The following is a 72,089-nucleotide window of genomic DNA, read 5'->3' as shown; positions in this document are numbered from 1 at the left end:
ATATTGAAGCTTCTCATTTAGGCCTAGTGATAGACAGGGTTGTAAAGGATGTCCTCTATAAATTAATCAAGGTAGAGTTGAGCATTATTATGCAAGTGTGCGGGTAACAACTACCAACTTGTTGATAAGAAAGTTTCTCTAATATCCCAATAGATGCAAAGAGCTTCATCTTTTCTAGCCATATTCCAGGAGAGCACATGATCATGAACTGATGATGTAAACCTTCAACTCTATGAGACCACAGATATCCTAACTGATCAAAGGAGATGTATTCTCTATGCAAAATCAAATTACAGACTAAAAGCAGCAGAATGTGTCTGTCTACATCAAACCCGAAGATTATTCTTTCCAGACAAAATAACAAGTCAAATCAATTTCTGCTAGCTAGGATGCATTTTTGTGTCATGAGCAATGCTAATTTGCACTAAGAGAAGACTAACAAGCTCATCAGGTTGAACTAAACTAAAATAAGAGAATTGCATCAAGCTATCATCAATGAAGATGGCTAGATTATGTTGTTGGAAGACAAAATGTTCAATACGATAGAGAAAGTAAAGGACAACATTTTAAAAACATTAATCTTAATTCATTGCAGCATTACTGCGATCTGATTCTACGAATTGATTTGCAAGTTTCTATTATAATCTAATTGAAAGAGAAAAGAGGCTTCCATTACAACAAAAGCATAGTCAATCATGCTAAAGACCATAAAATCGTAAAGAGCTTGAAAGAAGCACCCACATTTCCTTTATCAAAGTCCCCTCCTTGAATCATGAAATCTTTAATGACACGATGGAAGGTGGAACCTTTATACCCAAAGCCCCTCTCTCCTAAAACAAGATGCACAAAATTGGAAATTAAATTAGGGAAGAGATTAAAAGTTTTTTTGAAACGAAATTACTACAATATTTTTAAAACTCAAGTGTATAAGTAAAACAATTTACAACCTGTGCATAGAGCACGGAAATTCTCGGCTGTTTGGGGCACGTCATCACCATATAATCCAATCACAATTCTTCCAGCAACTTTACCCGCCGGATTTCCGATGCTTATATCCAAATACACTTTGTGAGTTACTTTTGATTGTAAAGTTGCTACCTACACCATCAGATTAAATGCTTTATTACTGTAATTTTATAATTTATAAGTTAATACTAAATAATGAAAGACCTACCTCAGCACTGGCTCGGACAGGGCGGAGAACACGGGAATTCCTCGGGGATGAAGTGAAAGGGAGAAGACGCAAGGACCCAGAGAAAAGGCCGGCAGAAAATGAAATGCTTGAAGAAATCGAGACTTTTCCTGGAAGCTTCACGGCATTACATGTTGGGCTAAGTGTTGGGTTCTTGGACAGGCTTCTTGTACCTGACAGCATACCCACATTTGACTGCAAAAGAAAAAAAAACAAGTTAAAAATATAAGGAAATCAATGGAGATGAAGTAAGAGAGTTAAGGGAAACACATATACCAGGGTTGAGAAAGGAGCCGCCATTGATAATCTGGTGGTGGAGGTTGAGCTACGGTTACTGATAACTGACAAAAGCAGGTGTGGGACTTTGGCTTTCGGTGAAGGGAGAACGAGGAATTCGAGAGGCAAAGGAGGGGTTGAAATTACGGAGAATCACCTGGTCTCTTACGAAAATGACGAATGGGTCCTCGGGCGGAAATCCATAGACCTGTTAATATGGGCAGGCACGGCCCAGGCCCTTGTGGACTGAAAAAATATAGACCGGGCGGGGTCAGCTCATATTTTATATAGGCTATCAAATTCTCAACCCAATCCACCCCTTGTTAGTTCATGGACCGAGCTGGGCCAGCTCATTGTTTTTCGATTTTTTTATTTTTTATCAATAAAATTATGTAATGATTTAATCTATAATTTGACTAATAAAAACATATTACAAACAAATAAATTACACCAAACATAAATAAGCAAATATATTACATCAAATATAAATAAAATTTTAATCTTTAACACAATTACACAAATTACAATCTTATCAACATAACTACATAAGTACATAATCAAATATTTATAAACTTCAAAACTAATTTATATTCTTTTCAATCTTCATCCTCAATCAAAACATGAGTTTTATTTGGATAGCAATGGTGTCTCCAAGTCTGAATCATTATCATCTAATATTCATTGTTATAAAAAAAAGACATAATGAGTTTCAATTTTATCTAAAATTTTTAATTTAACAAGTAAAAATTAAAGACATTGAAATATATAAAACAAACAACACCATCGACAGCTAAAGAAAAGCCATGCAACCAATTTTTTGTGCAAACAAGCATTTGAACATTTTCATGGTGGAGGGAACTTCTAAACTTGGTGAGAACATGACCACCAATACTAAAAGTAGACTCTGATGCTATCGTAGTAATCGGAATGCTTAATAAATCTTGTGCCGTAATAGAAAGATCAGGAAAGCACTTAGTATTATCCTTCCAATAATTAAGTACATCCAAATCTTTAAACACTTCATGATCAAGCTTTGCCTCATCTAAACAAACATCTAACTCAGACTTTCCAGCAATAGAAATTGTTTCATTTTGAAACATTTTGAACTCCTACAATTTTTAAATACATAGACAAAAAAAAATTATCAAAACATAAATAAAGTAACATAAATTCTCATGTAATAAGATGAAGGAAAGACATAAAACTTACACTAAAGATCTTTGATCCCTTGGGTTTAGTTCCCCTTCCGGCTTGTTTAGGGAAATTACTCGTTGAGTGAAGATGTACTTGATGCACGAGTGTTGCTTGCATATTCTTCAAAGAGCTCGTACAACTTTGTCTTCACATTTTCTAACTTTTCATGACAAGTAGAAGCATCAATCTTAGAATAGCAAAATCTTAAGAAATCAAACTTCATCTTTGGGTCAAGAATAGCTCTAAATGCAAGCACTACACTATAATCTTTCCAATACTTATCAAATTTCATTTTCATCCTTTGAGACATATCCTTGATAATCTCATCTTCATTATGCAAATTCGCATTTAAAATCGATTCAATTTTCCAAACTTGCATGAAATACAAGTTGGAAGTTGGATAAGATGAACCAGATATCAAGTTTGTGGTCTCATAAAAGGGCTCCAAGAATTCACAAATTATCATTGCTCTTCCCCATTCCTTATCAGATGGATTATATTTATAAGTTCTATTAATAAATTGGAGGCTAGCAAAAGCTTTTTGATATTTGATTACACTTTCAAGCATCAAATATGTTGAATTTCATCTAGTTGACACATCTAAACGCAACCAAAGACCTGCATCAATACCAACGTGTTGAACACATTCTTGAAATTTTTTCATCCTCTCATCTGATGCCTTTACATATTTCACACTCTCCCTAATTTAAAACAATGCTTTATTGACTACTTTCAAGCCCTCTTGAGCAATAAGATTTAATATATGAACATAACACCGCACATGAAAAAATTCACCATCACAAATCAAGCTACTTTGCAAATGAAGATGGCTTTTCAAGATAGCTTGCATGTTATCATTAGCAGAAGCATTATCTAAAGTAAGAGAGAAAACTTTTTTTTTTATTTATTCCCCATTCTTTCAAACAAACAAATATAGTAGCAGCTAATTCAACTCCAGTGTGTGGAGGAGGCATACGGACAAAAGTTGAGTAACTTGCTATATAACTTTCAATTTTCATTGACGAAATGAGTAGTCAAACAAATATAACCCTTAGAAGTTGATGTTGTCCATACATTAGAAGTTAAACAAATTCTATTAGGTACCTTGGCCATTGCTTGTTTAAGTTTCTCTTTCTCTCTCAAATGAATTCTCTGGACATAAGATATAGCAGCGTTTCTAGAGGGCATCACCATATCTGGATTTACATACTTAGCCCAAGCTCTAATCTTATCATATTCAACAAAAGCATAAGGCAAGTCATGCTTAATTATGGCTTCAGCAAGCATGTCACGTGAAATCCTAGGATCAAATTTTCTAGCCTTTACTTTCCCTTCATAATCCATAAGCATTTGATGTGAATTAAAATATGAAATGAATTTACAAGTGTCAATGTGACGACGCAAATGTCAAGTGCCATAATTAGAGCCACCAAGTTTGAAGCCAACCTTATACTCCGTTTTACAACCGTTACAAGTTGCCCTTTCTATTCCATCTTGCTTTTTGTCTATTTTAGTGAAATATTCCAAACATTTGAAATTTCTTTTTTGGCCCTCTTACTCAATTGTTCAGATTCAGATATATGAGATTGGGAGGGAATTCCATCATCATTCAAAATGTTCATGTCATCATTCAACTTTATACAGTTTTCAACTGATTGATCCATCACAGTTACTTTCAAATAACATAAACATGAATAAAAAATATTAAAAATTTACACAAACAAACAACAATATTTATCAATTATATCTATTACGAATACATTTTTATATACGTAATACATGATTTAAAATAGATTCCTAAAAGAAAAAGAGAACAAAATTTGCAATGTTAGGTGTAAGTGTGCTTGATTTCACCCCACGGGAAAGTTTGATGAGGGAATTATATTGCTTTTGTCAGTTGGATTGTAGGCAAAGGTGAGCTCATTTATAAAGGAAAAAAATTGTAGAAATTAGAACTATCATATTCATCTTGTAGATTTAATTTTGTCCATTCACTAGTGTTAATATATTGTTCATCTTGGAATGACCAAAATTTGCAATTCATTTAAAGGAAAAAAGATATCATTTTTCTTTTATCTTTTTCTGTCATCTTGCTTAGCAAGAGGATTAAACCATTTATAATAAGGGAGATATATCAAGATTTCAAGACTACTACGGGCTACCTTTGCCATCAATCGTGTTAGTGAAACATTGGGCGGAAACATGAACGAAATAAATAACTTGAGTTCTACACTGAGCATGACTTCATGCAGCAACAATAATAAAGTTCAAAACTCTTACACAAAACATCTTAATTCAGTAAAATAACTACAAATGCCGATATATTCTTTATCATAAGACTTCAATATGTCCAGCAACACATCACAAAAGTTAAACCACTTTTAACATTTCTATACAAAATTACTGTTAAAAGTTATTGGAGGTTTACCCGGGCTGCCGAATGAGAGATGCCAACCTAGCCTTGATGATTGATGATAGAAGCAGATCTGAGGAGATATGTTGTCACGACCCGAAACTCCCATCGAGCTCGTGACAACCGCCGCGACGTCTCGATCGACATTCATTACCCGGAATGTCAACCGAAACCCCGCAAGGCTTTAATATCAGCTTCTCATTTCCCCTGTGGGTAACTGTTTCCAAATACCACATTCTAAAAGATTTTAAACTGTTTCCAACTTATACAAATAAAATAATAATTTCCATCTCACAGGGGTATTTTGGTCATTTATCCCAAAAATCTCAAAATCATCTAAAAATATAGTATGTAAGTGGAAAACACATATTTCATAATCAAAAATAATTTGGATGTCTAAAACATTCGTTTAAAATGGAGTTATGACTGTTATAATAAAATAAAAATATTAAATAAAATATTCAATTTTCACATAAAAAGATATTTTAAGAACACTGCATAAATAATTTTTATAGCGTAAAAGCAAAATAAATTCTTACATACCGTAATACAGATAACCAAAGTATAGAATTTAATTTACAGTGACACGTGGGCCCACGAATGACCAAAAGTATCAAAAGAAATGAACCTACAGTCTTTGGATGTGGCAAGTTCAACTGTAATCCTCACCGATATCAGTTATCTACAATTTATTTTGAGCCTGAAATGGGTGGAAATGAGGGTGGTGAGATTATAAAATCCCAGTGAGTAAACAAACATCACTCAAAATATCTAAAGTCGAGTAAAAAAAAACTATTAAAACATTTCATCAAACTGTAATTTATCATCTTTCAACTTATTTCAACCAAATGAAATCAATTTATTTAAAGCAAGTAATCAGTATGGCTTATGAATTTCTTAAAAAGCTTGGCTCATGCCGAAAATTATTATCATACTCAGTTATCTAGGATACCTTGGCCGAGGGCTATCCCAACTGAATCCGCCAAGGCTATTAGAAAGTCATGTTTTTATTTTGAAACATAACCATTCCTTGGCGTTGGCCGAGTTCCCCTTCACGTGGTGGTTTGGCGTGAAGTGAACTCTAAAAGTTATACTTTAGGAGTTACCCTACTCGCCTCTCCAACCGAGGTAAAAATATAACAGGATTCCGTGCCCCTCTAATAGGCTATTCCACAGAATCCAGCCCACTGCAGTAGGTCAAACCCACCATACAATAAAATTTTGACAGCATGACAGGGCTAATATATTACTACCCAGCCTGCAAGGGTAAAATAAAGCAATTCATACAATACATAAAAAACACAGCCCAGCCAGTCATGCCAATACAATAACATAAGCTATTAATTCAATTTTAAATTTACAACATATCAGTGGTCTCCAATTACTCTATTTTCAAAATCGTTATTTCGTTTCAAGACAATTTATAAAATATTTTCATTTAAACTCATTTTGTTTACAAAACATAAAAATTTACCATTTGAACTCATTTTTATAAAATTCACCAAAACTGAATAAAAACATACTTTAGATAATTAAAATGATGGTAAGGTTACTCACCGTGTCTAGAGTGGAGATTTTTGAAATACTCAGACTACTAGTCCTCGGGTGCAATTCCTTTGCCTTTATAGGAGGACTCACCACCTTGACACAGTACAAAATCGAGAAATTCACCACATTGGTACTAAATTGAAATTAAACTAAGTTAGACTACTAATGCTTGATATGGAATGCAAAAATGTCTAAATTTTTGCCTAAATGCAGTGTTAGCCTATTTCGGTCTTTTACCCGATAAATCTATATACACATCCGTTTAAACTCCAAATTAATTTTTTTCACTTTCTATACCTCAATTGCACCCAAATTGACTTAATGTCCCTCAGTGTGGTGCAAATTATCAGTCCCGATAGCAAATTACGAAAATACCCCTAGTGGGTAAAAATTTGTATTTTTACTTCGAAAATTCTCATTATTTTTCTAGACTCATAATTCATCATTATTCATCATAATTCCTCAAATAAACATCAAGATCAGCAGCCAATATTCCCCTAGAAAATTTGGCATAATGGGTTTCAATGGGAGAAAATTATATCTCTAGCTTATTTTTGCTATATTTCAATATAACTTAACTAAAATCACTTAATTCAATTATAATCAACCAAAAATCAAGCTCAAAACTCATCCATGGAAGTTTGGCCAGCATGGGTGTCCATACCCACTTTCTAATTTTGCATGGAAATGAGAAAAAAATGCATGGGTAGTGAAAATCACAAGAAAAATCAATGAAATTTACCTTTTCAATGCTTGATTTCTTGATTTCTCTTGATTTTTCCCAAATTTTCAGGTAGGGTTCTTATTTGTTTTTTTCCCCCTTTTCTCCCCTGGTTTGGACAGCTGAAGAAGATGAGAATTCTGGAATTTTTACCTTTTTAAAGGCTAAAATAATATAATATTATTTTATTCATTTTTTAATGTTTTATTAATTCCTTAAATTCTGGCCATCCATTTGTTTCCAAATTTTCACCATACACTTGTCCCACATATCCATAGCTTAGATAAAATTCTCAGACTTATCCAAAGTCTTGGTGGAGTAATTTTTAAAATTTACACTTTTGCCCCCGTAAAAGTCAAAAATTACATTTTTGCCCCAAAAACTGAAAAATTGCCCATAGACATATTTTTCATCCCTTATACTCATACCATTATCCAATTTGTCAAATTTGATCTAAATTCTCTCAAAATATCAAATTTTGTCTGCGAGTGGTAAAATTTCGATTTCGCCCCTACACTTTAAAAATCACCGAAATTAAACTTTTTCACTGTCAAACCCTCAAATTATACTCCAATACTCAAATCATACTCTAATAAGTCAAATGGGGCCAAAAAAATTCTTTTCTAAAAATTCTCATTGTGTCCCTAGGTGGCAAATGATCATTTTGCCCCTGGACAGTAAAAATTTCGATTTGATTCCAAATTAATTCTTGAACTCCAAATCACCATATTAAACCATTCTGGGACTTTAATATTCTTAATTTCATTTTAAATTCTCTATTTGATCTAGTTCGAGACTTAAATTAACTTAATTGTACAATTTGGTACATTGTTGTCTTTTAACGATTTTTCTTTTGGGGCTTTCCAAGTATGCAAGCATATTGTCAATCATATGAATGACATGGAAAGTATTTTATAAGGTCGGGCTTGGCATATGTCACCGGCGAAGGTGAAGAGGAATCGATCTCCAAAGTTGAAATCCGTAAAGCCTCCACTGTTTGCTCTCCAACAAATAAGAAGAAATGGGTCGGGTCACTCGAGTGGGTCGAGTAGTCTCAGAGTAGTGAGCATTGAGCAGAGGTAGACACTAAACAGTAGGCAGGTAGCTAGTCGATGAGGAGTGCCAAAGTGGTGACTGACTGAAGGTGAAAAGAGAGAACTAGGCAAAGAAATGGTGCAATTGGCAATGGTCGATGCCTCGATGGGAAGTGCGACGTGTTAGAGTGCTGATCGGCTGAAGGTGAAAAGTGAGAACTGGACAAAGAAATGGTTCGATTTGCAATGGTCGATGCCTCGATGGGGAATGTGGCGTGTCGGAGTGGTGACCAGCTGAAGCATAAAGGTGAGAACTTTTCACTTTGGGCAATGCTGATGGCCGGATGCCGGATGGGGAGTGTCTCAGGAAATCGAGAAGGCAAGAACTGAGAACGAATAGCAGTTGTAGTCTATAAAACTCGACTCTCACCGTGAAAGAAAGGAGACCAAAGCAGATGGGGTTAGCCGGTTAGGACTTAGGCGACCGGTTAAGGTCTTGGCGCTTAGCCGGTTAGGAACTTCACTTAGCCACTTACTCACTTAGGGTCCTTGGGCAGTTCGGCCTTAGCTTGGCTGCTCCTTCCTCAATCTTCCTTACATGGTTAATGGGTTTAAGCTTAATTTTTTTTAGCCCACAAGGTTAGCCCACCTTAACCCGGGTCAACCCCTTAGTCAAACGGGCTAGCCCATTTAGGCTCGGTTCTAATATGGGCCTAAATTTTTAGACCCAGCTCACCCCATATTTAATAAAAAATGGGCTAAGCCCATTTTGATAGGTCTAGGAATCCACAAATCCAAAATTTTGTGGGATATGGATTGGACAGACTTACTCATTGGGGCCTAACCTACCAACTCACCTAGGGATTGAGCAACGGTTGGCTGCAATCGAGGAACCGATCGAAATCGACATCGATGACCACAAGCAACTCGGTTATTCGGTGTCAATTGTGGTGTCTGTTGTAACTGATGGTAACTTAGCATTATGGTTCGATCATCGGGGACAATTCTTCCTTAATTGAATCGATCAAAAAACTGAAAGGGGTTGAAATTCCAAATATAGGTCTCATTAACCCTTTTTAGCCTTTTCTTTCCCTTCTGCTCCCAAATTATTCCTTTTGTCATTAATCCTCATTCCTCACTCTGGATTGAATTGAAAGTTTGAAACCCTAAATTAAAAACCTTCACTTACCCACTTTCTCATTAATTCTTCCTTCACTTGTAATCTCCCACTCGCCATTACACCTACACTTGTTGGCCTTCTTTACCTTCTTCCTTACCCACCATTTATCTTCAAGGTTTGGTTTGGTTTGTAAATTTTGATTTTGGTATTAGCTGTTGTGCCTTTTTCCTTACCCACATGCTACTCTATGGTTGTGCTTTTAGGTCATTTGATTAATTTGTCTATTGTGTTTATTGTTGAGTTGAGTGGTGGTTTTGGTGAATATGGGTGGGTGTTGGTTTGTTGGGTTTTTGGTTTGTTGTAATTTATTTTCACTAATGGAATTTTGAAGTTTCCACAGAGACACAATCCACTCAAATGAGAATATGATTATTTCATTTAAATATTTGTCATTTTGGATATCATTATAATTCTCATTTTGGATGACTTCAACTTATTTGTCATTTGATAGTTTGTTTAGCTTAATTTGGGATGTGATGAAATTGGATTACTAATGATTTTGGAAGAGTTTGAGATTGTGGTGAACTCTTTCCTTCCTTCATGTTGTTGAATATTTTATGTAATGACATTATTAGAAAACTAAACAAAGTAATGTTTGCTTAAGCTTAACAAAATAATTTTTACTTAAAATTAATTATGTAATTCTTATTTAAAAATAAATTATATGGGTTGGACTACTTATTTAAACAACATGAACTTGATTTCAATTTAAAATATAAGTTTGACACAAATTTAAGCTCAAGCTCAACACAAATTTTTCATGATTTTATCAACTTTGGGCCATTTAAGCCCAAGCTCAACATGAATTTTCAATTGACTGAAACCGAAGTCAGTTTTGATTGACTAGTTTTTCCTTATGATTGGTAGGCTTCGGCTCGTCATAAGGGACCGCCAAAATCGACGGTTTTGGTTTCTCCCAAAACCAAAATCGACGGTTTTGGTTTCTCCCAAAACCAAAATCGATCGAAATTGACCATCATACACCCTTAAATTGACCTACCTTATATTTGGTCAAAGTACTATAGGTGTCATTGTATTATAAAATTTTAGGCAATTTAATCTTTCTATCCAAAACTGATTAATTTAGCCTTTTTGTTCCAATATTTTGTATAATTGAGTTTCTCTGCCTAACTTTGTCTAAATTGATCATTAATGATACTAATGTCGCACTGAAATGTTAAACGATGCTAACTCGACACCAACGTGTCAGATCAAAAATTTTTTAAAAAAATTCTATAATAGATTTCTTTGTATCATGTCATAAGGAATAAATTAAATGAAATTATAAAGTACAGAAACTAAATTGAACAAAGGTCTACCATATAGGGCCTAAGTTGGGTATTTTTATCATTTTTTGTTTAGCATTACATTTATACAAAAAATGTACTTTTACACATTAATGGTTCTTATTTAGTAATTAAAAATCATTAATTTTCTATTTGTAAAAAAATGTATAAACTAATTACACTCACTACCAAAAATTCAGACTTCACCTACGAAATCAATTCTGTCGGTAAAACTCTGTTAGTAAATGCTAATCTATTGCCAACGAATTTTTGACAGACAGCATCTATGCAATTTTTCAACAGAACAGCAACAAAACACCAATGAAATGTACCAACAGAATAGTTTTCATTAATAGTCAGTCGGTATTTATTTTGCACGTAATAAAAGCAATTGTGCGAAGACTATTGATGGATTATATCAGTCGGTATAAAAGATACTGATAGATTTACTGACAGAATATCCCGATGAAATTTCAATAGAAAATAGCTATTCTAAATGTTAGTAGTATACCGATGAAATTTTCGTTTGTTGGGAAAGTAAACCCAAAAGTCAATCATTCTTGCGGATAGAAGTCTTTGTCATTACTTTCGTCGGTAAATGGAAAATAAAGCATACGGGGATAGAAACATAATAATGAAAATACCAACAAAATTTGTAATATGCTAATGAAATTTTCATCAATCGATAAAGGTACACTCAAACATCAATCATGATTACTGACGGAAGCTTTCGTTACTTTTTCTGTCGGTAAATGGAAAATAAAATGTCTGGGGTCAGAAAATAGCAACAGAAATATTGATGAACTTTCCTAAATATCGACGAAATTTTCGTTATTGGGGGAAGGTAGACTCAAACGTCAATCACATTCACCGACGAAATTATTTGTTGCTATTTTTGTCGATAAATGGAAAATAAAGCATCTGAGGTCAGAAACATAGCAACATAAATGCTAATGAAAATTTTATCGATAATGCCTACCCTAAATGTTAGCAGATTATCGATGAAGTTTTCAAAATGCTAATGAATATTCTGTTAGGGAAAATTTAGTCATACATCAATCAAACGTCAATCATGCTAGCAAAAACTTCCATCGATAAATTGAATTACATAACCAACTTAGTCACCTTCTTATTCTCACTTGGCCCCATTCCCAAAACACGCCCCCAAAAGCCCATCCTTGCTGCTTGGTTATTGCTTGATCATAACCAACGGTTGACCCAAACCTTTCGCCCCTATTTCCATTAGTTTACATTATAGAACTCCACTTCCGTTTCCACTAGTTTACATAGCAGATTCTACCGTCGATTCCACCAATTTGAATGGTAGAACTTCATCGCTGAACCCACCCTCTATAGGTATTTCCTTCCTTTTGTTTTCCTATTATTGTTGGTTTAACCTTTAATTTGTGATTTGATTTTTGTTTGCAAGCATTTTGTTGAGTTTTCCACCAACCCCTTGCACACCCCATTATAGGTATTATTAACTTTGATGAATTTTAATCTTAATGGATGTGAGTTGATGTCATTTGGCTATGTTTGCTAATGCACTGCTTGTTTGATGTTAGTTGTTGATGTTGTTTATTTCAAAAGTATAAGTTGCTGCACTGCTTGTTTGCTGGTGCATTGCTTGATTGAAGTCATTTGGCTATTTTTGTTAGTACATTGATGTTTTATGGTTTTTAACACATGTTAATATTCATGATACTTTATCTCCAGTGGCTTGTTTGATGCTAGTTGTTGATGGTTAAAAAAAACTATATATTATGTCTAAAATGATGTACATTTAGATGGTTACAAATAGTTTATGGATCTCTTAGTCAAATATGATTATGTACAAAATTAATTTATGTACTAATAAATTAATTAAATAATATAAATAATAAACTAAAATAATCTATTAGTAAACAATTATTAAATAAGTAATAATATTGAATTTAAAAAATAATTAAATTAGTTAATGCATTAACAACTTACTTAAATAGTTTAATTGATTAAATAAAAATTAATTAAAGAATTAATATTATTTAGTTTTTAAAAGTTTAAATTGATTAATTTACTAAAACTTAATTAAATAGTGTAATTAACAAAATAAAATAATGTATTAGTTAACAATTAATTAAATAAGTAATAATATTTAATTTTAAAAAATTAAATTAGTTAATGTATTAATAACTTAAATAGTTTAATTGATTAAATAAAATTTAATTAAATAAGTAATATTATTTAGGTTTTAAAAGTTTAAATTAATTAATGTTAGAGGTATGCAAACGGTTAATTTGGTGAAATCGATTTTGGAAATCTCAAAACCAAAAAAGCTGAACTCCTCTTTTAAAAAAACTAAAATCAAACTAAAGTAGTTTAGTAACTAAAAAACTGAACATTGAATTACTTTGATTAGCTTGGTTCGATTACTGAAAAATGTGAGGATGTGGTATTTTTTTATAAGATCTCATTTTGAGATTTTCTTTTATTTTGTTTTTTAAATTATTGAGAATTTCTTTTGTTTTTTTAATTGAATAATAAATAATGAAGAATTTTGTTTTGTTTCTTGAACTCAAAGCTCACTTATCTTCTTTAAATATTACTTAATTCGATTAGTTTGATTATGTTAGTGTAGTAAGCTTAAATTAACTAAAACCAAAAGGGGGTGAATTGGGCTTTTTGAAAATCTTTTCAAACTCAATGAAAAATCAAACTTCCTTCAGCCAAATTCTACTACTTGAGTTGAAAACCAAAGAGTAAAGATACAAATAAAAGTTTTTATAGAGTAAAGAAAGTAAAGATACAAATTAAGCATTTCTATAGCAATGAAAACCAAAACAAAAATAAAAGTAAAGATACAAATGTTTTTATAGAGGTTCGACTTTCTCAAATGCATACATCTTTTTCCTTAGCTCACCAAAGAGTTTCAAATCTACTATAGAAATGCTTTTTAATAGGATCAAGAAAAACTTTTACAATGCCTTTTTTCGGACTCAAGCACAACCCTTATAATCGTTTTTTACCGGGCTCAAGAGCAACCAGCATAATGCTTTTTCATAGGAGCAAGCACTACCCTCACTAACTTTTCAAGACAAAGTTAGAACCTTGACAAGAGTGGTATAGAGATTGAGTAGCAATAAATGCCTTTTAAAGGCTCATGAGCTAAGTGTTTAAGCTTGAGACAAGAGAATCAACTCAATAAATGCTTTGAAGGAAAACTTGAATGAAATGTTGGAGAGGAATAAATGATTTTAAAGCTTTATCAAGTGTTGAAGCAATTTTCAGAGTCTTTTTCTTTTTCAAAATGAGTAAGAGACCTTTTCTTAAACCCTCTTAAGGGAATAGACTCGTTACACACATTTTGGTACTAAAAATAGCCATTGAGAGTATTAATTTCTGGGCCACCGTGTCAGTAGAGTTAAGTATAGGAGTGATGGATTCGACCCTTAATTTGAAGTTCTTCGAATCTTTGCTTCAAGAGTCAAGTTTTTAATGTTGAAGTCGACCCTCAACTTGAGGCAACCTTCATTTCTTCTTTCCCTGCTTTTTAGCCTAGTATTCCATGACTAGAGTCGACCTTCTAAACTTTCTTCAATTTTTTCCCAAGTTTTTGCCTTTGGTTGAGTTTAGTGATGTTGTAGTCAACCCAAAACCCGAGCCTTTACTTCACTTCATTTTTTCTTCATTTCTTGATGTAGGGTCGAGTATGGAGAGGTTGTAGTCGACCCTTAATCAGAGAAATGTGTGCTCTTGATTTCCTCTAACTAAAAACTCAAGGTTTGAAAACTTCTTGATATTTTCTAAGTATGAGGGACTTATTAAACATTTTCTAAGACCTTAGGAGATTAGAGTAACAAGTTAAAACATTTCAAGTGCTTGTGATCAAACTTAAATCAAATGCAATTTTGTCAAATCAAAACATAAGCTATTTTCAAGTCATTTTCAAATTTAACAGGTTACTTCAGTTAGGAAAATTCAAAACCAAAAATCGAACTAGTTAAACCATTTTAGCTAAACTTAATTAACCGAAATAATTGAATACCGAACTAACCAAATTGATAAAATCAAACTCACTTAGGTTCGATTCAGTTTGAATTTACACATCCCTAATTAATGTACTAATAACTTAATTAAATAGTGTAGTCAATAAAATAAAATAATTTATTAGTAAACAAGTAATTAAATAAGTAATAATATTTAATTTAAAAAATTATTAAATTAGTTAATGTGTTAATAACTGACTTAAATAGTTTAAACGCTTAAATAAAATTTAATTAAATGATTAATATTATTTAGTTTACAAAAAATTAAAATAATAAATGTACTAATAACTTAATTAACTGTAGCAGCAAGATAAGAGTATAATTAACCATTTGTTCCCAGATGCCTTTTAAGATATATGTAGCTTCACAATTCATAAGGCATTTAACATTTTTTGAAAGTTCTGTAGATAATACCACGGAGATACCTATAACTTATACAATTTTTTATCTCATTAGGGTTTTGCTTCATAATCCATTGCTAACTTGACGTCCACTAAATGGAAATCGTATCCTTCTTCAACAATTATTGAAGCCAGTTGTAGTTTTCCATTTAGTAGACGTTTAGGTAGCAGTGGATTGTTCTAGTAAACCTAATAAGTTAAAGGAATAGTATACTGGGTTGTTGATATCTCCTAGGTAGTACTTTCAAAATTTGCAAAAAATGTTAAATGCCTCGTGTGTGGTGAGGCAGCAAATATCTTAGAAGACATTTAGGAACAAATGGTTATATACTTTTTGCTCTCTATTACTGTTAATCAATGTCATTTAACAACTCTCATTATCTTGAACACATGAAATGGCAAACCCAAAGAGTGAAATGGTTTTCACTAAACATTTATGGAGTGAAGCTAACTAGTACCACAAAACACCTTAATAAATTAAATATAAAAAGAATTAAGGTTAAAGGAAATTTGAAAATGGAAGTTTAAAACTTGCTGGAGGAATGATTTAAGTGTTAAGCGTAAGAAGAAGATGAAAGAAAGTAGACAAAACACAATGATTTATAGTGGTTCGGTCCCTTTGACTTACATCCACTACCTTGATCTTCCAATAAAGGATTTTCAAACCAATTCACTAAAATCAGTGGAATTCCCAAGCTTCCACCAAGCTTTTACAATGGCTTTTCATAAGCTCAGCCACAATCTTTAACAATGGTTTTTCCTAGGATTAACCAAAACTCAAAACTAATTTTTCTAAGGCTAAGTTAAAACTTATAACAACAACCAAGCTAACCCAAGCTTGATCTATCCCTTAGAGTGTATCTCACACTCTAAGTAAACAAGAAATAGAGAAAAGATGAAGTACAATCGATCACCTAGTTGATCTAAGATGTACAAAGTTAAGCTCAAACATTTTTTAAAGGATGGGATTGAAATACAAGTGTAAAGACAAGGTTTTTTGGTCTTCTAAGCTCAAAATCACTTTGGATAACTTCTCTATATCATTTTTGACTGTTCGAGAGGCTTTAAATACTTGCAAAATCACTTCTGACCGTTAGAAACAGAAACTAGCCGTTTCTAGCTGTTCTTTTGTCCTTTTGTGTTTAAATTCAAATTTCTAACAATGAGCTTTTAGCTGGTTAACCATTCTTCTTAGTCGATTAAGTCTTCTCGATCTCCCAGTCTGTTTTTCTGTGTTAACCAATTAACAACAGCTTTAATTGATTAACAACTTTCTATTTCAAGCACTTTCAAGTACTGTTTTTGGCCAACCTCCATTCAACAGACTAATACTCCTTTTAACTGATTGAAGTATCTCTCCATTCATCCTTAATTGATTAAAATGGGCTTCAACCAATTAAGAAGTCTTCAACTTTAAATCTCTTTGTTTGGTACCTTAGATGGTCATCAATATTTTGAATTTGAATTTTGGCACTTCTTGACACTTTAACTTTGACTTTTAACTAGTTAACTCCTTTCCTTTAATCGATTAAAATGCTTCTGTTTTACATCTAGCACTTGTTTAACTGATTAAATCTTGTGTTAACCAACCAAGACCTTTCTGTCTATCCTTGGTGAAGTGCCCAAAATTACTTTAATTGATTAAGGATTTGTGTTAATCGGTTAAGACTGATAATTCTATTTTATAGAATTATTTTATTCCAATTTTATTATTAAATATTAGCTAAGTCTTCAATTTTTAATTATAATTTAAATATTTTTAGTTGTTTTTATGATTAGGTTACTTTTTAGTGAGTTATTTTAATTTTATGTTATTTTTTTTAATTTATTTATTATTTATTAGTTTTTATATTTTTTGTAGGATTAAAGGTGATTTAGGCTTAATTTTGAAAAGTAAAGTGTTGAAAGACTTAGAATCTGCTTGCATATATTTTAGTATTTTGGCCATATCTCGAGCTACAGGACTTCAAATGATGCGATTCTTGGACCATTGGAAAGCTAAGAGATAGAGCTACAACTTTCATGAGATCACTTTGCCCAGTTCTGCTTTGAAGATAGAGAAAATTATGTCGGAAAATAGTTGAACGTACTGTACCGGGAATGAAAATTTGTAAAAACTGATAATTGATTTTTGGGCCTTTTATTACACTTTTAAGCCCAATTAAACCCTAGGTCAGCTTAAGGAACTTTAGGTTTAGTCTATTAGTATAAATAAGATAAGTTTAACAACATTAGACAACTTTTGAGAGATTCAAGAAGTTACAAGTTGAGGCTGAAACTTGGAGATCAAGACGGAAAATATTATTTTGTTTTCTTTCTTAGCTTTTATCTTTCTTGATACTTTCAATGGTTGAATCTTATACAATGTTATTTTTTTTTTTGTAATTATGAGTAGCTAATTTTTTTTTCTAGAATTGCAATTGAACTCACATGTAGTCTAAGTTTTTAATCTCTTTCTTACTTATTTTTAATGGGATTTGAATTGTTTATTCTAATTTGTTGTTAATGCTTTTAATTGCTTGGCTACCAATTAAATTGATTTAGGAACATAAACAAACTTGGGAAATGAAGTTTAGAGTAGACTAAAATTGGGATAGCATATGATCATATTAATTGATTTGCGTATAGGATATGGATATACCTATAGGCCATATGTAGCTAGATTAGAGCTTGAACTTAATGAGTTTGTTTTAATTTCAATTCACATAGGGATATAGTGTTTTGATTAAAATAGATATTTTTATAAGACAAGTTGGGAGACCCTTATAAATAATTGAGGACTCTAGGTTAGCAATTCAACCCGTTGAAATAAGTTAAGGAAGACAAGTAAGATTTAGATGAAGTGTGAGGGATATTGTAATCCTAGGGTTGTTGATTTGATATTTTCTCAAGTTAATATTTTGATTTTTCTTGTTGATTTTAATTTTAGTTAATTAGTTTTAATTAATTATTTAATTTTGATTATTTGAATAAGATTAAATTGTTCTAATTTTAGTACTTAGTAAAGTTTTAGATCAATTCCCTGTGGGATCGATACCCTGCTTGCTAATATACCATCAATTCGATACGTATACTTGCGTAGTAGGATTTTAACTGACAAAGACTAATCTATCTTCATTAAACCTTTTTCTTCTTTGCATGTTTAACAATTTACCCGTCTTTCAGCTAAACAAGCATCTTGACTTGCTTTCAAATGCAAAATATATTATTGAATTTAAGCTTTCTCCTGCACACTTAAATAATATAATTAGACACCAATGAATGAGAATGTTTTGTTATCATCAAAAGCACATGGAGTCAACATTCTCTCTTTCTTATTTTTAATGATGACAAAACACTCATAGATCAAAAGTACAATGTTTATATTCGATGTGAATGCTTCAAATCTTGTGCATAATGAGTTACTCCCTCTTAGTTAATGCATCTAGTTTTCTTTTAATCTTTAAATCAAACTTTAATGAATAGGAATCATAAGCACTCATATACTTAAGTCATACAAGCTTATAGATATAGTTCAATAACTAAAAAAGTCAAGCTTATAACTATGTAAGAACAAAATGTATGAGAGTTAAATCATTTCAAGAACTTATCAAGGATCACTCAAATAATGTTCAAGCAAATTTGATCATTTTGTCAAAATCAAAACTATAATAATTTTAAAGCTAACAATCTCCTTTTTTTTGATATGACAAAACTATGAGCATAATTTGCATTTGAAATGATTTTAAAATCTCCCCCTCAACATATGCATAAAATTAAATTTGCTCATAAACATTCTTGTTGTAGAATTTTCTACTCACGCAAGTGTACGTATCGCAAAGATAATATAAAGATGAGTAGAGTGTCGATCTTACAGAGAATTGAATTAATCCTTACAATTAACTACTAAAATTAACACACCTTAATTTTATCTAAACAATTAAAATTAAAAAAAAGAAAATTTAAATTAATAACTAATAACGAAACTAATCTATGCAAATTTACTTTATTAAATGTGAATGACTACCAGACCTAAGATTATAATATCACTCAATACTTCATCTGATTATTGTCTCTCTCTCCTTCTTAACTCAGTTTAATGGTTTAAGTTGCTAACCTAGAGTTCTAAATTATTTACAAGTCTCTGTCGAGTATCTCATAAAAATACCTATCTCAATTAATTTACTATATGTCTATGCAAATTAAATTGAAGAAAGATTCATTAAGTTTGTGCTCTAATCCTGACTACACATGGCTTATAAGTGTATGTTTACCCTATATGCAAATCAAACCACCTAATCAACTAAGTGTATTCGATCATATGCTTTTTTATTCAAGGTCTACCTAAATCTCCTTCGTCAAGGTTTAACCTAGGTTTCCAATTCAATCTAATTGGTGATCAGGCAATTAAAAATATTAAGAACAGAATAAAATAAATAACTTAAATCTATCAAACATAAGTAAAAGAGAGATAAATAATTCAGACTACATATTGAGTTCAATCATAATCCTAGATTAAAAATTTAGTTCCCTATCAAGTCACACATTATCATCGAATAAAATCTAAGCATTAAAAACAAAACCAAGAAAGTAAGAGAATAAAAGAAAATGTAGAAAAACTCAAGAATTATATTCTTGATCTTCAAATCTCCTTGAATTCTGCAAATTCTTCTTAGCTTCAATGACTCTGTGCCTTGACTCTCAGATGTTAATTTGGTGTTTCTTTGTTTCCTTCTCCCTCAAGTCCTCCGAAAGGTTGTTTTTATAGGCTTTGAAGTTAGATCAAGTTGGGTGAAGAAAGAAGTCAATTTCAGCTGGGATTTCCTCATCAAACAATGTAAGTCGCAGATTTGCCAAATTAATTAATAGAAATCGTAATTGCTCTAAGACTGCTACAGCAAGTCAACTTCAATAAGATTTTTGACCATTTTCCAAGCCGAATTGGGTAAAGTGGTAAAAATAAAAGTTGTATATTTTTCTCTTATCTTTCCAATGGTCTAAGAATCACTTCATTTGAAACTTTGTAAAGAAAGTTATGACCAAAATAACGAAACATGTGCATTGAAAGTCTGCACCTTAAACTTGCTCTCCTTCTTTCACTAAAATTCTTCTTTCAAACACCTACAAAAGCATAAATAAATTAATAACAACCTATCTTAACCACATTAACACCAAATTAAGCATAAAATTAACTAAGATTAGATTGACTCACCTAAAATAATTAATTTAAAATAATTAAATAAAATCTACTAATTTCTGTGTATTACTATAAAAACTAAGCCAAATTATTATCAAAATTAAGCTCAAATAACTCTATATTATAGAGTTATCACATCTCTAAACTTAATATTTTGCTAGTCCTTGAGCAAAACATAGAAAAGAACCTAACTTATGAAAATCAAATTCAATTAATGAAAACTAAAATAAATATAGTTACTTCTACTACTACTACTACTTGATAAAGATAAAGTGTACCAACTCAATGATTCTCCTTAATTTTCTCAAAAGTATGTCTATCAATCATTAACCAGAGGAAAACTATAGGCATCATTTAAATTCATATTTCAATTCTAATGCAAGCATATTCTCAAATGGATTTCCGTGTGTGTGTGTAATCTTCTACCAAGAATATCATGATATCCAGATGAGTTTATGCCAACACAAATTTCAAATTAGTACTAGATTTTCATAGGTTTATTTTTCATCTCTCTCTCCACTAATGTAGACCGATATAAAGCTAAGGATCAATAGGACTTTATAAAGCTTGTAATGTATGGCTAGGGTCAAGGTATGATAAAGGATATTAATGTGGCTCAAATCACCCTAAGCACATAATTATTCTAGGACCTATATATAGAGCTCTATTTTCCTTCTCCAAGTACACCTTTTCTTCCACATTTGAATTTTTCTTCCATTCAACACTTTTTTTTTCACAATTTCACACCCCTAAACTTATTTTATTTGTACTGTAGGTAGTGGGGTTATTTTGCATATTTTGAACTTTTTTTATTTTTCACAACAACATCACCTTTCCATCTTTTTCAACATTTAACTCAATTTATATTTCCCAAAACAATATACATGATTAGGAGTGAGGGTTGCAAAATTGAAAAATTAATTTTAAAGCTAGGCTCAATATTATGTAGTTAAACAAAGAAAAGGGAAATTAGACTCAAAATGGGTATACTAGGGATAAAATTTAACAAGGTTGGCTTTTTAGGCTCAAACGGTCCAAAGATGGCCTAGATCATCTCCCTAACTAAGTATAGCCTAAGATTTTGGCTCGAGAGAAAATCAAACAAATTCTAGAATTCATAACATAATCTAAAATTTACATCAATATAAACCTTCTCTAAATATTCATAATAATTCAAAGTAAAAGATTTAGTGCTCAAAATTATGGAAATCACATCTTAACAATGATACTTGACAAACAAATTTAGCATGAATCCAAACAAAAACCTTATTCACCAAAAGTTATGAATTTAAGACAACTAGTTATCATTATTGGATAAAAAATTTATTGAAAAAATTGGCACAACTTTACTCTAGATTCTTAAAATTCAAACAAAAAATAAATTCATTTACCAACTAATCTTAAATTATTTATAAATACGCATGCAAATAAAATTAGATCTCAAACTTCCACAAAGTATTCACCGTCAAAAAAATAAATTCACCCTCCAAACTTAAACTAAACATTGTCCTCAATGTTAGAAAAAATAAAAAAAGTTAAAGAATACTCCCTGATGATTAGATGAATTTTTGAAAAGCTCTAATCCTCCTCTTTATTGTTATCTTCCTCATTCTCACTTTTTAGGAAGAATTTTTTTTGTTTACTACAAAAGAAAATAAATAAATAATTAATTCATTAATGTAGAGAAATAAAATAAATAAAAAATAAAAATAATCTAAAAAGAAAATATATAAATAAAAAGGTTTTTTTTTTGTTGAGTAATGGGTAATGGATAGTCCAAATAAGAAAAAGGAATTGGGTTTGGTTAGTGGGCTGCCCAATGTTGGCATCCCAATGGAGGGTGGTGGGTAGCCCACTTCAGGGGGGGGGGGGGGGGGGGGCGGCGGGGGTGGGCGTGGCCTACCCCATGTGGGAGTTGCAGCCCACATCCAAATGGCCCTTTTTTCTTTTTTTTTTTTTATAGAGCCGCGGCTCCGAGTCTGGTGAGTTGCAACTCACGTTGTTTGCACCCTGCAAAGCCACAGTTTACCATTTTTTTGGATTTTTTTTATTTTTTTATTTTTTTTGAAAAAAAAAATTTGAATTTTTTTTTGAAATATTTTTTTGACATGAAATTTTTTTTGAAAATTTTTTTGAAATATATTTTTTTCTTGAATTTTTTTTTGAATTTTTTTTACATGAACTTGCACAAATAAAAGAGAGCGTTAATAATTTAATAATTAAATAAATAAAAATAAAAGAAAATAAAAGAAAGTAAGTTAGAGTGCTTGGGTTGCCTTTCAAGAAGCGCTTCTTTATAGTCACTAGCTTGACTATGGTACCCCTTTCTGCACTATTTTATACGGCTTGAGATTTTCTTTATTGACCTTGACTGCTCCGGTAAGTCCACTATAAATCTCGATAACATCATAAGGATGAATTTTTACCACCTTAAACTTGTTCCCCCAATATGGTCTAACATTCCATGGTAAAAGATGGAGTTCTGAATCAGAAAGTACTACTCGCTGTCCAATCACAAAATCAAGATAGCTGGAAAGTGGTGGTGGTTTTGTCTAAAGAATTAGTGCCTACTCCGTTGAAGGTGGTAGAATAGGCTTACCTTTACCCTCATTGACTAAATCCACTTTATAGCAACTATCTGTATAGGGATACTGAGTTGCAGTGAACAAATTAAATACAACTTCCTCCTCTCCAATTTTGAAAGTTATTTTGCCATTTTTCACATCAATAATTGCTCTAGCTGTAGCTAAGAATGGTTTTCCCAAAATAAGAGGAATTTCAACATCATCTTCAATCTCGAGCACAATGAAGTCTATCAGAATGTATAAATGCCCAACTTTAAGCAAAACATCCTTTATAATCCCAACTGGGTGCTTGATTGTTCTGTCTGCTAATTGCAAGGTAACTGTAGTAGGTTGTATCTCTTAAAATCCAAGTTTCCTAGCTATAGACAAAGGCATTTGTGAAACACTAGCACCTAAATCACATAAAGCTTTAGAAATTTTAAAACTACCAATAGTGCATGGAATAGAAAAACTCCTTGGGTCTTTAAGCTTTGGCGAAAGCTTGTTCTGGATTATAGCACCGCATTCTTCAGTAAGTGCAACTGTTCCAAACTCTTTCAATTTTTTCTTTTTGGTCAGAATGTCTTTCAAGAATTTAAGATAACTTGGCATTTGTTCTAAAGCTTCAACAAAAGGAATATTAATGTGCATTTTTTTAAATACCTCAAGAAATCTCTGGAATTGTTTGTCAAGTTTTTGCTTTTGAAAACGTTGAGGAAAATGTGGTGGAGGTGTGGGAGCAGATTGTGATTTTTCTTTTGAATTTTCAACAGATTTTTCAACCACAATATCTTTTTCAACATCTTTTTCAATTTCTTTCTCATCAAATTGAATTGAAATCTCAAGGTTTAATGCTTGATTACTTACCTCTTTACATACCTCTTTTCCATTGCGTAGAGTGATTGCCATACAATGTTCCTTACCTTCTCTTCTTGGGTTAGGTTCAGTATCACTTGGTAAGGTACCATTTGTATCTCAAGATTTCTAATTGAAGTTGCTTGATTTTCAATGGAGGCATCAGTCCTTATCATAAATGCATCAGTCTTTGTTATGAATGCATCAGTTTTTGTCATGAATGCATTTGTCTTTGTCATGAATTGCATGAACATATCCTCCATTGAAGGCTTTTTCTTTAGCATAGGGGCTCTAGATGGAAATCTAGGGGAAAAGTTTGACTTAGCCGTTGATGAAGACCCTTGGTTGTTATTCCATGAAAAATTAAGATGATTCCCCCAACCAGGATTATAAGTGTTGGAATAGAGATTGCTCTGTTGCCTATTTCTAACAAATTGACAAAACTCAGAATAGATGGGACAATTGTCATTGGAATGTCCTTCCCCACAAAATTCAAATGTCATAAAGGAGTTTTGAACAGCATTAACACTTAGTTTATGTAAAACCCGACCCTATAAATACATGTCATGACATACATGCATTGAGTAACATGTTATTACGCTAGAAAAGCACCTAAGAATAAACGAAACCTGATATTGTACCTAACGGTACACTTAAATTGATTTAACCTCGAACTAGTTCAAATAGGAATTGTAGGATGAAATTTAATATTTTATAGTCCAGGAATGACTAAAAATGATTGTTCGGAGTTCGAGGGTTCATTTGGGGTAAAATTAGAAATTTTGATATTAAAGGGTAAAATCGTCATTTTGCCACCTAAGATAATAATTTGATCATAAAGTGAAATTTTTTTATCAAGATTAACTATTTGGAGTATAATTTAATGATAGGAAGTGAAAAAGTTTAATTCTGGTGATTTTTGGAGTGTAGGGGCAAAATCGTAATTTTACCACCCACGGAAAAAATTTGAGATTTTGAGAGAATTTAGATCAAATTTGACAAATTGGAGAATGGTATGAGTATAAGGGATGAAAAATATGTCTATGGGCAATTTTTCAATTTTTGGGGCAAAAATATAATTTTTGACTTTTACGGGGGTAAAAGTGTAAATTTCAAAAATTACTCCATTGAGACTTTGGATAAGTCTGAGAATTTTATCTAAGCTATGGATATGTGGGACAAGTGTATGGTGAAAATTTGGAAACAAATGGATGAAATTTTAAAAATGGGCCAATGGGAAAGTGACACGTGACATTTTTTAATGAAATAATATTATTTTAATGAAAAGTCAGCTCATTTAAACCCAAATTTTGAGTGCTGGCCGGCCATAAGGAAGAACAAGAGAGGAAATAGAGAAGAAAGGAAGAAAAAAAGAAAAACCAAAGAGAAACAAGAAAATTCAAAGGGAAATTCGCGTTTTTCGCCCGTTTACGCGTCTAACGGTAAGATTTTTCGATTTTAGCTTGATTTCTACCTTTCCTATGCCTTTATTTCCATTTAGCATGCTTGAGGAGAGAGATCAAAAAGTGATATCAAGGTCTGGACGAAATTCTAGGGGAGAGAAATTGAAATTTTTAGGTTTTGATTTTTAGTTAAATTGATAGTTTTCGTTAGTTAAATGTGTTTAGAAATTAAATTGGGCAAGAAATCATTAAATTTTCACAATACCCACTCTTGGCTGGATGCTCAATGCTGTACAATGATGATGAACTGATTTTATTCTAAGGGAAATGAAGAGAAAATGATGAAAAACGATTAAACGTGATAGAAAAACAAAGTAGAAAATTAACCGAGTTAATGTCCCATTTTGGCCGAATTTTCCAAGGAAGGGAGTGCGCTGATTTTGTTGTTTTTAGAAGGTTATTGGCTGATATTTAATGGTTAGAAATGTTGGAGAGAGAATGGGATGATTTAGAGCTAAAATGGAGCGCGTTAGCAATTTATCGGGCAAAGTGTCAAAAATAGGTTAATACCGCATTTAAGCCGTTTTAGGCTATTGCATTTCATACCATGCATTAGTATAGGATTTAAGTTAATTATATAGTGATTTAGCATCAATGTGATAAATTGTGTAAATTTTTGTAATGTGTCTAGGAGGAGAGCCTTCCAGAAAAGGCAAAGAAGTCGTACCCGACGAGTAGTGATCGGGGCGCTTAGAAAGCTTTTAGTTTGTACAAACGGTGAGTAAACTTATTATTATTGTAAATTATCTAGAGTTTATTTTAAATGCCCTTTATGTATTTTATGAAATGAGAACGAGATTAAAACGGGATTTTTGATGTTTTAGGAATAAATGTGACAAATAAAAATATATTGTATTGATTATGAAATTGAGTAATTGGAGGCTACAAATTGACTTGAAAAATATATATTTTCCTAGGAATGGCTTATGAGAAATGAGTATATGTGGCTATATTTTGTGAATGCATTGGGAAATTTATGTAAGTTGTTTTACTATGCAGGCTGGATAAATAAATAAAAGCCACGTTATACTGTCGAAATTTTATTAAAATTGGTGGGTTAGTCACTGCAGTGACGGGTTTTCGTGGACTGCCTATTAGAGGGGCACGGTAAACCCAGTTATATAGTTACTCCGGTTGTAGAGGCGAGGAGGGTAACTCCTGGGGTAGTATTAGAGCTCACTTCACGTCGAACCCCCACGTGAATGTGTAACTCGACCAACGCCAAGGAACGGCTGGTTTTTAAAAATAAAAATGTATTTCACGTGTGAATATTTTAACACCCTTGGCGGACTCGGTTAGATGCCTCGGCCACGGTATCCCCGAGGATTAGTTTTGGCTTGAGCCTTGTTTTAATAAAAGACATAAGCCTTAACAATTGTTTTGGTAAATTATAAATATTTTATGGTTTAAGAAATAAATTGAAAATATTATGAAATGGGTTGAAATTTATTGTTTAAACTTGCCTCCATTTTACTCGCCTTTAGATATTTATGATAATGTCTGTTTACTCATTGAGATTGCAAAATCTCACCCAACTCCTTTCCAGCCATTTCAGGTTCAGTATAGACTGTAGATAGCTGATCTCATCGAGGACTACCATTGGATCTGCATTTTCCAAATCGTAGGTTCACAGTCTTCTTTACTTTTGTTTATTCGGGGGCCCTCTTGTTATTGTAAATTAAATTAAATATTTTGGCTTACTGTATTTTAGTATGTATAAATTTATTTTGCTTTACGCTATAAAAATTATTCACGTATAACTCTATAAATATTGTTTTATAAGAAAATAGAATATTTTCCTTAATATTTCTTTTATTTTCTTATTATATTCAAATAATCGTAATTTCGTTTTAAATGAAGATTTTAGACTTTTAAACTCATTTTGAATATGAATTATGTGTTTTGTACTTGTATATTACATTTTAGCCAGTTTTGAAATTTTTGAGAAAAAAATGACCAAAATACCCCTGTGTGGCGAAAATTTTATTTTGATTGTTTTTGATCTAAAATAGTATATATTCTCTAAAAACTCGATATTTAACAATGATTGCTCACAGGAAAGGAAAGAAACTTATATGTAAGCCTTGCGGGGTTCCAGTTGGCATTCCGGATAATGAGTGTCAATCGGGACGTCGCGACGATTGTCATGGGCCTGAGAGAGGTTCCGGGTCGTGACAATTCTATTGGTATCAGAGCTTTTGGTTTTAAAGATAAGAGTTTTTGGTTTTAAAATGGTTTTAAAAAATTACAATATTAGTGTGGCCCCGGATTAAGTTAAGTTAGGTTGAATAGAATGCATGCATTTTCATATAGAGCCTAAGGTTCCCTAAGCTTGCTCGTTTTCTCTTATAGATTGTTATGCCTCCTCGACGCGGACGCCCGCCTCTCACTAGATCGGTTGGGAGGGGAAAAGGTCGTTCCCAACGTCGTCAGCTAGATGCAGTAGGGGAAGAATCAGCTGCGTCTACCATTCGGGCAGCACCTACTGCTGAGCAGGCCGATAGTCCTCCACCTCCTCCGCCACCTACGGGTATTCCCACCATGCCTACTGAGGCAGCACAGGCATTGGCAGCTTTCTTTACCGCAATGGTTGGTGGAGCTCCGACTGGTCAAGTTCCACCTATAGTACCACCAGTTACTCCTTTAGTTCCACCACCGGTACAAGATGTATCCATTTCCAAAAAGCTAAAGGAGGCTAGACAGCTCGGTTGTGTGTCTTTCACGGGTGAGTTGGATGCCACTGTGGCAAAGGACTGGATTAATCAGGTTTCAAAGACTCTCTCTGATAGGAGATTAGACGACGACATGAAGCTGATGGTGGCTACAAGATTATTAGAGAAGAGGGCTCGTACTTGGTGGAATTCAGTGAAGTCCCATTCCACTACTCCTCAGACGTGGCCCGATTTTCTCAGGGAATTTGATGGTCAGTATTTCACTTATTTTCATCAAAAAGAAAATAAGAGAGAATTTTTAAGTTTGAAACAGGAGAATCTAACTGTAGAGGAGTACGAGACTCGTTTTAACGAGTTAATGTTATATGTACCAGATCTGGTGAAATCTGAGCAGGATCAGGCCAGTTATTTCGAGGAAGGGCTCCGTAATGAGATTAGAGAGCGGATGACAGTGACTGGTAGGGAGCCGCATAAGGAGGTGGTACAGATGGCTTTACGAGCTGAGAAGCTCACGATTGAGAATAGAAGGATTCGGACTGAGTTTGCAAAAAGGGGGAATCCTGGTATGTCTTATAGTCAGCCAGTAAAAAGAAGCAAGGACTCAGCGATTTCAGGGAGTACTACTTCTGTTTCCGTGACATCTCCTCGACCTCCATTTCCACCATCACAACAGAGACCTTCGAGCTTTAGCAGATCTGCTATGACTGGTTCTGGGAAGAGTTTCGGAGGTTCTGACAGATGCAGAAATTGTGGAAATTATCATAGTGGGCTATGTAGAGAGCCAACAAGATGTTTCCAATGTGGACAGATGGGTCATATTAGGAGTAATTGCCCACGGTTAGGACGAGCCACGGTAGTTGCATCATCTTCACCAGCTCGCACTGATATACAGAGGAGAGATTCTTCTGGGTTGCCACCGAGATAAGGAGTGGCCATACGGTCCGGTGTGGAGAGTAATACCCCGGTACATCCACCTTCGAGACCACAGACTCGTACCTCGACAAGAGTTTTCGCTGTGACGGAAGATGAGGCACAGGTCTGACCTGGAGCAGTGCCAGGTACTATGTCTTTATTTGATAAAGATGCTTATATTTTGATAGATTCTGGCTCAAATAGGTCTTATGTGAGCACCACATTTGCATCAATTGCTGATAGAAACCTGTCACCATTAGAGGAAGAAATTGTAATTCACACCCCTTTAGGAGAAAAGCTAGTTAGAAACAGTTGTTATAGAGACTGTGGGGTAAGGGTAGGCGAGGAAAAATTTAGGGGTGACTTAACTCCTCTAGAGATCCTAGATTTTGATCTAATATTGGGTATGGACTGGTTAACTGCACATCGGGCGAACGTGGATTGTTTCCGAAAGGAAGTTGTTCTCCGAAATTCAGAGGGAGCAGAGATTGTGTTTGTAGGGAAACGTCGAGTATTACCGTCCTGTGTAATCTTGGCCATCAAAGCTTCGAAATTAGTGCAGAAAGGGTATCCGACTTATTTGGCATACGTAATTGATACTTCAAATGGGGAACCTAAGTTAGAGGATGTCCCGATAGTAAGTGAGTTTCCTGATGTATTTCCTGATGATTTACCGAGACTGCCTCCTGATCGAGAGCTTGAGTTCCCTATTGATTTACTTTCGGGTACCGCACCTATTTCTATCCCTCTATATAGAATGGCTCCGACAGAGTTGAAGGAGTTGAAAGTACAATTGCAAGAGTTGGTGGACAAGGGTTTTATACGCCCTAGTATATCTCCATGGGGAGCACCGGTTTTATTTGTGAAAAAGAAAGATGGTACACTTCGGTTATGTATCGATTACCGACAGCTTAACAGAATGACCATTAAGAACAAGTATCCATTACCGAGGATTGATGATCTTTTCGATCAATTACAGGGAGCTACAGTGTTTTCCAAGGTTGATCTAAGGTCTGGATATCATCAGTTGAGGATTAAAGAACAGGATGTACCCAAGACAGCGTTCAGGACTCAGTACGGTCATTATGAGTTCTTGGTCATGCCTTTCGGGTTAACTAACGCACCGGCAGCTTTTATGGATCTCATGAATAGGGTGTTCCACCCTTACCTGGACAAGTTTGTTATTGTGTTCATTGATGACATACTGATTTACTCGAGAGATAATGATGAGCACGCTGCCCACTTGCGTATAGTATTACAAACTTTGCGGGAAAGACAGTTGTATGCAAAGTTTTCAAAGTGTGAGTTTTGGTTACAGGAAGTGGTATTCTTGGGACACGTAGTATCGAGAACTGGAATATATGTTGATCCCAAGAAGATAGAGGCAATTTTACAATGGGAGCAACCTAAGACAGTGACAGAGATTGTAGTTTCCTCGGATTAGCCGGTTATTATCGGAGGTTTGTTCAGGGGTTTTCCTTAATAGCAGCTCTTTTGACTCGTCTAACTCGTAAGGGAGTTAAGTTTGTGTGGGATGATGTTTGTGAGAATCGATTTCAGGAGCTAAAGAACCGGTTAACCTCCGCTCCCGTTTTAACACTTCCTGTTAATGGTAAGGGATTTGTAGTATATAGTGATGCCTTAAAGTTGGGGTTGGGGTGCGTATTGATGCAGGATGAAAAAGTTATGGCTTATGCTTCTAGACAGCTAAAGAGGCATGAAGCAAATTACCCTACCCATGATTTAGAGTTAGCAGCAGTGGTGTTTGCTTTAAAAATCTGGAGGCATTACTTGTATGGTGAGCATTGTCGGATATTTACGGATCACAAGAGTTTAAAATATTTGCTCACCCAAAAGAAGCTTAATTTGAGGCAAAGGCGATGGTTGGAGTTGATAAAAGATTATGACTTGGTGATAGACTATCATCCGGGAAAGGCGAACGTTGTAACTGATGCCTTAAGTCGTAAGTCTTCATCATCTTTAGCAGCACTTCAGAATTGTTATTTTCCAGCATTAATAGAGATGAAATCTCTTGGGGTCTAGTTGAGAAATGGTGAGGATGGATCCTTATTGGCAAACTTCATTGTGCGACCTTCGTTACTTAATCAGATCAAGGACATTCAGAGGTCTGATGATGAGTTAAGAAAAGAAATTCAAAAACTGACCGATGGGGGAGTCAGTGAGTTCAGATTTGGAGAGGATAACGTCTTGATGTTTAGAGATCGAGTTTGTGTTCCTGAGGGAAACCAGTTGAGACAAGCGATCATGGAAAAAGCCCATTCATCTGCCTATGCATTACATCCCGGAAGCACCAAGATGTATAGGACTATCAGGGAGAATTATTGGTGGCCGGGTATGAAGCGAGACGTAGCAGAATTCGTAGCAAAGTGTCTCGTATGTCAGCAAGTTAAGGCGGAGCATCAGAGGCCAGCAGGTACACTTCAGTCTTTGCCTGTTCCCGAGTGGAAATGGGAGCATGTAACTATGGATTTTGTTTTGGGATTGCCGCAAACACAGAGGGGAAAGGATGCGATCTGGGTGATCGTAGATCGGTTGACTAAGTCCGCTCACTTTTTAGCTGTCCATAGTACATACTCTATTGAGAAGCTGGCTCATCTTTATATAGATGAGATTGTGAGGCTACATGGAGTTCCCGTTTCTATAGTGTCAGACCGAGATCCTCGATTCACTTCTCGATTCTGGCCAAAATTTCAAGAAGCTCTCGGAACCAAATTGAAATTTAGCACTGCTTTTCACCCACATGCGGATGGTCAGTCAGAGAGGACTATCCAGACCTTAGAGGATATGTTACGGGCTTGTGTCATTGACTTTATTAGGAGTTGGGATAGACATTTGCCATTGGTGGAATTTGCTTACAACAATAGCTTTCAGTCTAGCATTGGTATGGCACCATACGAAGCTTTATATGGAAGGAAATGTCGTACTCCACTTTGTTGGGATGAAGTGGGTGAAAGAAAGTTAGTGAGTGTGGAATTGATCGAGCTAACTAATGACAAGATCAAGGTTATACGAGAGAGGCTAAAGGTAGCCCAGGATAGGCAGAAGAGCTATGCAGATAAACGGAGAAAAGACTTGGAGTTTGAGATCAATGATAAAGTTTTTCTTAAGGTTTCTCCTTGGAAAGGTAATAATTTGAATACTTTGAAGTATTAAATCTTATTGATTATACTATCATGATAAATTATGGTGTTTTATTGGATAATGAAAGGTGTGATTCGATTTGCGAAGAGGGGAAAGCTCAACCCGAGATATATTGGACCATTCCGAATCATTGAAAGGATTGGACCAGTGGCTTATCGGTTAGAATTACCTCCGGAGTTAGATTGGATCCACAACGTTTTCCATGTCTCCATGCTTAAGAAATATGTACCAGATCCCTCTCACGTCCTCGAAGCACCTCCGATCGAGTTGCATGACGATTTGAAGTTTGAGGTACAACCTGTGAGTATCTTGGATCGAAAGGATCGAGTACTGAGAAACAAGAGTATTTCAATGGTCAAAGTGTTGTGGAAAAGTGCTCGAATGGAGGAAATGACATGGGAAGTAGAGCATCAGATGAGGAACCAATACCCGCATCTATTTGTCGAATCTGGTAAGTGAAATTTTGAGATCAAAATTTTGTTTTAAGGGGGGTAGAATTGTAAAACCCGACCCTATAAATACATGTCATGACATACATGCATTGAGTAACATGTTATTACGCTAGAAAAGCACCTAAGAATGAACGAAACCTGATATTGTACCTAACGGTACACTTAAATTGATTTAACATCGAACTAGTTCAAATAGGAATTGTAGGATGAAATTTAATATTTTATAGTCCAGGAATGACTAAAAATGATTGTTCGGAGTTCGATGGTTCATTTGGGGTAAAATTAGAAATTTTGATATTCAAGGGCAAAATCGTCATTTTGCCACCTAAGATAATAATTTGATCATGGAGTGAAATTTTTGACCAAGATTAACTATTTGGAGTATAATTTAATGATAGGAAGTGAAAAAGTTTAATTCTGGTGATTTTTGGAGTGTAGGGGCAAAATCGTAATTTTACCACCCACAAGCAAAATTTGAGATTTTGAGAGAATTTAGATCAAATTTGATAAATTGGAGAATGGTATGAGTATAAGGGATGAAAAATATGTCTATGGGCAATTTTTCAATTTTTGGGGCAAAAATGTAATTTTTGACTTTTACGGGGGCAAAAGTGTAAATTTTAAAAATTACTCCACCGAGACTTTGGATAAGTCTGAGAATTTTATCTAAGCTATGGATATGTGGGACAAGTGTATGGTGAAAATTTGGAAACAAATGGATGAAATTTTAAAAATGGGCCAATGGGAAAGTGACACGTGACATTTTTTAATGAAATAATATTATTTTAATGAAAAGTCAGCCCATTTAAACCCAAATTTTGAGTGCTGGCCGGCCATAAGGAAGAACAAGAGAGGAAATAGAGAGGAAAGGAAGAAAAAAAGAAAAACCAAAGAGAAACAAGAAAATTCAAAGGGAAATTCGCGTTTTTCGCTCGTTTACGCGTCTAACGGTAAGATTTTTCGATTTTAGCTTGATTTCTACCTTTCCTATGCCTTTATTTCCATTTAGCATGCTTGAGGAGAGAGATCAAAAAGTGATATCAAGGTCTGGACGAAATTCTAGGGGAGAGAAATTGAAATTTTTAGGTTTTGATTTTTAGTTAAATTAATAGTTTTAGTTAGTTAAATGTGTTTAGAAATTAAATTGGGCAAGAAATCATTAAATTTTCACAATACCCACTCTTGGCTGGATGCTCAATGCTGTACAATGATGATGAATTGATTTTATTCTAAGGGAAATGAAGAGAAAATGATGAAAAACGATTAAACGTGATAGAAAAACAAAGTAGAAAATTAACCGAGTTAATGTCCCATTTTTGGCCGAATTTTCCAAGGAAGTGAGTGAGCTGATTTTGTTGTTTTTAGAAGGTTATTGGCTGATATTTAATGGTTAGAAATGTTGGAGAGAGAATGGGATGATTTAGAGCTAAAATGGAGCGCGTTAGCAATTTATCGGGCAAAGTGCCAAAAATAGGTTAATACCGCGTTTAAGCCGTTTTAGGCTATTGCATTTCATACCATGCATTAGTATAGGATTTAAGTTAATTATATAGTGATTTAGCATCAATGTGATGAATTGTGTAAATTTTTGTAATGTGTCTAGGAGGAGAGCCTTCCGGAAAAGGCAAAGAAGTCGTACCCGACGAGTAGTGATCGGGGCGCTTAGAAAGCTTTTAGTTTGTACAAACGGTGAGTAAACTTATTATTATTGTAAATTATCTAGAGTTTATTTTAAATGCCCTTTATGTATTTTATGAAATGAGAACGAGATTAAAACGGGATTTTTGATGTTTTAGGAATAAATGTGACAAATAAAAATATATTGTATTGATTATGAAATTGAGTAATTGGAGGCTACAAATTGACTTGAAAAATATATATTTTCCTAGGAATGGCTTATGAGAAATGAGTATATGTGGCTATATTTTGTGAATGCATTGGGAAATTTATGTAAGTTGTTTTACTATGCAGGCTGGATAAATAAATAAAAGTCACGTTATACTGTCGAAATTTTATTAAAATTGGTGGGTTAGTCACTGCAGTGACGGGTTTCCGTGGACTGCCTATTAGAGGGGCACGGTAAACCCAGTTATATAGTTACTCCGGTTGTAGAGGCCAGGAGGATAACTCCTGGGATAGTATTAGAGCTCACTTCACGTCGAACCCCCATGTGAATGTGTAACTCGGCCAACGCCAAGGAACGATTGGTTTTTAAAAATAAAAATGTGTTTCACGTGTGAATATTTTAACACCCTTGGCGAACTCGGTTAGATGCCTCGACCAAGGTATCCCCGAGGATTAGTTTTGGCTTGAGCCTTGTTTTAATAAAAGACATAAGCCTTAACAATTGTTTTGGTAAATTATAAATATTTTATGGTTTAAGAAATAAATTGAAAACATTATGAAATGGGTTGAAATTTATTGTTTAAACTTGCCTCCATTTTACTCGCCTTTAGATATTTATGATAATGTCTGTTTACTCATTAGGATTGCAAAATCTCACCCAACTCCTTTCCAGCCATTTCAGGTTCAGTATAGACTGTAGATAGCTGATCTCATCGAGGACTACCATTGGATCTGCATTTTCCAAATCGTAGGTTCACAGTCCTCTTTAGTTTTGTTTATTCGGGGGCCCTCTTATTATTGTAAATTAAATTAAATATTTTGACTTACTGTATTTCAGTATGTATAAATTTATTTAGCTTTTACGCTATAAAAATTATTCACGTATAACTCTATAAATATTGTTTTATAAGAAAATAAAATATTTTCCTTAATATTTCTTTTATTTTCTTATTATATTCAAATAACCGTAATTTCGTTTTAAATGAAGATTTTAGACTTTTAAACTCATTTTAAATATGAATTATGTGTTTTGTACTTGTATATTACGTTTTAGCCAGTTTCGAAATTTTTGAGAAAAAATACCCCTGTATGGCGAAAATTTTATTTTGATTGTTTTTGATCTAAAATAGTATATATTCTCTAAAAACTCGATATTTAACAATGATTGCTCACAGGAAAGGAAAGAAACTGATATGTAAGCCTTGCGGGGTTCCGGTTGGCATTCCGGATAATGAGTGTCAATCGGGACGTCGCGGCGATTGTCATGGGCCTGAGGGAGGTTCCGGGTCGTGACAGTTTATCTATTTTCTTTGCGAGAGAGGCCAATTGTGTAGAGACAATGTTTATCACATCTAATTCATGAATTCCAGCAATTTTTCTTGTACCTAACCTATTATATGGCCATTGATAATTATTAGAAGCTATCTCTTTGAGCAAATCATAAGCCTCATCAATGGATTTACTCATGAGTGCACCTCTAGCGCAGCATCAATGGTAGTTCTAAAAGGTCCTAGCAAACCATTATAAAAAGTCTGAACTTGCAGCCATTTACGTAATCCATGGTGAAGACATCTTCTCATCAAATCCTTATACCTCTCCCAAGCCTTATATAGTGATACAGAATCAAATTGCATGAAAAAAGTGATATCATTCCGCATTTTTGTTGACTTTATAGGTGGAAAGAATTTTTCTAAGAATTTTTTAGCCAAATCATCCCAAGTATTAATGGAACCAGCAGGAAGTGAATTTAACCAACTTTTTCTTTTATCTCTCAATGAAAAAGGGAAAAGCCTCAATCTTATGGCATCATCAGTAACACCATTGGCCTTGAATGTATCGCAGATTTCCAGAAAATTTACAATATAAGCATTCGGATCATCATTAGGCAAACCCCCAAACTGAACAACAGTCTGAATCATCTGAGTGATTAATGGCTTAATTTCAAAATTATTGGCTTGAATATGAGGTCTTTGGATACTAGAGTGGAGATTTTATAGTTGTGGGACTGCATAATCCTTCAAAGGCTTGGTCTCTTCCTCTTATTGATCAGCCATTGTTTTACTTGGAGCATAAACTTTTTTATTTTCTTCCGAAGTCTTCGAAAAGTCTTTTCAATTTCTAGATCAAAAGGAACAATTTCCAAATTTTGGACTCTTCGCATACAAAGACCAAAAGTACCTAAAAAAAAGAAAAAAAATTAAAGAAAAGGAAAGTCTAGATTAAAATTAAGAATGCTTGGTATTAATATTAACAAAAAGAATTAAAAATCAATTCCCCGGCAACGACACCAAAAACTTGTTGTTGAATTTTTTGCTCACGCAAGTGTACGTATTGCAAAGATAATATAGAGATGAGTAGCGTATCGATCCCACAGAGAATTGAATTAATATTTAGAGTTAACTACTAAACTTAACATACCTTAATTTTATCTAAACAATTAAAATTAAAAAAAAATTAAATTAATAACTAATAACGATACTAATCTATGCAAATTTACTTTATTAAATGTGAATGACTACCAGGCCTAAGATTATAATATCCCTTAATATTTCATCTGATTATTGTCTCTCTTTCTTAACTCAGTTTAATGGTTTAAGTTGCGAACCTAGAGTCCTAAATTATTTACAAGTCTCTATTGAGTTTCTTATAAAAATACCTATCCTAATTAATTTATTATATGTCTATGCAAATTAAATTGAAGAAAGATTCATTAAGTTTGTGCTCTAATCCTGGCTACGTATGGCTCATAAGTGTATGTCTACCCTATATGCAAATCAAACCACCTAATCAACTAAGTGTATTCGATCATATACTATTTTATTCAAGGTCTACCTAAATCTCCTTCGTCAAGGTTTAACCTAGGTTTCCAATTCAATCTAATTGGTGATCAGGCAATTAGAAACATTAAGAACAGAATAAAATAAATAACTTAAATCTATCAAATATAAGTAAAAGAGAGATAAATAATTTAGACTACATATTGAGTTCAATCATAATTTTAGATTAAAAATTTAGTTCCCCATCAAGTCACACATTATCATCGAACAAAATCTAAACATTAAAAGCAAAACCAAGAAAATAAGAGAATAAAAGAAAATGTAGAAAACTCAAGAATTGTATTCTTGATCTTCAAATCTCCTTGAATTTTGCAAATTCTTCGTAGCTTCAATAACTCTGTGCCTTGACTCTTAGATGTTAATCTGGTGTTTCTTCGTTCCCTTCTCCCTCAAGTCCTCTGAAAGGTTGTTTTTATAGGCTTTGAAGTCAAACCAAGTTGGGTGAAGAAAGAAGTCAATTTCAGCTAGGATTTCCTCATCAAACTATGTAAGTCGCAGCTTTGCCAAATGAATTAACAAAAATCGCAATTGGTCTAGGACTGCTGCAGTGCATTAACTTCAATAAGATTTTTGACCATGTTCTAGGCAGAACTGGGTGAAGTGGTAAACATGAAAGTTGTATATTTTTCTCTTATCTTTCCAATGGTTTAAGAATTGCTTCATTTAAAGCTCTTTAGAGAAAGTTATGGTCAAAATACCAAAACATGTGCATTAAAAGTCTACACCTTAAAATTGCTCTCCTTCTTTCACTAAAATTTTTCTTTCAAACACCTACAAAAGCACAAATAAATCAATAACAACCTATCTTAACCACATTAACACCAAATTAAGCATAAAATTAACTAAGATTAGATTGACTCACCTAAACTAACTAATTTAAAATAATTAAATAAAATCTACTAATTTTTATGCATTACTACAAAAACTAAGCCAAATTAGTATCAAAATTAAGCTCAAATAACTCTATATTATAGAGTTATCAATTCTCCCCCTTTTTCTTATATCAAAAAGGTTAAGAAGAGTGAGCATTAAGCACTTAAGCGCAAGAAATAATGGTTAGCAAAATCCATCAAGAATATAAGCGTTAAGACCATGAATTTGTAACCATAAAGTCACCAAGTCATCATATATTTGCACTTAATATCCTCAACCAAGTCATTAAGGAATATACCTATTAAGCACATTCATGTATTAATTTCTTAAGCGAATCATCAATAAGAATGCCACATGTATATATATTTGTAAGCAAAATGTGGACATAACATTATGAAGTTCAAGAAAGATAATCATGAAGATGTTCAATAAGCACATATCAATTATGAGAGATGGAATCATTTTAAAGCTCATTATATCAATTGGTAAAGCACTAGTAAAGACTTTCGCTATCATTAAGTATTCCAAGCATATCAACTTCAAGACTCAAACGCATTTAAAAAGATATGATCAATTTAAAGCACAAGTGAGAAGAGACAATTATAAAGCTTGATGCTAATATCAAAGCTAGACACTAATTAAGAAAACTTAAGGCTTGATACCAATTATGCATTTCAACATTCGGGTTTAAGTGAGAAGAAATATAAGGCACAATATCTATTTTACTGTTTAGAAAGATGTTATCGGTAACGAAGAACACCAAATGTTGAATTCTCACCAAACCTTGTTGTTCAATAACTTAATTCCTTATGATATCAAAGACAATGATTGACTCCCCCTTAAGAAATCATAAGCTCAACACAAATTGCTAGAGATCCTTAATAGATCAAATATTAGGAGAGAAATCATGAGCCTAGAATAAATGAGCATTCAAATAGATATTCAATTTATTTCCCTAATACTTAAGTATTCGTGGAACTAAAAAAGTATGAGCATTTGAATAGATGTTCAACATATGCATAAAATACTCAAATTTTCAAGAAGTATTTGCAAAGTAGTTCCTAGGCATGTCTAAGGTATCATTAGTCTTTAAGCATCATTCAATTATCATCAAGTACTATCAATCATCATCAAGCATTCATTATTTATTCTCAATATCAATCCGCCAAGCAGTATCAATCAAGCATTTCCAAAAAATTCCTTAATTCATATCTAAAAATAGCAACTCAAGGAGAAATTCAAAAATTATCATCATTAAGCATTGTTTTTTCGAGCGGTCATTCATCCAAGTCATTTTGAAGCAAGCATTACAAGATGTATTCTCCAAATTATATATGACATTATCAATTCAAGGAGAACTTTCACAAAAGGCCTATCATTATTAATGAAGCATGACCAAAGTATTTTGCACTCATTGCAATCATGTAAAAGAGATTGTGATCAAGTAAGCACTAACATGGTTACAAAAAATAAAATGGATATTTTCAATAATCATGATTCCAATTTTCACAAATAAATGGACATATACCAAAAAAAACTACAAGCATTGAATTTTAATGTGGTACATGCTATTTCTCAATATTCTTCATAATTCATGAGTGATACTAAAGAAAATTGAAAATAAAGCACTCAACTCATAAATATATTCAAAGTGAACATTCAATCATCAACGACTACCAATTATCAAGATTTAAGAAAGAGATAATTAATCAAAGCACATTAGGCATTCATTGCTAACTAAAACTATAGGCCATATTTTGTTTGACATGTCAAGCTATTTATGGTGACCTATAAGCCAAAGTTCGATGCACACCAAATCTTTAGATCTTGTAAACAATAAAGCTCAATGAAGACATAGTTAACATTTAAATGCATATTCAAAATAAATTTCAACTATGTCAACTCACAATATATGTTATGGTCAAACTTGATAATTAAATTCATATTCAAATGCATAACTCAAGTCAAGTTTTAGACTTTAAACCTTAAGGTCAAGCAAAATGAAAAATCATGTAAGCATGTGTCTTGACCAATATAATAGATGAACCAAAATTTATTTTCATGAAGTTCAACAAGTTCATCATGATCAATTTCATAAGTATAATCAAAGAATCAATCTTGAAACAATCATTTAAGCATAATCATAAAGCATATTTCAAGAATTGATCTTATGATTCATTGTAAAGATTTTTCAACATAAGCACATGAACATTTCATTTCTCAAGACATAATTTTTGGATGTAAGCACATGAAGATTTATGGAATCAATATGAGTATAATGCTTGGGAATAGAAAGATTTAAGCAATTAAAAATGTTTTCCCATTTTTCAACAAATGTTGTAATTTCAAGAACATATACTTGCACCAAATGATCATGAGAATATTCATAATGCATGTTTTATAGAGTCAAGAATCATCTTTGAAAAGGAAATTCATGGAAGAAAATATTGCAATGGACAAGAAATGAAGTAAGAAAACATTTTGGAACTCAAAATATGCCATTTTGACTTTAGAGCACTTAAGAATCAACTACATATCCTTAGGGGTGGACTTTTTATCATTCCAACAGCATTTTTTTGTGTGCATCTAATAGTTGACTAGCTATGCTTAGGAGTCAACTATGCTTGATCCTTGCACATTAAAAAGCCAAAAAAAAAAAATGCAAGACATGCAATGTTCTGAGGTACAATGATATCAAAATATAGACTTGTGTGAGAACAATTTAGAATTTCATTTCAACCATGTTTATAACATCATTTTGGACATGTATGATCAAAGATTCTTCAAGAAAAACATGTGAACTCAAATTTTGGCTTTTATTGCTTATTGTTCACAAGTGCTAAAAAGTTGAAATGCTCATTTGAAGAATCATGTCTCTAATATGCTCAAGCATTTTCAATTTTCATCATAATACATGAATATGAGTTATAAAATGTACAAGCATTTTAAACATCATTTAAGCATAATAAGCATCAAATTTCACATTTTGAACATTTTTCTAGCATATAGACAAAAATTCTCTTGAAGTCATTCAAGCATTCATTTGTAACAAGAACAAGTTATAATAGCATTTTCAACACAAGGAACACTTGTTCAAGTTTTATATCATTGAAATCATTGTAGCCTCAAGCATTACAAGAAGATTTGTTCATTTGCTTAAAATATCATCAATGTCAAATTATCATACTCATGATTATGCTTGAGAAAGCTCTTTCAATCTATTCAATAAATCATGAGATCAATATCAAGTAAAATGGGATTTATGCAATTCAGGTATCAAATCAATTTTCCTCAACGATGCTGCATCATCAAAAACAATAAATCAATTTCAATCAAAGAGAATTAAAAGATTTTGCAAGAAAATCAATTAATAAAGATTTAATCTTTTTTTTACAAACTTTTCAACTTGAAACATTAAAGATTTGACATGCTTTGTGAAAAATCATGAGCTCAATATCACATAATTTTGTTTAATTACGCTTTAAATGATTTATGAAAGGTGTAATAAGCATAATGAATCATGTTTATATATGTCAAGGGTCATTTACAAATATCTCACAATCATATGCTAAAATATGCCCTTATGACCAGTTACAAGCAATCATGCACATCCAATAAGAACAAGTCAATAACTATTTTCGTCATGAAACAAACTTGTCCAATTGCTAAATCATTATAAACTTAAGGATGGCAACATTTTTCTAATATAAGCTCATTTTGCTTTAAAAGTACCAATTAAAGTAGTCAAAATTTTCAAACTCATTATCAACCATCTTGAACTATTCAAGTAAGTTCTAGAATGCAAATCAAGATTGTTCAAATGGTCAACTTATGTTAGGCACAACAAAATCAAGGATAAATTTTTTTTTAACTCAATTTTCCTCATTTTAGGTTATTTGAATAGGTGTGAGTATATGTCATCAAGTATGCTCATATTTCTATCACATTATCCAACCTTTTAAGCTTCAAAATTACGCTAAAAAATCATGTTTCCTCAAAGAAGTAGTATGGAAACAATTTCACAAAACATGAGAAAATTTTATAGAAATAATTTTCCATAATCAAGTAATCTTGATAAAATAATTTTCTCAAAATAAGAATGATGATATATTCAAGATCAAATAAAAGTACATACTCAATCTTTAGATTCATACTTTCTTGCAACTTATAGCATGTATCATATCAAATCTAGTTGCATAGTCAAGATTTATCAATAAAGCTCAAAAAATTATACACTTAATATTCAAGCAAGAATACGCAACCAAAATTTTCTTTTAAACAAACCAAACAATTTTAGAAACCAAGCTTAATGAATCAAACATTCAATAAATACGCAATCAGAATTCTCATTTAAACAAACAAAAGGCTTTTGGCATAGAGATCACCCATTTTCCTTTATGTGTGACTAGAAAGCATTCATTCTTCAAGAATTGTTCCTCCTTACTCTAGCACACCTACAAGAGACATCTTTCATTTGATCTTTGGTATCAAAATTGCTTTGGATCTTTGAAAGTTAGTCTTGTCACACAAAATTCCTTTTGGAACCCACACTTGTCTAAATTTATAAGGTAAACATTTTCTAATGGGAAAAAATTTTTTTAGCCTTTAAAAATAAAGTGCCTTTGGGAATAAGCCTCCAGATAATTTTAACTATTTTTAGCAACGATAATAGATTTTGAGACAAAAATACCCTTAATGAGACATCTTCGTTGATGCACAGTCTCAAACGGGCGGAAAATGGAAAAATAAATATGCAAAGAATTTGCGAACATCTAATTTTGTGCAAAACATTCATTTTTTTTTCCGAATGTCAAGCCCAACTTTATAAAATATTAACCATGTCATTCATGTGATTGACAGAATGCTTGCATACTTGAAAAGCCCCGAAAAATCATCAAAAGTCGGTAGTGTACCTAGTGGTGCAACTAAGTTGAATTAAGCCTCGAGCTAGTCCAAATAGAGATTTTAAGATGAAATTGAGAATTTTAAAACCCTAGAATGACTTAAAATAGTGATTCAGAGTTCGAGGATCGATTTAGAGTCAAATTAGAATTTTCATGACCTAGGGGCAAAAATGATCATTTTGCCGCCCGAGGTTAAGATGTGAGTGTTGGATGAAATTTTTGACTAAGATTGATCATTTGGAGTATAATTTGAGTTTGAGAAGTGAAGAATTTTAATTTCAGTGTTTTTTCGAGGATAAGGGCAAAATAGTCATTTTGCCACCCCAGAGGTAAAATTGTAATTTTACACCACCCAACACTTGTCTAGAACATGAATTTCACCCATTATTATTATGGATAATTGAAGGATTTTAAGTGGTAGAGAAAAAAAGCTTAATAGTTAAGAATTTAAAAAATGGACCAATGGTAAGGTGACAAGTGTCAAGCTTTTATTTCTTTATTATTTTCCTTATAAATTAGCACAAAATCAGCCCATTTCTCTTCATTATGGCTGGCCAAAGCAAGAACAAAGGAAGAAAAGAAAGAACAAAAACCCTAGAGTGAAAATTCAAGAGAAAATTGGTGGATTTCAATAATCAAGCAATTAAAGGTAAAATTTCTTGATTTTGACTTGTGATCTACCTTTCCCATACATTCTTTTGCATTTTCCATGGTTGAATCACATGATTTCATGATGAATCCCTTGCTGGCCGAACACTTAGAGGGAGGGTTTGATGCTTGATTTGATTATATTTCAATGTATTTTAGTGTTTTTAGATAGTTAGTGATGTGTAGCATGAAAAGCCAACAAGAAAAATTCACTTCCTCCCATTACCCATCATTGGCCGAATTTTCCATGTAGAGTGTGGATGGTGGATTTGATTTTATTTCAAGTGAATTGGTTAGGAAATGATGAATTATGGTGAGAAAATCAAGTAGGAAAAATCATAGTGTTGATGCACCCACCATGGCCGAAATTTCCAAGAGAAAATGTGAAGATGATTTTACTAAATTTTATGCTATTTGACTTGTGTTTGATGGTTTGGAGAATTGGAAGAAAAATGGAGTTAATTGGAGTTGAATTGGGCATATTGGCCAATTAATCGAGTGATAGATCGAATTAGGCCAATACCGTTTTATTTAGGTACACAATTGAATTTGTGTAGAACACCGTGTTTAGATGATAATCCGAACAATTTGCATTCCATTTCATGCATCCATATAGTTTTATAACGGTTTAGCACCAATGTGGTAAATTGCTTGATTGTACATTATGTTTAGGTGGTGAATCCTTCGATAAGGGCAAAGAAATTGTACTGGAGGATCGATAGTCGGAGTACTATAAAAATTTGACTCCCGAAATAGTGAGTAACCTTATCATCATTTTAATTATCTAAAGTGGTCTTTTTATTCGATTTTGTGAATGTTATGGAAAATGAGTTTAGATGGTTAATTTTTAGGTTTTATAAACAAAATGTATTTAAATGAAATGATTTTATAAATTGTCTTGAAATTGAATGATGGCTTTGAAAATAGAGTAATTGGAGACCATTTGATGTATTGTGAATTTATGGTTCTAATTGATTGGCTTATGGCAATATTGGCATGAATGGCTGAAATGGTATTTGTGTTGAAAATGTATAAACTGTTGTTTACCTTGATAGGCTGGATAATGATAAAATTGCCATGTCATGCTGTTAAATTTTTATTGTATGGTGGGTTTAGCTTGTTGCAGTGGGCGGGTTCTGTGGACCAACCTATTAGAGGGGCACAAAATCTGATTATATACGTACCTCAGTCGGAGAGGCACGTAGGGTATCTCCTGAGGTATGGTTAGAGTTCACGTCACGCCGAACCACCTCGTGATGATGAACTCCGCTAACGCCAAGGAACGGCTGTGTTTTTCAAACTAAAAGTATGTTTACGTGTATACGAAATTTTTAACAGCCTTGGCAGACTCGATTAGATACCTCGGCCAAGGTATTCTCGAGAATGATTTTGGCAAGAGCCAAGCTTTTAAGATACTCATAAGCCATGTTGATTATTTAAATGAAATGAATATTTATGTTATGAATTACATATTAAGATGGAATATTGTAATCGTCTCCATTTACTCGACTTTAGATATTTTGGATGGTGTTTGTTTACTCACTGGGATTATATAATCTCACCACCCTCATTTCCACCCATTTCAAGCTCAGAATAGGTTGTAGATAGCTGATTTCGTCGAAGGCTACAGTTGGCTTTACTTCTTAAAAAATCGTAGGTTCACAGCCTTCGTTCACTTTTGTCATTTCGGGGCCCACGTGTCATTGTAAATTAAATTACATACCTTGACTATCTGTATTACAGTATGTATGAATTTATTTCGCTTTTGCGCTAGAAAAATTTCTTACAAATAACTTTATAAAAATTGTTTTCTAAGAAAATAGAATATTTTATTGAATATTTTTTTATTATATCCAAATAATCATAATTTCATTTTAAATGAAGGTTTAAGACGTTTAAGCTTATTTTTTATTATGAATTATGTGTTTTGTACTCACATACTATATTTTTAGCTGATTTTAAAATTTTTAAGAAAAAATGACCAAAATGCCCCTATGAGTTAGAAATCATTTTTTTATTGTTTTAAGTTGGAAATAGCTTAAAATCTTTTAGAACATGATATTTGGCAACGGTTACTCACAGGGGAAATGAGAAACTAATATTAAAGCCTTGCAGGGTTTCGGTTAACATTCTGGGTAATGAGTGTCTATCGAGACACCGTATCGGTTGTCACGGGCTCGATGGGAGTACCGGGTCGTGACAACAAAGCTTGTGCAAAACAAAATAATGTTGCATGAGATGGTTTTTCAAATATTTCAAACATGGCATTCAAATAATAAGAGAAGAGTGATATTAAACCGAACGAGGAACCGATTGTGATGAATCGAAAGCTTTGAGAATGATGTGAAACCAGAAATCCCTGATATGGTGGTGAATCGAAAGGAGAAAGATGTGAATCCAAAGCATGAAATGGTCATGCCACAGCAAGCCATATGTGACATGGCGGTGGCACGGCAAGGTTTAGAGTTTGTGAAACGACATGTTGGGAATGTGTGACACGGCATGGTGGGAATGTGTGACACGGTTGTGACACTGCACGATTTAGAGTTTGTGACATGCCATGGAGAGAATATGTGACACGACAGGGTGAGAATATGTGACACAACTTGGAGGGAATATGTGAGATGACATGGTGAGAATATGTGACACGCTAGTGTGAGAATGTGGCACGCCATGGTGTGCATATGTGTGACACGCCATGGTGAGAATATGTGAGACAACATGGCGAGCATATGTGACACGGTTGTGACATGGCAGGGTTCAGAGTTTGTGACACGCCATGGAGGGAATCTGTGACACAGCAGGGTTCAGAGTTTGTGACATGCCATGGAGAGAATCTGTGACACGACAGGGTTCAGAGTTTGTGACATGACATGACTTGAATATGTGACACAACATGGTTTGAAATAGGAAGCGGGCAACTAACGAGGAAACCGATTGGACTTCCACTGTGAGACCCTGTCAAGCTCGATTAAAAGACGGTATTGTACCGAGTGGTACAACTAAGTTAAATCGAGCCTTGAACTAGTTCAAATAAAAATTCTAAGAGGAAATTGAAAATTTTGAAACCCACAGAATGGCTTAAAATAGTGATTCGGAGTTCAAGGTCCAGTTTGGAGTCCATCAGGAAAAATTACGATTATGGACAAAACGGTCATTTTACCATTTGATGATTAAATGGAGATTTCTAGCCAAGATTTGATCACATATAGCCAAGAATAATTATATGAAATATAATTACGATTATTGGAGTATAAAATGATGTTTAGCAGTGAAAAATTGTGATTCTCGGTATTTTTGGAGCACAAGGGCAACATGGTAATTTTGCTACTAGAGGACTAAACGGGAATCTTTATAAAATGATTTTTGCCCCAATTGATTAATATTGATCAATATTAGTGTTATTTGAGGTTGAAAAGTAGAAATAATGTGATTTCGGTACATTTCGGAGTATAGGGGTAAAATCGTAATTTTTTTGTCTCGAGGACAAATCGGTAAATTTTTCACCCCAACACTTGTCAAGACCAAGGAATTTTAATTTTGGTAGGATTGGATAAATACCAGAATATTTGTGGTGGAAAATTAAGAAGAAAAAGTCAAAAAGTTAAAAAAATTGGGCCAATAAGCTTGTGACACGTGGCATGCTTGATTATTTTATTATTTTCTATAGAAATCAGCCCATTAAATCCCCAATTCTCTCACCATAGTCTGCCTAGGCAACCAGCAACAAGAACAAAGGAAGAACAAAGGGAAAAATAAGAAAACCTAGGTGAAAATTCAAAGAAAAAGTGAAGAAATCAAGGAAACAAGCTAGGTAAGTTAGAATTTCTTTAATTCTCCTTGATACCTAACTTACCCATGCTTTTGTTCTTGATTTTCATGGTTGAATATTGAGTTATCATGATGAATTCAATTCTGAAAAATGGGTATGGAAGAGGAATTGTTGTTGGAATAATTTGATTTTAGACTATGTTAGTATTTAGGGATAGTTAAGCATGGTTATGAACAAAAACACAAAAGAAATATTCAATTTCTCTAGGGTTCCTTGTTGGTCGAACCATGAGGGCTGAATATCAATGGGGGATTGTTTTTATTTCAAGGAAAATGGCTTGAAAAATGATGATTAAGGTGAAACGGTTATGTAGAAAAAATTTCGGTGCTAGTGCACCAAATGATCAAATTTTTCTATAAGGAACTGTGAGGGTTCTAATGCTAAATTTGGCTTTATTTAAATGGTATGTGGTAAATTAAGGTATTAGAGAAGAAATTGATTAATTTGGAGGTGATTTGGACATAATCGCCAATTAATCGGGTGATTTGGTCAAATTTAATCGATACCGCGATTAAGCAGTAATCGGACGTATTTTTCCATTTACATATCAAGCATTAGTAATTTAAATTAGTTTATATCAATTTAGGGACAATATAGTAAATTCCTCGACTTTGTTATTTGACAAGGTAGTGAGAAGTTTGGAAAAGGCAAAGGAATTGCGCCTGAGGACTATTAGTCCGAGTGCACCTGGAATCCAGATTTTCGACACCTGTGAGTGAATTTGCATTTCAAAATTTATTTGGGAATTCTAATTAAGTTGAAATGAAATGCGTGAATGATTATATCTAATTCCCATTTAAAAATAAATCTCGGGAACAAGCTTTTAGTGAAAATATTTCTGTGATGTTAAATATGATTGCGATGCATCTGTGTATATCTGTATGATGCCTACATGTATTATTGAGAAATTGTGTGAAATTAAGTGTACTAAATCTGTGTACCCTTGTATTATGCTGATATGCATTATTAATAAATTATGCTTAAATTGATGCAACCGAGCATGTGTGGAGTGGGAAGTGCAATGCCAGTTGAATGACAAAGGATGTGATAATTACGACCGTGCATGTGCGGAGTGGGAAGTGCAATGCCAGTTGAATGACAAAGGATGTGATAATTATGACCGTGCATGTGCGGAGTGGGAAGTGCAATGCCGATTTAATGATAAAGGTTGTGGGGACGGCGATACGTAACGCCCACAATTTCCTAAAAATTCAAAGGTGTGTAAAGAGGGATATTGAGTGATACCCCTTACCGAGTACTTTGATAGTTATTTCTTTGTACCACTAAGAATAGTGAAGACTTGGCGGTGTATATAATTGCTCATATCTTTGTGTATATATGTTTGATTGTGTGGTATGTGAAACCCTTGTTTGTGACGGTTTATGATAAACCGTTAATTTTGCTATCTTGCTTGATAGAATAATTGGTGAATGAAATTGTACGTGATACATATGCATATATGAATCGTACGGGTTGTGAAACCCTTATTGTGTGATGATTTGTAAATAACCGTCAGTTTTACTACTTTGCTAGAAGGATCGGTGTAAATTCAAGGATGTTTAATCCTTGAATGCGTAATAAATTTTTAGGTAAGGGAAAAAGGGTTTAGAATAGTAGTTAGATGAAAATGGCCTTATTTTCAATCAGTGCATCATGATTATCAAATTTCCTGGTTGAGATTACTTGTTCCCTTCTAATATTCACTCACTGAGTATTGTACTCACGTTTTATAAAAATTCATGTTTTCAGATCAGGTGACTGTTGGACCTTAGATCGAGGAGTCCCCGTAGTGCATCTCCTGGGTATGTGTCTGGCATTCGATAGTAATCCCTTTTATTGTAAATGTCTCCGCTGAAAGTCATGGGTCATTTTGTATTATGAATACAATCTAACAATGTGAATATGCGTATGCAATGTAAATTGCTAAATACATGACTGGTATAGTGCATGTATATTATTATCGATAATGCCATTGTGTTTTGGCTATATTCACACCCGAGAAAAGGTGTGTGTGTGTGTATGCATGATATGATAAATTTGTTAAGCAAAGGTAAATGGATAGGCTTGCTTGGGCTTAGTAAGCTATGCTCATTGAGCTCGTGCGCCGGTCATGGCCCGAGAAATTGGGTCGTGACATCCACCGAATGAATGAAATGAATAAATGAATATTATAAGGCCATTTCATTTTAATTAAATATTTTTCAAAAATCGTAAATGTCTGTGTGAAGGAACTCAAAGAGTTTGATTCATTCTTCAATCCCTAAAGTACCAGAGTGTTCGACTTCATTCTTTGCAAGCTTAACGCCACCACAGCAACAATGTCGGTTATCAGTGAAGAGGTCAGTCAGTCTGAAATTAAAACTTTCTTCTGTTCGTTAAATTTTTGCTTGGTTTGTTTGATATGTTCATGTTATTTGCAATTGTTATGTTTAAACTATTTTCTTCTAGATTTTATGGTCGTACCAAAATTTTGAAGAGGGTCAGCATATACATATCGTGTAACAGGAACTACAACATTTGATTTAGAGTGCAGTGGGTTAACTGCTTTTTGGGGTTTTTAGCGTGTCACAACATTGGTTATTTTAGGGTAGTTTGTGTAACGAGTTAGTAATTACACTGATTAGTGTGTCACACGCCATGGGTATTTTAAGCTAGTTCGTGTAAAGAGATAGTAATTATAGTGATTGGCGTGTTAACGTTGGCGTGTAGCAACATTTGACTTGAGATGCATGGCGTGTAACAACATTTCACTTGATACGCATGGTGTGTAACAATATTTGACTTGATACGCATGGCATGTAACAACATTTTACCTGATATGCATGGCATGTAACAACATTTGACTTGATATGCATGGCATGTAACAAAATTTGACTTGATATGCATGGCGTGTAACAACATTTTACTTGATATGCATGGCATGTAATAACATTTTACTTGATATGTGTGGCGTGTAACAACATTTATTTCTTTCTTCAGTATACCTTGTTGAACATTATGTGTTAACTCACTCGTGCATGTGTGCCATGTTTTGCAGATGCAGTCCAAATAATATGAAGATCTTGACAGTTTGCTTATTGTGCCGAGGGAGAAGTGGGCGTTCAATGTCTCTATGAACACCCACTGTAAGTGGTCGCAACTGAATTACATCAACAAGACTCTCTAAGAGAAAGGGCAGTACGATCCAATGAAGCGTACGTGTTTCGGAATGCTGCTGGACGTATATCCACAAGGCTACTTTTACGCAGGTCTCCTGCATAATATCATGATTTGTCGAATCACTGAGACAGATTCAATGGAGCATGTGCTATGATTTGCCATTGGCAAAAACAAAGTGAGCATATCAAAGTAGGAATTCTGCCTTATCATCGGACTAAAGTTTGGTCGAATGCCCGATGTGTTCACACAACTGTACAAGATTGTTGCGGATAGAATTCATGCGAGATATTGGAACGGGAAGTAGAGCGTTAAGCTGCAGGCATTGCTTGAAACGTTTCACGGACCTAACTTTTAGCAACTAGGAGACGTGACCAAGATGGCACTCGTCTTGATCACGAATAACATTTTATTTGGTCAAGATTACTGTAGATGGGTGACGCCTTAGCTCTTGTCATTAGTGAAGGACATCGACGCTTGGAATGTCTTCCCATAGGGTCACTATGTTTGGAGGCTGACCTTGGACTACCTTTTGAAGGGGTTTGAAGTGCTTGCCTTAAACTTGCAGAATGATACTCGTTTAAGCTACAACATTTACGGATTCGCGTGGGTGATATAGGTACTGTCACGTAACATTTTTCATTTTCCTTTTGACATAATAATTTATGGTTGCACTCGTTTATCATTTACGGTCTGATAATGGTTACATTTGACTTACAGTTCTGGGCAATGAAGGCAATTCCAGCCTTGCAAAAGAGAGTTGCCTTTTTTGCTCCGAAGGACAATGTCTACCCACATATGTGCGAATAGAAATGCAATCAGAAGCCAAAAGACTTCTACAAGGCAGTTGAGAAGTTGGAGTCATCTCAGCATGTGCGTGAATAGCTATTAATTTGTGTTGTGAATTGCATAATAATTTTCCCTAAAATTTAATCACAATCCCTATTTTGTAGTTATGGGCAGTCAAGACCTTGGAGCCCACCCCGGATAAAGCCAGACGGGAGTATTCTGTGGACATCGATGTCCCATTATCTGAGGGCCACCAATACGTGCCAATAGAGCATATGGAGGATTGGGCAGACTAGGGCTTAGGTGCAAGGGAAAAGAGGAGAAACTTGAAGCAGAAAATAACCATTGGTGCCACGAAGCAGAGGCGCACCACCGCTATTGGAGTCGATGAGCTGTAGGCCCCCGAGTTGATAGAGGAAAGGGACAACCATGGTAATGGTAGTGAACAGCCAGTAAGGACGATTTTAATAGTTTGTGTTCAACAATTCCATATGTGATTATCGAATAACATATATGTATTTGCAATTGGACCATGCAACGATAACTCCATAACCACCAAGAGGTCTTTCTCAGACGCACAATGCTAATGAGCCGTCGATAATATCAGTTTTAACGGTTTGTGTTCAACATTTCCACATATGTTTATTGAATAACATATTTTTGTTTGCAGTTGGACCATGCGACGATAGCTCCACAACCACCGAGAGGTCATTTTCAAACATACAGTGCTAATGAGCCGTCAGTAAGATCGGTTCTAACAGTTTGTGTTTAACATTTCCACATATGTTTATCGAGTAACACAGTAATTTCTGTTATTACAGTTGATGGAGGGGACGACAACTCCTCAACGATCGATCGGTCCTGCTCAACCGCACAGTGCTAATGAGCCACCGATAAGGATATTAAAGTTCTAACGGTTAATGTTCAACAATGAACATATATGATTATTGAATAACATGATAATATATGTTATTGTAGTTGACCGATGCGACAAGTGTCAATGATGGAGTAGTCACGAAACGTCAGCTGCGACGGATCATGCGCAGGCATGAAAAAGACATGTTGGAGCTGAAGGCTTTAATTCAGTCATTGACTCTCGCAATGCAGATGTTGGAGGATCATATCATTCGTTAGATTCTAGACAGCCTGAAATCACAAGTACGTTATTCTATCTTCACTCATATATTGGTGGTTTACTATGATACCTTCACTTCTATAGGCTTGTAACTAAGTATAGATGTAATAATATGAGCTAGGGGTAGTTTCGTCATTTTCTCTAATAAGCTTCCAGAAGAAAGTTTTATGATATTTTAAGGCCTAAATAGGCCTAAGACAGTATAAATGATGTGTGCTGATGAAAACACGAAGAAAACTAAAAGTTTCAGTAATTTTCATTATAGGGGCAAAATGGTCATTTTTTACCTCGGGTTAAAATTTTAAGTTTTTATGAACTCGAGCATGTTCAGACCATTATGGATATTATCCCAGTGTTAAAAGAGCAAAAAGATTGCATAAAAGATTGGAGGAAAGTAAGTTAATTGGTGGAAGGGCATTTTCGTAATTTTAAAGGAAAAGATAAGATTGCCTATAAATACCTTGAATTTCCAGCAACTTCTTGAATTTTCTAGCAGCTGGTCTTCTTCTTCCCTTCTCCTCTCTCACGTTTTTTCAAACTCCATGGAAGCTTGATTTTCAAACTTCCACAACTTTCTTTCTCTAGCTCCAATTTTCATGCTTTTGGTGCACCCTTCCATAAACCCTTGTGCTATTTCATCTTCTCACTTCAAAAACCTTGAAATATCTTGTTTTCATACTTTCTCTCACTATTTGGGCATTCTAGAGAGAGAAAGAGAGAATCACTCCATTGATTTGAAAGCTATTGGAAGAGAATCCAACTACAAAGGAACCTTAGGGTGAATGATGCACCAAGTTTGATTTTTAGCTGTAGAAAATGGCTAGTAATTTTGATTTATGAGCTGTTTTATTGTTTAGTATGTTCATTACTTTTTAGTGATTAAGATAGTGAACATAGATAGCCATTTAAAGTGGCAATTGAAAACTAACTAAGAGATAGCTTTTAAAGTTCATAGTGTGTAAACTGATCTATTGTTTATGTTAATGTGATCCTAGGTTTTTAAGGAAGCACCATCATTCCAATTGGATCATTAGGGGAATTTGAGTTAACTAAAGGTTCTATAATCAATTGGTGAGTGGACTACCTTCAAAACTGATTTTGGGAATATGATGGATTTGACAAAGTGTTTGAATGACTTTATACAATTTTTCATGAAAATGAATGCCTTGGGAACAAGCTTTTTGAGAAAAGGTTTATGTTATGAAATGTGATTATTATAGATTTCTATGTGGCTACATTATGTTAATATACATATATGCTTGAGTATAATGTTGTGTAATTGTATTGACTCGGCTATGTGCAAGTAGGGAGTGCACATAAATCGAGGATGACCCGATTATGTGCGAGTAGGGAGTGCGCATAACCCGGTGATGACCCAGCCATGTGCGAGTAGGGAGTGCGCATGAGCTGGTGATGATGATGATGAGATGGTGTGATGATGATGATGGGTATATAAGTATATATATATATGTAAATATGTGTGATATAGGAAATTGATGGATAATGGGTTATGGTTGTAATGCATGTGAAACTTGACACGTTAAACCTTGAAAAATTGTTATGTGTTTTCATGTTGGTTTGGACCTTTTGGCAGGGTGGTTTTTCCTTTGAGAGAAAGGTAAATTTTGCATTGATGCTCTGTATTTCGCTGCAGCGAGAAACTCTCAGATTTGGAGAGGTACACTGGCCGAAAACTCATTGTAGCGAGGATGCATTTTCGCTACAGCGAGAATGACACTGTAGCTTCTCGCTGCAACGAGAAACTTTCTGTTTTCTGGGTTGTAATTTCGCTGCAGCGAGATTTAATCTCGCTGCAACGAGAAACATTCTGTTTTTAGGTTGAAATTTCGCTGTAGCGAGATTGAATCTCGCTGCAGCGAAAAACTTTCTGTTTTGGTCTCTTATCTTGTCCAATTACTGTCCTATCTTTCACTTCTTTTCTACCATATGGGAGCATGGACTTCCAACATTAAGGATTAAAAGAGTTAAGTTTAAATGAGGAGGTTTAGTGAGAAACCCTCAGCCAGTTGAGAAACCCTCGTTCAGTTAATAACTAAATTCCAACGTCGTTGCAACAAAAATTTGTTGTTGTATTTGACTTGCTTGTGCAATATTGAAGCTTTCATTCTTCAAATGATTAGCTATGTATGGGTTCATAATTTTCAAATGATTAATCACTTAAGGGCTCGATAAGGGGTTTTATTAGGAATGAACCAAATTGCATTGTTTTGAAACAAGTGCATCATGATTTTAAATTTTCCTTTGTTGTTGCTTGTTCCTTTCCTTGTTCACTCACTGAGTTTATACTCACCGTTTTCAAATTCATGTTTTCAGATCACGAGGCAGCCGGTAACTAGGACGAGGTGTCCTTGTAGACCTGTGTCCATCTTTTGGTAGGTGTCTCGGCATTAAATAACTGTATATTCATCTGAGTCACTTCGCTGGAAGTCGAATATTATTTTGTTATGTATAGACAAACTTGATGTAAATTATTAAAATACATGTTGTAGGTAATGTATGTATATTTTAAATGAGTAATGCCAGTACAAGTTGGCAATGTATATTACTATTTTGGTTTAAAGTTATAATTTGTGACTTAACAATATTTGATGGTATGATGAGTAAGATAAATAATAGGCTTGCTTGGGTTTAGTGGATTACGTCCATTGGACCCATGAGCCGGTCATGGCCCGAAATTTGGGTCATGACATTTACATTTAGCAGGTGTAGTCTTATTTTTTATTCTCAGTTTATGGTTTATGGTATTTTATGAGCTAATGGATTTTCCCATTTGTCTTATTCTGTAGGGCGATGCTTCATTGCGCGATATTGGTGATGACCACGATGATGCTAATGATGGGCAGCGTGATAAACTTAGTGTTCACATTCACCATGATGTTATTGCTGTTGACGAAGAGAATGTAACTTATGTCAATGATGCTGTGGTAGGGGATGTCACCTTTCAATCAGATGATGCTGAAGAAGACCATGTTCTTGAGGCCGATTCGATTATCGATGCATCTTTGGGAGGGAAAGGGGACCTTCACTTAGGTGAGGCTAAAAAGGACCATCTTCCTAAGGCCGATGCAGTAGTCAAGGCAATAGCATGAGGGGATCGGAACCTTGCATTAGTTCTGGCTGAAGGGGACCATCTTCATCAGAGCACTCCTAAAGGCAGCGCGTCATGGGTGTCTTTACTAGAGTTGTCTGATGTCCATCATCTTGAAGCACTGATTTCAGACCCAACTGAAAGGGCACGGGTCAAAATGGTCAGCAAATACATGGCAAGCCCGTATGTTAATCTGTCAGTGAGCTATCGGGATGTTAATAACTCAATGGTGGAAGGGTACAAAGCTTTCAATAAAGACAAGTGTGTGAGATAAGCTCATAAATAACATTGTAAATATTGTTTTTGAATGAAATATTAATCCACCAAGCCTTTTGAAATTCATTCTGTTACATGTGTAGGCGTAACGTCGAGATCTTAGGGGATCAAGAGGCTGACATTTTCACAACGTTAGAGGATCCCAAAGAGGAAATGACAAGTGAACAAATAGACGCATGCCTCAGCATACTCTGTAAGCGAATGACAGGGCCAAAGTTGAAACTGTACAACAGTCGTGCATACGTGGTTGATACGATATTCTTCGTAAGTTTATTTGTAAATTTTTCAATTCTGAAAATAATAAAGTTTTTGATTGCATAAAGTGTAAGATAATGTATACATGTTTCACAAGACACCATCCATATGCTCTACACCGCATTTTCAATTGAAAGGTGAAGGGTAAGAGGCCAATATACAGTAAAAAATGGGAAGATGTCGATTTCATCCTCGCACCTTGCAATGTGGGTGGGCATTGGGTGGTTGCGAAGATCAACTTGGTCAGGTGGACAATCAAGGTGGTGGACTCCGCAAGAACTTCAGATGCTAAGGATAACAATGTGCGTGTGGCTCAAATGACACCCCTTATGACAATGATCCCAATCATCTGCCACAAAGCTAGTTATTTCCACAAAACGAGTCGAAAGACATGAGATTCGATGCTAATGCCATTGAAAATTCATTTGTCAAAAGCTAAAGTGCATCGGCAGAATGATAGTGTTAGCTACAGTATGTTCACCATAGGGTACATTGACGATATTTTGCAATCGAAACCAATCAAAGTTAAGCAGAATATGATTGCTAATATGCATCGCCAATACGTTCTAGAAATTTTTTTTCAACAATTGTGAGAACGAACCCTAAACATATCTAGAGTTGTATGTACATTTTTTGTAAATACAATTAATTTTATTAATTTTAGTATTTGTACATTTTATACATTCATTTTCCAATTTAAACACAATGCCTATAAATCTGAAAAGCTTATGTAAATTTAAATTAATACTACAACCACGTGGCATGTCACCCCATTGGGGCATGGCGTGTCACCCCTGAATACTGCAACAAGTCAGTATGACAAGCCAAAAATCTGCTTGCACTCAGTGTGTCATGCCAAAAATCTGCTTACACTCAACGTGTCACCCTATAAATCTGCTACCACTTAGAGTGTCGCGCCATAAATCTGCTTACACTCAGCGTGTCATGCCAAAAATCTGCTTGCACTCAACGTTTCACGTAAAAAATCTGCTTGCACTCAGATTTTCACTCCGTTACCACTCAAAGTGTCATGCCATAAATCTACTTCCACTTAGCATGTCACACCATAAATTTGCTACCACACAGCGTGTCACGCCATAAATCTGCTTGCACTCAGCGTGTTACGCCATAAATCTGCTACCACTCAACGTGTCACCAAAAAATGACACCGACATATGACAATTGGGGCGTGGCGTGTCACCATACAATACTGAAGAAGTCAACGTGTCATGCCATAAATCTGCTTCCACTCAGCGTGTCACCAGAAGATGTCATTGACATTTACAAATTATAGCATGTGGCTAACAAGAGGTCAAAAAGATCGAGGCAGTCCCTGTACTCTCTCATTTAGTTCAATTTAGTCCTCGAACTGAAGATCAAATTTTCCCACCAAGGAAAAAAGGGACTAAAGTGGATAAAAATTAACGGTACAGGGCTTAAATTGAAAGAAATTTAAATTATTCATTTCGAAACCACCCCAAAAAAATATTAATGACATAAGATGGAATCAATATTAACAATTATATTTAACTTTATCAACCATGAATACAGTCTTTAATCTAGGAAATTTCAACTTAAAAAATATAACTTAAAATATTCAACAAAATGAAAACATAAAAAATGAATAAATAATTGCAAGCGTGGAACTCAGATTCTATGGTTGTAATAAGAGGTTTGTCATGTCAAAATTAAGTAAGTTAGAATGAGGAATTAATTTTAATTTTATAATCATCGATAACTCCATATCTCTGTTTTTCAATTTTTAAATCAGAAAACACTAAATCAACACATTTTTTCCTTATTTTACTTTAGCTTAACTAAAAAATGAAGTTAAATAAAACTGTAAAATCCGACTCTATAAATACATGTCATAACATACATGCACTGAGTAGCGTGTTATTATGCTAAGAAAGTCCCTAAGAATAGACGAAACCCGATATTGTACCTAACGGTACACTTAAATTGATTTAACCTCGAACTAGTTGAAATAGGAATCGTATGATGAAATTTAATATTTTATAGTCAAGGAATGACTAAAAATGATTGTTCAAAATTTGAGGGTTCATTTGTGGAAAAATTGAAAATTTTGATGTTCAGGGGCAAAATCGTAACTTTTCCACCCGTGGACAAAATTTGAGATTTTGAGAGAATTTAGATCACATTTGACAAATTGGAGAATGGCATGAGTATAAGGGATGAAAAATATGTCTATGGGCAATTTTTCAGTTTTTGGGGCAAAAATGTAATTTTTGACTTTTACAGGGGCAAAAGTGTAAATTTCAAAAATTACTCCACCAAGACTTTGGATAAGTCTGAGAAATTTATCTAATCTATAGATATGTGGGACAAGTGTATGGTGAAAATTTGAAAACAAATGGACGAAATTTTTAAAACGGACCAATGGGAAAGTGACACACGACATTTTTTTAATGGTTTAATATTATTTTAATGAAAAGTCAGCCCATTTAAACCCCATTTTAAGTGATGGCCGGCCATAAGGAGGAACAAGAGAGGAAACAGAGAGGAAAGGAAGAAAAGAAAGAAAACAAAGCGAAACTAGAAAAATTCAAAGGGGAATTCGCGTTTTTCGCCCGTTTACGAGTCTAACGGTAAGATTTTTCGACTTTAGCTTGATTTCTACCTTTCCTATGCCTTTGTTTCCATTTAGCATGCTTGAGGAGAGAGATCTAAAAGTGACATCAAGGGCTGGCCGAATTTCAAGGGGGGAGAAATTGAAATTTTTAGGTTTTGATTTTTAGTTAAATTGATAATTTTAGTTAGTTAAATGTGTTTAGAAATTAAATTGGGCAAGAAAGCATTAAATTTTCACAATACCCACCCTTGGCTGAATCTGCAATGAGGTAAAATGATGATAATCTGATTTTTATTCTAAGATAAATGAAGAGAAAATCATGAAAAATGGTTAAATGTGATAGAAAAACAAAGTGGAAAATTAACCGAGTTAATGTCCCATTTTTGGCCGAATTTTCCAAGGAAGAGAGTGAGCTGATTTTGGTGATTTTAGAGGAATATTGGCTGATAATTAATGGTTAGAAATGTCAGAGAGAAAATGGGATAATTTAGAGCTAAAATGGAGCGCGTTAGCAATTTATCTGGTAAAGTGCTAAAAATAGGTTAATACCGCGTTTAAGCCGTTTTTTGCTATTGCATTTCATACCATGCATTAGTATCGGATTTAAGTCAAATATATAGTGATTTAGCATTAATGTGATGAATTGAGTAAATTTTTGCAATGTGTCTAGGAGAAGAGCCTTCCGGTAAAGGCAAGGAAATCGTACCCGACGAGTAGTTATCGGGGCACCTAGAAAGCTTTTAGTTTGTACAAATGGTGAGTAAACTTATTATTATTGTAAATTATCTAGAGTTTATTTTTAAATGCTCTTTATATATTTTATGAAATGAAAACGAGATTAAAACGGGATTTTTGATGTTTTAGAAATAAATGTGACAAATAAAGATGTATTGTGTTGATTATGAAATTGAGTAATTGGAGGCTGTTAACTGTCTTAAAAATTATATATTTTCCTATGAATGGCTTATGAGATATGAGTATATGTGGCTATATTTTGTAAGTGTATTGGAAAATTTATGTAAGTTGTTTTTATTATGCAGGCTGGATAAATAAATAAAAGCCACGTTATACTGTCGAAATTTTATTAAAATTGATGGGTTAGTCACTGCAGTGACGGGTTTTCGTGGACTGCCTATTAGAGAGGCACGGTAAACCCGTTTATATAGTTACTTCGATTGTAGAGGCGAGGAGGGTAACTCCTGGGGTAGTATCAGAGCTCACTTCACGTCGAACCCCCATGTGAATGTGTAACTCGGCCAACGCTAAGGAACGACTTGTTTTAAAAATAAAAATGTGTTTCACATGTAAATGTTATAACAACCTTGGCGGACTCGGTTAAATGCCTCGACCAAGGTATCTCCGAGGATTAGTTTTGGCTTGAGCCTTGTTTTTAATAAAAGACATAAGCCTTAACAACTGTTTTGATAAATTACAAATATTTTATGGTTTAAGAAATAAATTGAAAATATTATGAAATGGTTCGTAATTTGTTGTTTAAACTTGCCTCCATTTTACTCGCTTTTAGATATTTATGATAATGTTTGTTTACTCATTGGGATTGCAAAAATCTCACCCACCTCCTTTCCAAACATTTCAGGTCTGTGGTAGCTTGTAGATACCTTATTTTATTGAGGATTCCAGTTGACATCTCTACCACACAGACAGTAGGTTTCTAGCACAACCACTGGGTGTATTTTGGGCCACTTGTCATTGTAACCATTATTGTACATTATAACTTAGTAAATTTTTGTATGTATGAATTTATTTTACTTACACATTACAAAAGATTTCTTAAACGTGTTTCTATAAATATTGTTTTATATAAAAATGCTATATTTTAATCAATATTTTGAATAGTGATATTTGTTTATAAATCCTTTAAAAAAAATAAAAAAAATAAATTATCTTTGGATTTATTTGAGCCGAAAACGATCGATAATTGTTTAAAATAGAATGTTTAACAACGATTACTCACAGGAAATGAAAGAAACTGATATGTAAGCCTTGAGGGGTTCCGGTTGGCATTTCGGGTAATGAGTGTCAATCGGGACGTTGCGGCGGTTGTCATGGGCCCAAGGGAGGTTTCGGGTCGTGACAAAAACAGTTTCTTTACTATTATAAATAGTAGAAGAAAGAAATTATTTAGTCATTTTATATTATTTTATTTGAACGTAATACAAGTTATTCATCTAAATTTTACATCATATATGAAATTTTTACAAATTTCTTTTTTCTAAAAGGAGATTCAAACTTAATTTTTGCCAAAATGATAAATTAATTTACATATTCTACAATTAAATAATCAAGTAAAAAATATGTATATATATTTTCCAAACATTTTCAACACCCTAAATCTTTTACACTTAAATATTTGGCTTATTAATAAGCACATCAATAATAATCTACACGAACAGTAAAAGGACTTCGCAAGTCTATTCACTACTCAAAACTATCGACAAAATGAAATGAATAATCAAATAATATATCTACAAAATTAATAAAAAAAAAGACTCATCTACAAGAAGAAACTGACAAACACAAAATATGAATGAATGTAAGAAACTGCAAGAGGAAATTGTCAGAAAGGTATTGCACATGGCTCACACATTTAGTTAGGCCGGCAAGCTATCTTTATCCACAAGACACCCTACGTTTTCAGACATTGTCCTTCGTATTGGACAGTTATTGCATGTGTGACCGATTTGTCTGCAACTTGAACATGTTTTTGGTCGTCGAACTTGTGGAGGTGCCAGATTTGTGGATGGAACTGCAAATGGGGATGGGCAATTCTATTTATTATGCTCATGACTCTTGTATTGCGAACATCTCCATGCTCAACTGCCTTTACCAGCCGATGGAATCCTTCTCCTCCTAGGATTTCTCGCTTGGCCTCGCCAAGGTGATGGCAACACGACAAATTGTTTCACATGAGGGGGGGTGTCCCACTCACTAGGATGCCCTATCGAGCGAATGGACCCCGCATAACCTTCCATCAAAACGGTTGTTTTGTAGTAATCAACGTAGAATTCAACAGCTTCACGTTTGCATTTACTGAAAAATACAATGAACTCAATGTTCAAGCACAATGTAAATGCTATGTCAATTAAGGTTCAAATAAGAAATAAAGATATTGTAACCTTATTGTTGCAAAGGCATGGCTGTATGGCAATAAATCTATTTGGAACTCACAACATGAACACGTCTTCTTGGATAGGTTTACAAGTCTATCCATCTTCCCGTCTTTAACTTTGAACTCCATTCGATTAATAGGTTCAACTACAAAGCAATGTGCATCATTGAACCGTTTGCTCAACTGCCTAGCAACCCAAGGGCTAAGGGGCATGGTCACCTTGACGGCCTCCTCGTACCAGTCATGGAACCAACGCTAGAACATGTCTCTGTTGAACTCGACCAAAACAAAGATTGGCATGTGTCTTGCATGCTTCAAGCATGAGTTAACACATTCCGCAATATTGGATGTCATGAGTTGGTATCTCCTTGCCGGTGAACGTGCACATGCTCATCTCTCAAGGCCTATTCTCATAAGGTCAGCATGGGCTCCCGTGTGAATCTACTTGAGCTGGTTCATATGTCTGTTGAAATTAAAAACCTTATAGCAATCTCGAGTAAGGGTGAAAATTATAGAAATGTCGTCGCGCTTAAACTTGTTTTTAAATTTTTTCTTCAAGTGGTAACCGCATAATCAGTGGTACATTTTTGGGTATGCATTTTGGATTGCTTTCTTAATGTCAAGATACTGATCAGAAATGAACATAGTGTTTTCAGGACAATCAACTGCATCATGCAGCTTGCTAAGAAACTGTCCACGAGCCTTTGTCCTCAACATGGCCAATGCCAAACGCAACTGGATATACACACTCGTTCGCATTTTTGCATACAGCGACAAAGAAAACACCCTTGAACCTGCCTTTCATATGTGTCGCATCAATTGCAACCATAGGATGCATTGTATCCCTAAACTCTCGAATACAAGCCCTGTATAGCCAAAAACAATATTTGAATCTTTTTGCCTCATCAGTGGCCACTACAATGACTGTGCCGAGATTTTCTTGTTCCAACATAAAAATATGAGGGTAATAGTTGAAATGACTCTTTCAGGGGACTGAAAATAAGCCTCTTCGCATACTCCTTCGCTTGCCAGGCTTTACCATACAAGCATTACAATCCCCATTGAACCCTTATCTCACCAATTATGTCCATAGGTCTCAATGCTACTCTATTAGCCTGAAGCTTATGTGACATAAGTTCACCAATTATCTTCGCACTCGCAGTTGGAAATCACCCTTGTAAACCATCGACAGTATACGTGTGTACTTTGTGGAATGTCCGAACTTGCCAATATTCTCTTTCAAATAACTTCGTTGCATGCACACCGAACTTGCATGCCTTGTCTTTCCAACCAACCTCATAATGACCTTTACATGACCTTTTTACTCTTATCCCAAACTGCTCTTTTAGAGCCAACATGTTCAAAACTCGTTTCAACTCAGCCTTCGAGAAAAACATTCTTCCTTTGTATAAGCGATCATCAGCACATGTCAACTCCTCAGTGGTAATTGTTTGGAAGGAGAAACTTTCTGCACCTGGAATTACCCACGTACGAAATATCCCTACATTTCCCATTTCCTGATAACTGTCATAGAGTAATGTATCAAAAGAACGAATCCTGTTCTCATTAGCGATGGGGTTATTGTATGTGGGGTCATTACACTGAACATCTCCTACATCAACACCTCCAACAGGTTTCGTTTCGCCTTCGACATTATTGCAAGTTAGAATGTCACTGTCATAAAGCTAATCATCGTCTGAACTCTCATCATGCCATTCATCAAGCCCATCATCTGAATTATCATCAAATCTATCTCACCGATAGGGAACAAATCCTCATTTCCCTCATCAGATGGAGTATTATCCTCGAGCGTCGCAATGTCACCCTCCAACGTCGTAGTGTTGTACTCAAGTGTTGCATTCTCATTTGAAAATGCCATTACACCCTTTACAATTTCACCCGATCGTTGCATTTGTTGGACAAAAACAAGTAATTTGTTCAATGCACATCCTGATTGGAATTGTGTAGCCAACTATTCTGTGAATGTCTTGTGTCTACCGAGTTGCACAAAGTCTTCTGCATACGTCAATTGCCATTGTTGTCTATTACAAACTGAATGCTGTGGTATATGTGAAGCATTGTAAATCTCATTTTGATTGAGCTGATTACCATGTTGTTCAGTTTCATGTGACATAACATTTGTTTGGTGTCCCTTAATGCTGACATACACAGCCAGAACATTCCTTTATTCTAGCAGAATTAATGCAACATCCTCATCGTCTTTGATAATTGGCTGTGATAGCTCTCCGGGTGTACTGATCAATGCATGTAACTCAATCTCATCAATTTCTGAGTTTACCCTAACAACATCTTCAACCAGCTTCATCAAGCCCACAAACGACAAATCACTCCTAACCCCCAACATTCGTGACTCACCACCCTTGTAAATGCCATCCACCCACTGACCACCATGTCTTATCACAAGTTGCACAATTAGAACCCCACTAAAATTTTGAAAACAAAAAAAATTTGTCAATCATTTTACACATTACATGTCGTGTTCTAGAATTTGTCAGTCATATTGTTACACGCCATTTTTAAAAAATGTTACACACCATGTTTAGAAAATGTTACATGCAATGCCCAAAAATTTTATACGCAAGTTCAAAAATTGTTACATGCCTTGTTCAAAAATGTTACACGCAAGTTCAAAAATTGTTACACGCCGTGTTAAATAAAAATGTTACACGTCATGTGCTAACACATGTTATTTCAATATATTTTTTACATACCATCTGCTTTATAGATGCATGGCATGTAACAACTCTAGGCAATGTTTCTAATCCATGTTCTACTTTACACAAAAAGTTTTAGAAATTTATGTGTTGTAGCAACACACCCAATAACAAACCTTGATGTGATCTCTGCTATAAGGTCTGTTTATCAATCACAATATGGCCAAATACCGAGAGATAGACTACAGTCTGATGACGATGGTGCTCAACAGAGAGTTGACAGAGCTCATACAGTTCAAAGAATCGAGAAAGCTTATGACAATGGTACTTTACAAAGAGTTCACAGAGTTGATACAGTTTAGAGAGTTGAGAGAGAAAGATGAGCGAGCTCAAACAGTTGAGCATTTATTTCTATTTTCTCTTTGATAGGAGGGAGATATCGGGAGCTTAATTTGCCACATTGTTTTTAAGGACATTTTGGTCTACTCATGCTTCTTTTTGGCTAAAAACAGATAAATTTAAATGGGTGGTTATTTCTGAAATCACCTTATGAGGAGGCCTATTTCTCACAATTTTTTCTTTTCTAATTGGACAAGTGTATGAACAATAATTATAAAATGTACAATGATTGCATTTGGTCATTTTGGAAGATGAGAAATTCATGAAAACCTTTTGTTTCTCATTTAATAAATCTTCAAATTTCCTTTTCACATCAAAATTTCCTTTTTCCAAAATATCAATTTTCTTTTGGTAAGCTTCAAAATCCTTTTCCAAATTTTCATTTTCTTTTTCCAAGTCAATTTTTGTTTTCATCAAAACTTCATTTTCTACATCGAGTATAGAAATAATTTTTTTGTGCTTCATATTCATTTTTTCAAGCTTAAATGCTTAATCCTCAAAAGCATCATGCAATTCATAAAAAACATATGAATTAAGTTTACTAGATGAAGAAATTACCTTTATCTTTTCAAGAGCTATAAGGCATAATTCAATTTGATTTGAGGATTCATCCTCACTTGATTCCTTATTTGCATTTCCCATGTTGCTTGTTGAGCATATATTCTCATAAGGCTTGTCTTCCAATTTCTTTTCCTTCTTTGTTTCTCCATATAACTCTTTTAATTTTTTTCAAATTTCCTTAGCACTTTTTCACATAAACACATTATTGTATTCTCTATAATCAAGTGCACAAATGAGAGTATGCATGGTCTTAGAGTTGATTTGTACTCTCTTTATTTTAGCTTTTGTCCACTTACATCTATCTTTGGGAGTTTTCTCATCATTTACAAGTATTTGTCTCCAACGTGTTTTGTCCTTTCGTGTTTAAATTCAAATTTCTAACAGTGAGCGTTTAGCTGGTTAACCATTCTTTTTAGTCGATTAAGTCGTCTCTATCTTGCAGTTTGTTTCTCTGTGTTAACCAATTAACAACAGCTTTAACTGATTAACAACTTTCTATTTCAAGCACCCTCAAGTACTGTTTTTGGCCAACCTCCATTCAACAAATTAATACTCCTTTTAACTGATTGAAGTTTTTCTTCATTCATCCTTAACCGATTAAAATGGGCTCCAACCAATTAAGAAGTCTTCAACTTTAAATTTCTTGGTTTGGTGCCTTGGACAGTCATCAATATTTTGAATTTGAATTTTAGCGTTTTTGGACACTTTAACTTTGACCTCTAACCAGTTAACTCCTTTCCTTTAACCAATTAAAATGCTTTTGTTTTACATCTAGCACCCACTTAATTGATTAAACCTTGTGTTAACCAGCTAAGACCTTTTTCTCTATCCTTAGTGCAGCACCCAAAATTGCTTTAATTGATTAAGGATTCGTGTTAATCGGTTAAGACTAATCTATCTTCACTAAAGCTTTTTCTTCTTTGCTTGTTTAACCAATTAACCTGTCACGACCTAAATTTCGAGCACCGGCTCATGGGCCCAATGGACGTAATCCACTAAGCCCAAGCAAGCCTATTAATCTGACATGTTTATCATTCCATCCTAAACTACTAAGTCACATTTCGTAACTTAGAATCAAAATAATATTACACGTTGCCATTTCATACTGGCATACCAAACAAGTGTATATACATTGTCTACAACATGTATCTTAACAATTTATATTAGGTTCTTCTATACACAACAAAATAATACTCGACTTCCAAAGAAGGGACTCGGATGAATGTACAGCTACTGAATGCCAAGACACCTACCAAAAGATGGATATAAGTCTACAAGGACACCTCGTCCTAGTTACCGGCTGCCTCGTGATCTGAAAACATGAAGTTGAAAACGGTGAGTATAAACCCAATGAGTGAACAAGGAAGGGAACAAGCAACAATAAGGGAGAATTTAAAATCATGATGCACTTGTTTTAAAACAATGCAATTTAGTTCCATTCATATTAAAAACCCCCATCAAGCCCTTAAATGATTAATCATTTGAAGATCATGAATCCATATACAATGAACCATTTGAAGAATGAAAGCTTCAATGATACGCAAGCAAGTCAAATACAACAACGAAGCTGCAGCGAGAATGCCTTTCCGTTGCAGCAACGTTGGGATTAAGTTATTAGCCGAACGAGGGTTTCTCACTAAAGCTCCTCATTTTAAACTTAACTCATTTAGTCCTTAATGTTGGAAGTTCATGCTTAGATATGGTAGCAAAGAAATTAAAAATAAGGCAGCAAATGGACAAGATAGGAGACAAAATAGAAAGTTTTTCGCTGCAGCGAAATTCAGCTGATGAAACAGAGAGTTTCTCGTTGCAGCAAGATTCCTTTTCGCTGCAGCGAGAAGCTACAGTGACTATCTCGCTACGAGAACTAGTTCTGGGGAAGACTCTCAAACCCGAGAGTTTCTGGCTGCAGCGAGATACAAGGCACCAAATGAAAATTTCCCTTTCTCCCAAAGAAAACCACCCTGCTGAAATGTTCAAAACCAATAAGAAATACATAACAACTTTCCAAAGTTTAACATACCGAATTTCACATACATTACATCCATATACATAACTCAGAAATTTCTTATAACACACATGTTTACGTATGTATACATATACATATACCCATCACCATCATGCACACCATCCCATCATTCCCAGCTCATGCGCACTCCCTACTCGCACATGGCTAGGTCATCACCGGGTTATGCACATTCCCTACTCGCACATAACCGGGTCATCATCGGCTTATGTGCACTCCTTACTTGCACATAGCCGAGTCAATATCATTACACAACAATGTATTCACATATATATATATATATCAACACAATGTGGTAGTGCATGAATCAATAATAGTCACATGTCACAACATGGAGACAATCTATCAAAAGCTTGTTCCCAAGGCACTTGTTTTTATGAAAAGCTTGATAATTCATTCAAATGTTTGGCAAATACATTATATCCTCAAAACAAGTTTTGAATGCAGTTCACTCACCGGTATATTGTTGAGCCTTTCACTGACTCTAATTTCCCCTAATTATCCAAATGGGATGATGGGGCTTCCTTGAAACCTACCATCACATTAGCATAAACAGAAGGTCAATTCACACACTATGAACCCCAAAAGCTATCTTTTAGCTAGCTTTCAATTGCCACATTAAATGGCTATCTATGTTCACTATCTTAATCACAAAAAAGTAATGAACATACTCAACAATAAAACAGCTCTTAATCTAAATTACTAGCCATTTTCATAGCTAAAAATCAAGCTTAATTCATCACTTACCCTAGGGCTCATTTGTAGTCAAATTCTCTTCTAATTGCTTCCAAATCCTTCCAAATCAATGGGGTAATTCTCTCTCTTTCTCTCTCTAGAATGCCCAACTAGTGAGAGAAAGTATGGAAATAAGATTTATCAAGGGTTTTAAAGTGAGAGAGTGAAAGAATACAAGAAAACTAGAGCTAGAGAGAGAAAATCATGCAAGCTCCATATCAAGCTTCCATGGAGGTTTTAAAGAAACGTGAGAGGGAAGAAGGAAGAAGAAGACAAGCTGCTAGAAAATGGGAGAAGAAGCTGCTGGAAGAAGGATATTTATAGGCTAAACTTATCCATTCCCTTAAAATTATGAAAATGCCCTTGACTAGTTAACTTGTTCTCATGCAACCCTTTGTGGAATCTTTTTACTCCTTTGACACCGGGACAAGGTCCATAATGGTCTAGACATACTCGGATTCATGAAAACTTAAAATTTTAATTCGAGGTGAAAAATGACCATTTTGCCCCTATCGTGAAAATCACCAAAATTTTTGTTTCCTTTTCATTTTACCCCTAATTTCACCATCCATTTATGCCTTAGGCCTACTTAGGCCTTAACATTGTTTAAAAATCTTACTTTTATGGGTTTGGTAAGGAAATGATGAAATTACCCCTGATCAGGGATATCGCGTATATTATTAACTACGAGTCTATAAAGGTCAAGGTCTCACATAACCCATCTTGCAACTAAATATGCATCTTGACTTACTTTCAAATGCAAAATATATTAATAAATTTAAGCTTTCTCCTACACACTTAAATAATACAATTAGACACCAATGAATGGGAATGTTTTGTTATCATCAAAAGCACATGGAGTTAACATTTTCTCTCTCTTATTTTTGATGATGACAAAACACTCTTAGGTCAAGAGTGCAATGTCTATATTCGATGTGAATGCTTCAAATCTTTGTGCATAATGAGTTGCTCCCTCTTAGTTAATGCATCTAGTTTTCTTTTAATCTTTAAATCAAACTTTAAAGCATAAAAATCATAAGCACTCATATACTTAAGTCATATAAGCTTATAGATATAGTTCAATAACTTCAAGAGTCAAGCTTATAATTATATAAGAACAAATGTATGGGAGTTAAATCCTTTCAAGAACTTTTCAATTATCACTCAAATAATGTTCAAGCAAATTTGATCATTTTGTCATAATCAAAACTATAATAATTTTAAAGCTAACAAATTTTATCCTTAATTTGGTGTTGCTGTGATTAAGAGAGGTTGTTATTGATTTATTTGTATTTTTGTAGGTGTTTAATGAAGGAAGAATTTTAATGGAAGAAGGAGAGCAATTTCAAGGTGCAAACTTCCACTACACATGTTTTGGTATTTTGACCGTAACTCTCTTGACAAAGCTTCAAATGAGATGACTCTTGGATCATTGGAAAGATAAGAGAAAAATCTACAACTTAACCTAACTTCAAAGCCCTATAAAAACAACCTTTCGGGAGACTTTTAAAGAGAACAACAAAACACTAGATTAAGAGCTGAGAATCAAAAAGTCATTGAAGCTAAGAAAATTTGAGGGATTCAAGAAGATTTGGAAGATCAAGATTACAATTCTTGGGTTCTTTTATCTTTTTGTTATTTTTTAATTTCTTTAGTTTGATTTCAATGTTTAAACTTAATTTGATGATGATGTGTGACTTGATGATGAACTAAATTATTTATCTAAGATTATGATTGAACTCAATACATAGTCTGATTTATTTATCTCTCTTTTGCTTAAGTTTGATGGTTTTAAGTTGTTTATTCTATTTTGTCCTTAATGCTTCTAATTGCCTTATCACCAATTAAATTGAATTGGAAACGTAGGTTAAACCTTGATGAAGGAGATTTAAGTAGACCTTGAATAGAATAGGGTATGATTGAATGCACTTAGTTGATTAGGTGGTTTGATTTGCTTATAGGGTAATGTTGTCGATTTTGCACATGCAAATATACGTATCGAACAAGTACTATAGTGATGAAGTAGAGTATCGTTCCCGCAGAGATTTGTTCCTAAATCTTTACTAAGTACTAAAATTTATGACCACTTAAACTTATTTAAGTAATTAAATTTTCAAAAAATTAATTAAAACAAGCAATAAATTAACTTACAAAAATTAAAATTACTTGGAAAAGGTAATAGACTAAAACCTAAGATTATGTGTTCATTCAACACTTCATCTGATACAGGCTTTTCTTATTATTTACATTCATGGGCGGTTTTACTAACTTAGAATCCAAAGCGAGGTACAAATCTCCATCGAGATTCTTGCACAAATGCCTAACTTAATTGGGTCACTATACATCTATATGAATCAATTAAATAAGGTTCATTAAGCTATTATTCTAATTTGACTATGTATGGTAATTGATGTAAGTCTACCCGAATCGCGAATCAGAGCACCTAAGTGACGTGAACATACACTATTCAAACCTTAATCCAATCTAAAATATTTCTGTCGAGTCTCAATTAAATTCACAAATTATTTAATTATTGGCCAAGCAATCAAAAGCATTAAAAACAAATTCGAATAAGCAAAAAGTGAATTTCACCTTTTAATTGCATGTTTACATTTGTTTAATAGTACCAAGTCACTCATAACATTTTCTTCCTACTAAATGTGATAAAAAAAAATTCAATGACTTGTTATATTTAATAAAATTTAATTAAAAATATAATAATAACATTTAATAAAATTGACAAAGAATAGATACTAGAGACTATACCTTACTTTTACTAAATGCTTAACCCAGTAATTGTATACATCTAATAAAATTACTATAAGTTAAACTTTTTCTTTATAAACAAATTTTCATGTGCATGATGTGCCTTCGTCGAAAAAGGATCTATATAATTTTTGTATAGTTCCCCCTAGTTGGATTTGTTTATCATTTCTCTCATTTTCTAATTAAGCTTTTTGCCTCTCCTTGCCGCACCAATCCTAATCAATTGGGTAACTCAATAATTGAAACCTGCCTCACTTTTGTCACGGCGGTCCTGTCTGGCAAAAAAGCCATATATAGTAGAAATCCTTTAAAGGCACTTACATGCTGACGCGCTCACAATGATCTAAAACAGCATTAAGTGTTAAAAAGGCATGACTTAATTAACAATCACATTTTTCTCTTGAAGAAGTGATTTTTAGTTCAAATACTTTTTCACCAGTAACAAAAGAGATATGAAAAACATAATTCATATTTCTCTTGATCATATTTTCTTGATTATCTAAGATTATCTAGTATTTTTCTGATGAATTTTTGGGCAAAACTTACAGAATAAAGTAACCATTCTGGTTGTTACCCTTGTTGATATTTGACCTGCCATGTTCATTTTTATATTGTCTCTCTCTCTCTCTCTCTCTCTCTCTCTCTCTATATATATATATATATATATATATATATATATATATATATAATCGACAGACTAGTTTAAGAAGACTAAGATTAGGATTAACATCAAGTAATTTTTAAATCTTGACGGATAGTATCCACAAAGTTATATAAAAAGATCTTCGACCTTGAGCATGACTAGATTCGGAGTTAATTAAATGAGGATTCATTTAAAAGAAAACGCAGAACACATTTTATAAATGGGAAATTTATTAAAAATTGGATAAAACAAGTTGAATGCTTAGTTTTCAAGTTTGGTCCTTGAAAAAGATGATAGCTGCTCTGGTTTCCATGACAATTAAACAATTATTTCTGAATTGTAGCAATAAAAAACTCTAGTCTATACTAGCACCATA

The 72,089-nt window shown here is 34.0% G+C and overlaps 2 protein-coding genes and 2 non-coding genes across 4 annotated transcripts in view; 1 reads left to right on the top strand and 3 right to left on the bottom strand.

Annotated features, from left to right (window-relative positions):
* The window catches only part of PNSL5 (cyclophilin 20-2), a 4,005-nt gene extending 2,375 nt beyond the window's left edge, over window positions 1–1,630 (bottom strand). The window contains exons 1-4 of the mRNA XM_007043838.3: window positions 1,469–1,630; window positions 1,175–1,387; window positions 948–1,098; window positions 742–830 (exon numbers count right to left, since the gene is read on the bottom strand). Coding sequence (XP_007043900.1) covers window positions 742–830; window positions 948–1,098; window positions 1,175–1,387; window positions 1,469–1,492 — 477 coding nt within the window. The 5' untranslated portion in view covers window positions 1,493–1,630. The remainder of the gene's footprint in view (window positions 1–741; window positions 831–947; window positions 1,099–1,174; window positions 1,388–1,468) is intronic.
* Window positions 1,631–35,925: 34,295 nt separating this feature from the next.
* LOC148764094 (small nucleolar RNA R71) lies at window positions 35,926–36,032 on the top strand. The gene has a single exon (XR_016024915.1). It is a non-coding gene; the product is annotated as a small nucleolar RNA R71 (small nucleolar RNA).
* A 21,792-nt stretch (window positions 36,033–57,824) lies between these two features.
* Window positions 57,825–57,921, bottom strand: LOC148764093 (small nucleolar RNA snoR8a). The gene has a single exon (XR_016024966.1). It is a non-coding gene; the product is annotated as a small nucleolar RNA snoR8a (small nucleolar RNA).
* Window positions 57,922–61,612: 3,691 nt separating this feature from the next.
* On the bottom strand, window positions 61,613–62,121 carry LOC108660653 (uncharacterized). The gene is made up of 2 exons (XM_018114905.1): window positions 61,916–62,121; window positions 61,613–61,829 (listed from the first exon to the last, which is right to left on the bottom strand). The coding sequence occupies exons 1-2, from the start codon at window positions 62,119–62,121 to the stop codon at window positions 61,613–61,615; spliced, it is 423 nt and encodes a 140-aa protein (XP_017970394.1).
* Window positions 62,122–72,089: the final 9,968 nt, after the last annotated feature.

This window comes from Theobroma cacao, chromosome 2 (genome assembly GCF_053813885.1).
Source record: "Theobroma cacao isolate CCN51 chromosome 2, ASM5381388v1, whole genome shotgun sequence".
NCBI lineage: Eukaryota > Viridiplantae > Streptophyta > Magnoliopsida > Malvales > Malvaceae > Theobroma > Theobroma cacao.
This window is presented reverse-complemented; position numbering and strand designations above follow the sequence as displayed.

Coding starts and splice junctions, on each gene's coding strand:
- LOC108660653 (XM_018114905.1), bottom strand. CDS start 62,121: ATGCCCCTTAGCCCTTGGGTTGCTAGGCAGTTGAGCAAACGGTTCAAT. Junction 61,830..61,915: donor CATGCCTTTGCAACAATAAG/GTTACAATATCT, acceptor TGTATTTTTCAG/TAAATGCAAACGTGAAGCTG.